This window comes from Quercus robur, chromosome 4, assembly GCF_932294415.1.
Source record: "Quercus robur chromosome 4, dhQueRobu3.1, whole genome shotgun sequence".
NCBI lineage: Eukaryota > Viridiplantae > Streptophyta > Magnoliopsida > Fagales > Fagaceae > Quercus > Quercus robur.
The window spans coordinates 77,763,894-77,824,841 of NC_065537.1; the positions used below are offsets into that span (position 1 = coordinate 77,763,894).

Here is a 60,948-nt window from a genome sequence, read left to right on the forward strand (position 1 = left end):
TTTAATACTATATGGATGCCTATCTGGAGTTTTGTTTTTTTTTTTTTTTCTTTTTTTTATATTCTAGCCCTCGCTAACTTAAAATCTTGAGTCTGTCCCTGCAACTTACCTACCTGTAATTTAGCTAAAATTTAAGTTGCTTACATGTGGTTTAAATTTCGTCACTCTACCCACCTGAGGTTTGACCAAAATTTAAGTTGTCTATTTGTAGTTTGAAATTTCAAAATGCAAGCGTTCCGATGGATAGTTTTTTATCTTGTATTTTTATGTTTTTTATGTTTTTGGAGGAGAGAGACATAAAAGTGGAGTAAAATTACATATTTAGCTATGTTTTTAATAAAAGTGGGTTATAAAAATCTAACTGAGCTAACTTCAAGTGGGTAAAGTGTCAAATTTCAAACAACAGATAGGCAAATTAAATTTCGGCCAAATCACAGTCGCGTAAATTGTAATTTACCCTAATAAAATATTAGCTTCATCCAAATTCTTTGTTAACCTTTTCTTTGATGTATATGATCCGTTTGTTTGCGGAGAAAATAGAAAGTATAGTAAACTTATTATATAATATTGGATAAAATGCTATTATACCTCTGAATTTTTGGCTGATTGCTCTTGCACGTTTGCAGCCGTTAAACTTTTTATTTAGTAAATTTAATACTAAACTCTAGTTCTATAATAAATAGACACACCTAATTTTTATTTTAGCCAATTTAGTATATAAACTTTGGTATTATAATAAATAGACTTCTAAACTTTGATGTTGTAGTAGTAAGACCCCTTCATTTTCAATATATATATATATATATATATATATAGGGATAAAGGGCCCATAAGTGTGTATTGGGCCGTGGGCCCTGTTCGAGGACGTTTAGTTGTCCAAGGACAAGAAGACGATAGGGAAGAACTGCGAATCAAAGCGCTATGGACAAACTATGACTAGGAAGGCTTGGGAAGGTAGTCCGAGGAGGAATGCCTCCTTGGCTAAGCAAGGCAGAGGTCAGAAGGTTCGGTCTACCATTAAAAGCAACCCTCTGGAAGATTCTATTGGAAAGGGTGAATATAAGGGGAGCATAAGACAAAGGGGGGCTAAGAAATATCTAAAGGAAAGCTGCTATCACCGCATTGAATGCTCTGCAGCTAACCCTCTGGGCGCATTAATATAGAAGTGATACCTAAACAGTGGTAGTCAGCCTTACAGCTACTCTCAAAGACTTCAAGAAGGTGTTGATGAGAGAAGGATAAAAAGCAAGCAGCTTGCTCTACACGTGGAGGGTGAAGATGAAGAAAAACAGGGTATATAATAGAGAAAGAAGTCCCTTATGGAGGGATCGGAGATTCAAGAGAATAAAACACTGTGGCAACAAGAACTAGACTTATAACCCAGTTCAAGAGAAATATATATATATATATATATATATATATATATATATATATATATAAGAACTAGTCTCCTCGGATTGTGCCGATGACGATTTTCTTTGGGCAAACCCAGTCTATTCTTTTTTCTTTTTTCTTTTTTAATTATCATTTGGGCTCATTGTAATTGCTGTTTAATTCATTAAAACCTAGTTTTCTAACCCACTCTCTACAAATTCATTGTATTGAGCTCTTCGGGCCTAGATCCTTTTTCTTTTGGGCTTAGGCACCAAATTACGTCCTTACAATACATATTTGGTGCAAAAATTGACTAAACTTTTTTTGGGGGGAGGGGGATTTAAGCATGTCTTATTGCTGCAATAGCAAAGTTTATGTGCTAAATTGGCAAAATAAAAAGGTAAAGAAATCTATTTGTTATAGTACCAAAGTTTATGTACCAAATTGGAAAAATAAAAATTTAAAGGATGCAAGTGTAACTAATTTAATATAATTTTATTCAATTTTCTTTAAACATATCCATATATATAATTGGATAGGAATATTCATATTATAATTAAATTATGATCAAGTAGAAATATATTTATTGAATAAGTAAATAATATAATATAATAAACTTTGTTTACTTTTTTACATCTTTTTGCTTTCTCTCTTTGATATACTAGTTTTGAAATTTGACTATTCCATTTGATCAATGGTTCCCAGTATTACAAAGCATAGTTGTTAAAACGTGAATTGTATTGTAAATTGATTTTTTATTTTTTTATATTGTGTATTATAAGGTACACAAATACCTAATAAAATTATAAAAATTTATAGATGTACATATATAAATTTTATATTCCTTATAAATTCACAATATATTAAACTAATAATTAATTTAATCATTACTTATGTAATAATAATTAATAAAGCTTAGCATATGTTTATAACAAACACATTCAAATTGATTAAGCTCACAAGTGATAATATATTATGTATGAGCCAAAATAATAAATTTTTTTCTTCATCTTCCCTAATCTACTTCATCTAAGTCAATGTTATCACCATGTTCATAATCTTGCAAAATTATTTCTTCATTATCATAATATTTACTATCTCTTTTCTTGTTCTTTTATTCTAATAATTTATTCTTTATATTATTTTTTGGCATTCTATCTTCTTAGACTTATAACAATAATATTAAAATAAAGAATAATTATATTTTCATTTAATACATTATTAATAGCATAAAAAATAAATTTGCAAATATGAAAGTAAAGTGTCAAATGTGTAGTCCAAATTCTATAGGAGAAAGAGAAGATGGAAAAAAAAAATAAATAAATAAAAAATAACTCATAGACATGTTATTTTATTAGATTCAATTAAGTATCTCAATAATTTTGTGATAAAAAGTCCAATAACTTGTTTAAACCCAAAAAATATTTAAACTCACATGTTTGTGTATTGTAAGATACATATGATTCATACAATACACACCTGTATTAGATTTTTCACGAGCACTTACGATACATCATTACAATACAAAACTTTTTGTACACGATATGATGCATATTGTATGATACATATCACGTTTCGTATGATACCAACAACTATGCTACAAATTACAAACACAAGTCATAGGCATTCAGGAGGTTCAAATGAACCCCCTGAGCCAAGCCAAAAAAAAAAAAAAAAAAATTATATATAGTCTTTTAATTTTTTTTTTATTTGACCCTCCTAAAATAAATTTTGAACCCCCTAGACCTAAATTTTTTTTAGGTCCAGCTGAAATGAATTTGAATATGATCATTTTAACAATATCTTGGTCTTTTTTTTTTTTTATTAAAAAAAAAACCAATTTAATCTAAAATATGGGGGAAAAATAGTAAGCCTACCGACAAAAGTATAAATTTGTTAATTTTAAATCTAAAAAAAAAAAAAAATCATTTATATAGATCTCAACAAATTTGAAATAAACTAATACATAAAAGTTTATTGTATTTAGATCTCACTTGGTGTTCACTTAACAACAATAATTCATATGTTGATTGTATTTAAAAACAATAGATGATTTCCAAGATTTAATATTAGCAACAATAATTAGTATTTTCATCGTATTAATAAACAATATGCAATGAACTTATAGTTTATCTTATATGAGAAATGTTATGTTCATAATACGCTCATAATAAAGCCTAAGTGGCAGATTATTACTAGTTATTATTGATGAGAAAAAAAGTAATTTCAGTAGTGAGTTTGAATTAGAACTAATAACAACCTATAAACTAAAATTTGTTGGAAAAGTGTTGTGAAAATGTTGTAGATATAATATTTCTCATCTTGTAATCTCTTGCTAGTTTGTACTATGAAAAATTTTGTAATAAAGAAATCACATAGACCACAAAATTCACTTTTTATTTTTACCCAAAACGCATCTTCTTTCTGACCCGCCCAAAAATATGTCCTGGAGCCGCCACTGCCGGAAGTGCGTGTGAAGCACAAATTTGAACCATTCTTTACATTTATATTTGTTTTATGCAGAGATAAGGAATGCTCTTTAAGTCCATGAAGTCCTTCTCCAAAAAAAAAACAGTCCATGAAGTCGTATAAAGCCCCTGGTTTTTGATTAGCTACATGCAAGGTTCTTCTAAAGATTTTGGTTTGTGGTGGGAGATTCTGTTAAGAAGGAAGTGATTTTTTTTTTTTTTTTTTTGAGTTACAAGTTATGCTAAATATATTTAAACCAAAATTTGATAGCTCACATTCCTAAGCAACTTGGACTTGAAACGGTCAATCACTACAATGGAATTCTAAGGATAACTTAGAGTCCGTTTGGTTAGGGGAGTGGAAAAGTGGAAGGATAGAAAATGGAGAGAGGATAGAAAAGTGGAAGGATAGAAAATATTTAGTTTTCTCTCGTATGTGTTTAGTTGGGAGGGTAGAAAAATGCAAGGATGGAAAACTCTTTTGTTTGGTTGAGAAGAAAAGTGAGAGGACAGAAAATAAAGTTTGTATAAAGTTACCATTATATTCAATTTAGGTAAAACAAAAATAATACATTATATTTTATTAAAAAAATATGTATGAATGGTTTCTTCATTAAAAAACTAAAATAAAAAGAGGATAAGAAGTTCAAGAACCCAAAACTTTTTTTTCAAAAAATAAAAAATCAAAACAATTTTTTTTTTGATAAAAAAAAAAAAAAAAAAAAACCCCAAAACATTGAAAAAGAAAGGGTGTTGTACGAAAACAAAAGAAAAGAATTTAAAAAAAAAAAAAAAAAAAAAAAAAAAAAAAAAAAAAAAGAAGACAAGGAGTCAAGGACCTGACTCACAAGTTAAGCATGCAAGTTCCCATAACACACCAAGGAGGGGGTAAATATGTAATTTAACTGTTAAGCCCCCACACCCCCCCCCCCCTTCTTTCTCTCTTTTCTTCCCAGCTTTCCTCCCAAATCGGGAGGAAAAAAATTTGTGGGCTCGGGTGGATTTTTTTCTTCAACATTTTCCATCCTCTGTGTTTTCTTTCCTGTACCAAATAAGGGAAAACATCATTTTCTCTCCTGTTTTCCTCTCTTCATTTTCCATCCCTCCTATTTTCACTCCCACCAAATGGAGCCTTAAAATACCTTAGTTGGCAAGGATCTTGAGTTCTAATAGGACTTGGCAATAGTAGAAATAATTCAAATTTTTATTTAAAAAAAAAGAAAAAGAAAAGAAAAAGAGAAAGACTGGTGTGAAAATTTAAGAGACCTTGAAATATTAGAATGTCAACTAATAGTCAAACATATTTGCATATACTTTACCATTTGACATTATAGAAATAACATTCAATTTTGCATAGTACTCAAAAAGGAAAAGAAAAGAAAAAACTTTGGGCATGCGTTTTGGGTATTTTAACATAATTATTAGCTATGCTCATGTATATACATCTTATATTTAGCTAGCTTGTTTAATTAAATAAAAATTAGCTTAGTCATTGTTTCAGTAATTATTATCAATTTTGTCAAGTTTTGTTTTAGCATTAGAATTTTTTGTTGTTGTTAATTTTAATTTTCCGTACATTGAATGGTGAATCATGAATGTGAATTTAGTCCACTTTTTCTGTTTTTTTATTTTTTATTTTATTTTTATCAGTTTAAGGGTGTTATTATTAATTAAATGTTAAATGATAAAATGATTTATTGGGCCATTATATCTAAAAATATTTCTGAACCAGTTCTACTTGGTATTCCTTGTTGGTTAGTCATGAGTCATGACTAGTGGCTACGCCACAAATTACTGCATTAAATATAACGATGAAAATAGAGGGTTAGACTATCGGCTTCATTCTAGGAAAGGAAACAAACCTGTTAGTCTCGTTGATCCTAAAATTGTCTCTCCTAACACAGACCTAAGTGATGTGGGACTAGACTCGACTTTAAACCGATTTTTTTTTTTTTTTCTTTTTGGGAATAGTTGGACTAGACTCAACTTTAAACCTTTTTTTTTTTTTTTTTTTTTTGGAATATGGGAAGGAACCGGAATAAAGACTTAAACTCACACGCTAGCTCCAAAACTGCATGCGACAGTTAGAGTCACGAAGTGAGTTATAAATCCCTCGCCTAACACAGACCTAAGCGATGTGGGAATAGACTCGACTTTAAACCGATTCTTTTTTTTTTTTTTTTTTTTTTTGGAATAGGGGAGGGGGAAACCTAGACTGAATACTTAGCGGAATGGAATAAAGACTTAAACTCACACGCTAACTCCAAAACTGCATACGGCTGTTAAAAAAATAGTGGCAAAGTGTGATTAGTAAATAAAAAATAGTGGATCCATGTGAAAGTGATGCAATGATGGTCATAGTCAGCCATGTCAAAGTTGTAGCAAAAAAATTATAGAATAATTTGTGATTCTAGAACTACTCAATATTTTTTTTGAACAAAAAGGTATCTCCTGTTGTACCAGTACCATCGAGCAGCCTTTTAAGATATAGTCAAGGCTCTCTCCACCGGCTAATAATTGCTACTACCTGGTTGGGGTTGGGGGTGTCTGGTACATAGAGTCTGAAACTTGTTAAGATGAAACCTTGGAACCCCATTGCTTTTGAGTTTGACCATATACTCAGGAAGGCTAAAATTTCCTCAAGGAACCACTGTGGGAAAACCCTTTTAAAATATCAAATACTTTCAATGTGTTTATTCAGGTGGATAGAAATATTTCAGTGTCTTTTTTAGATAGACAGAAGACTTGCAAGCAAAAACTCCTAACAAAGGAAATAAAAAAATATTTTAACTAGACATGCAACATGGCAGCTCTTGAAATCTGTAATAGGATCCTCTCTATTTGGAATTTAGCCACGGTTTAGATTAAATATTACAAATCTAAAATGTATCCAATGTCACATAATTTGAAATTTATTGTGAAATGAGGAGCATAATCATGTTCATTGAAATATGGAGCAGTGAAAGTGATATGGTCACACATTTACCAACAACAAAAAGTGTGCACCTCTAACCTAGGCAGAGAGGAAAATTTTCATTCAATAGACAAGATAAAAGAGTCACTGCCCCAATGGAGCAGAAGGCTAAAACATTGCTCAAGCCATTGGGGGCGTACAGATGAACCCACAGATAACCAAACATAGACGCACAACTTTCAAATGGCAACTCAGAACTCAGCAAGCTTCAAATTACAAAGTCAACTAGCATGGTCAGACCATATTCTAACATCATTTCTAACTGTCAGAATTCCTGGGAAGATTCCTAGGCTATGGTATCAGGTTAATTAGTTTAGGTTGCCACATTACTGATTATCTGAAAGCGGCTTCAAGAAATACATTGGTGTGAAAATCTCTTTCCTGGAAGACAGAAATTTAACCATAGGAGCAGCTCATGGGTACATGAGTACATTAAGGCAATGACTCAAAAAGAAGAAATTATGATTCAACTCCTACAAGAAAAGAATTTCAACAATTCTTTCCCTTTTCACCATTTCTTCTTAATTATCATTGCAAGGTTGGGTGCACTACAAAATTTAGGACCATTGATTTAGTTCAAAATATCCACTTGCACAAGTTACAGGATTAGAGAAACCCCACTTAGATGGATCTGATGTAATGCCAGATTTGCAGCCTGTGCATGAGGCTACAAACTTCCTCATTAAATATGTAATTATTGCTAACTTTGTGTTACTCAGAAACAATACATCAAAAACTTAGCATTAAGCTCAAAGAGAATTAAGTATGATACAGCAAAAACTTACTTTCCACCTCCTACTAGCCCTTCTGCAGTTTGCACTAGAAAATTTTGAACAAGCTCACTTCCCTTTGGAGCAAGTCCCACAAATTCCAGGGTCTTGACCTAACAAAAAACTCAGCACTCATCAACTGCCTTTCTAGAGTTACGCAAGTACAAATTCTTGCAAATCTCAACGTTAACAAAAAAATCCAGCCAAAAGCATGATTTTTACAAACTTAGTTTGGGAAGTGGGAGCTAACAACATTAATGTAACATTAGAATGAAAAAAATCTTACCATGTTTCTTGTGATGAAACTCCCAACAGCAGTTAGAAGGAAACTACTCAATGACAAGTGACTTTTATCTGAAGGCAAGTACCAGGGGATAGGTGAGTCCATTGCAAGATCTCTCTCTCACATGTCCTTTGGCAGAATAAATAAATACGTTGTCACTTGTGCAAATCATAACAAAGATTCAGAAGAGAAAAAACAAAAAACAAAATAAAATAGGAAATATCGCTCACCTCAAAACCAGCTTGCTTAAGAGCTTCAAGGCATTTTCCTGTCAACCTGATGTTAGGAAGGCCATCACCAATCTCAATTTCTTTCCAACCCAAAAGTTCAATGAAATTTTGATAGACTCACGGAATATAACCCCCTAAGATGAGATTCATGGTAATAAATTCAACACTCCCCTCTCCTCCCCCCCAAACAAAAAGGAAAGAAAGAAAAAAAGAATACAAACATTCGCTTTTTCATGCTTCAAGCATATCTTATCTTTATTTTTTAATGTTCTTGGTTATTGGGATCAAAAGAATCAGTCACGCACCACTCATGTGCAGCAAAACACAGTCCAGGCTTTAATTTGCTCTGTATATTTCTTTGTAACATCCATACTATTCAAATCAGAAACAAAGTTTAAACCAAAATAACCAGAAAGAAAAGAAGAAGGGAGAGAGAGAGATTACAAAAAGTGGAAAATGATGTGCCATCCTAGCCAAGGTTATGGTATTAGAATTAGGAATACATATGGCATCTGGTGCATGGCAAGTGGCTTCAATCACATATACTGCATCAAAAGTATTGTCAGGAAATAGCATTTTCATGAAGTCAGCCTGCATCATCAAGAATCAATAAGAATCATGAACCCCATTTTTTATCTGTAAGTTACACACCCACTGGTGGATCTTGAATGCACAATATCATGCTCAACCTTGCTCTTGCAAGAAAAAGAGGTGCCATTTGAGTTAAAGCTCATTGGTCACCATAAACCCATTTGTAATATCATATTAAGTTTGTTTTAAAGTATCACAACTAATAAATATAGAATACTTACAGAAGAATAAAATAAAATGGAAAAAGCATTTGAAAGTAAAGGAGTTCACTACATAAACATGAACTTGGTCTGCAAGATGACCAACCTTCACAAATTTGCAGGTTTTGTCCACTCCAGCAATACGGTTTAGTTCCTGTGGAGCAGCAGTAGCTTGCAGGAGTCATTGCTAATTTTAAAATTTTAACATTTCAGCAGTCATAAATCCAAAGCCAATTGCGGAAAATCCTCAAACCTTCACCATGACTTCAGCATTGTCTTAATGGCAAAGAATTACCTCAAGAAACAATCCAGTTCCAATCATAAATAAAGTAGAACATATCATAATAATTTACCACAAAGAAAAAATACCATGGCGTCAAAAACAAAAACCAAAAAAGAAAAAAAAAGAGTAAACCAAAAAACTCACAAACACTGTTCAGGGTTTCATAATACTAAACATATCATAAAAACAAGAGGCAATAATAGCTTTTCTAGATGCAATGATCTTTGATGTACTAAACACAAACGCTCAATTAACCCCTTGAACCAAGTTCTAAAAAAGAACTACACAATTAGCCAGAATTACAGCAGAAAACAAATTGCAGCAATGAAAGAACTAATCTATTGGCAACAACCAACAGATCAATGCCAAACCAGACAGTTAGTAGCAGAAAACCTAATTGGTCCTCAACACTGCAAGAAAAACAGAGTTTCCTGAATTAGCAATCTTCCCAAGACTGGCCTACCCTCTTTATCAATTTCTCCTCGGAGATGACATCTCCATTGTGAACCATATTGTTTCTTTGTAACCAGATATGGTAGCCCACCATGAAACTTTACAGAGAATGGCTCCAAAATCTTTCCCTTTTAGATTATTTTCCCCCAAGAGACAATATCATCCCAGTTACTAGGAATATTTGACACTAAACAAGTCCCATGATTTGCTTCCAGACTCTACCAGTAAAAGAGCACCCAAAAAACAGGTGATCCCAGCTCTCAAACCCATTCTGGCAAAAGAAACAACTACTATCTCTATTCCATACCCATTGTAGTAATCTCAATCTAGTTGTCAACCTATTATTAAGGGTCAGCCACCAATGAAGCTATGTTTAGGGATGGCTTCAGGAAACCATAATAGTTTCCACCAATCCACTTCTTCACTTCTGCGTCTGATCTGATTCCAGGTAGCAGCACACACGAGTTTACCACTAGCTGAAGCATACCAGTAAGGCTGATCACTCACTCCAATATGAACCAAGCACAGTTGACTCTGAATTGTTACAAGATCTTCTTACTTAGCAAGGGCCAATACCATTCTTCATTCCTCAACACATTATCCACTTTGGCATCAAAAGTGCTTGCTGCATCATATATTATTCGATGCCCAAATGTTTGACAGAGAGTACCAGTAGGGTGCCAGTTATCTTTAGATCACTGACTGAAATATCAGAATGCACCTTCCCTTTGCTATCATTATGTACTCTACAAAATTCAATATCACTTTCAAAGTGATAAAAAAATTTGACATATACGTCTACAAAATATAAACAAATATATAAAAAGAAATTCCACATAAGGAATTAAATCTTATTCAAACTTTTAATTCCAATACCAAAAGCAGTCAAAAACCTGTCCATGCACAGTGAAACCTCCCTTTTCTTCATTGAGCATGCTATTAACTGTACTCCATTATTAACCCCAAAAATAGAAAAATTACCACGAAATGTGTCCATGACGTCAACCCATCTTGGATTTCTCTATTCTATTCACTTCCTTCTACAATGCTAGACTCAAATCCTTGACCGTTGCAATTCATCACCGCGACATCTTTACACACCAATAGAAAGGGGTAAGAAAAATATCATCTTGTCAAAAAGAGTATTAGCATTCAAAATATTTCTATTTGTAGTTACATTCCTGTCAAAATGCTAATGAGAGAGAGAGAGAGTACTGTAGGATATATATATATATATATATATATATATATAATTAAAAGGTTCAATTGAACTGATATTCCATGAATGTGTCCATCCACTTCACCAAAATGTGCATTTCTAAGTATTGTGTCATTGGAGGAATTCATCTCTATTTAATTAGAACTCAAAATTCTATTTTCTTTTTCTTTTTTCTTCAGGTTTTTTGTTTTTTTTTTCCCCAATTGCCTTTGTTTTTGAATTTGAGTGTACGTTTGGATTGCACTAAAAAGGAAAGCAGACGCGCATTTGCGTTTTTTGCATGGGTCCCGTGCACTGTTCACAGGACCCACAAGTACTTTTTTCAACAAAAATAACTTTAAAACTGGGTCCCACGGCACTATTCACATATTTAAAATTATTTTGCTACAGTGTTTTTAGTTTTCAACAATAAGCGGTATCCAAATAGACCCTAAGCGAGTTAAAGGCTTTTGTTTTTGAATTTGACCGAACTAAAGGTTTGCAAACTACTTATTATATCTTACGCATACATGCAATTTGTATATATTGACGTTTCTTTTTATTCCCAACCCTCTTGATCTCTATTCCAAAAGCCATCTGAATTTCTTTAATTTTCACATATGCCTAAATTTGATGTGACATACTTATTAACCTGTTTGCTTAATTTTCTAAAATTCTCGAATCCTCTTGTTTACTGTTTTTAAAATTCCTAAATTCAATTTCAACATTTTATTGAACTAAATGCCATAGAAACTTGATTTTATGAAAATCAAATTAAGATTTTAACATTGAACGCGAAGTGAGGAAAGAGTTGCTTACTTGAACAATTAGATCTTTAAGAAGCTACTTAAACACATGGTGATCGGGGCTCACATTCAAAAGATCCTTCAAGGTAGCCTCTTTCATAGCATTAAAGATGGTCGTCTTGAGCTTGAAGAACTTTGATCCAAGATGCATTAAGTTGCATCGAGTACTCGTTACCACACACAAACAAAATTAGAATTCCTTAATGTCACTAATTGTTCAAAATAATTTGCATAGATCAATATGGTAAGAAATTTTAGAAATTTGTTTAGAAACCAGGCAAGACCTGAAGAAACCATTGAATCTAAGAAAGTTCTGAAAAAGGATACTAAATAGGATGTACAGTCTTTTCCCACTGCCTTCATCAGCATATCAATACCTGCAAAAGAACTTTTGTCAAAAGACAAGCATTGATGCATATTTATATCACATTAGACATGGATTTCTTGAATGAGAATGCAACAAGGGCAACACATGAAGACATCATAAAGTAGTTTTGAAGGGAATATACAACTCCATGCCTAAACATGTTTTTCAGTGTAACATGACTTAACTATTCTTTCAACATATTGCATCATCAAAAACTGCAAGTTTTTGGAGATGCTAGATCAGCATTAGAAAGACTCAGTTGGTTTGAGCATTACAATTCAGAATTATTGTCTCTATACATTATCAAACTTAGGTCGTTGATAGGCTCTGAATAAGGGCATTCAACCTTCAAAGAAATTCAATTTCCTTGAAAAATGAAGAGCCCTCCCATCCATTCTTCTAAGCATAAGTGATAAAGTGACATAGGAAAATTTAGGCGTAATCTGTCTACGTGCTTGTGGTGGATAGTATCAGCTGGATTTGAGTTTCAAAAAGGATAGTATGGGATTCAAAGGCAAAGAAAGGCTGAGAAGGAAATAGACATGTTGCAAGATTTCTAGACAACAGTAAAATTAAGTATTTTAGGATTGTTCTATGGTTAGACTCACTAGACACAACATACTTATTAAATAAGTGAGAATTTGGCCAGTCAATATAAAACTTGAGACCCTTAAATCCTTGAGTTCGTTAAGTCATGTACATATCTGATACCTCCAAGGATAAAATCTCATGTATGGGGATATATTGTACACACGACCCTTAAATACAGTCCACAAGTAACCTTCTTCTGATCTTTTTTAATTTCATTCATAGAAATGATTCTCTTATTTGACTGTCCCTTTAAGCCTGGAATCAAGAAGCATAGAGTCAGCGTTGTTTTTGATTAATTACTGATTCTGCCAAAAGTTAAGTTGTTAGGAAATAGTGAATTTAATTATTTAACCATAATTCAATTTAATCATTTAACCATAATTCTAATACTCCTCCTCACATGTAGGCCTAAACTGTTGCTTAATAATTAGGGCCCAAGATGTGGGGTTTTAAACATTTTAAAAGGAGGTAAAGTGAAGATAGGGATCAAACTCAGGATCCCCTACTATAATAGCATGATAAATTATAGATTCTCCCAAAAGTTTAAGCTGTTAGTAAATAGTGAATTTAATCATTTAACCATAATTCTAACAGTTTCAATTACCATGTAAAAAACATTACAATAAATCAAACTTGCTTTACAATCTCATGCATTACAACTATTCATAGGAACTTCCATGATTGGGAGATGGAGGCCGTTTTCTCTTGTTTTAATTTCATTTACTCTCAAGTTCCAAGTGGGGAGGGGGTGGATAAGAAGAGATGGTGTCTTAAGGGGGATGTGAATTTTAAAACTCAATCTTTTTATAGGTAGATTCGGGGTGGTGCATCTACAATCCCATTCCTTTGGAAAAGTATTTGATCCATTAAGATTTTCGAGAGGGTGTCGTTCTTTTTGTGGATAGCAGCACTGAGAAAGATTCTTACTTTGGATGATCTTAATAAGAGGGGTATGCCATTGGTGAATTGGTGTTGTATGTGTCAAAGTAATGGGGAATTAGTGGATCTCCTTTTACTCCATTGTGACGTTGCTTATGCTTTGTGGGGATTTGCGTTACAGATTTTTGGGATTCAATGGGTTATGCCGAGGAATGTTGATACTTTGTTATTTAGTAGGAAAAATTGGTTTGGTAAACATGGCTCAAATCTTTGGAATATGGTGCCGGCTTGTTTGATGTGGCTAGTTTGGAAGGAGCAGAATAGACATACTTTTGAAGATATGGAGAACTCCTTGGATCAATTGAAAACCATGTTTGCTCATACCCTTTTTGATTGGTCCCGGGCGTGGGATTTTACACATTGTTCTTCTATTTTAGAGTTTCAAGTTTCTCTTAGATTTTCCCTTTGAGACTTATGTACTTTTGGACACTCTGTGTTCATCATTGTGAACATAAAGTGTATTTGATTTTCAATGAAATTACATTACTTATATATCTAAATATATATATATATATATATATATATATATATTCAGCAAAAAATTAACCTAATTAATTAATTACAAGTATAAATGCATATATGTGTCTCTACTAGTTTATGTAGAAAGTTCACAATATGGAGAAGCTAGATGAATAAGCAATGCTCGAGTAACTTAGCAGTAGCACCATCTAACTGTAAGCAACAATGACCTATTCTCTAACTAAAAATTCCCGGAGTTTCCAGACACAACAAAGAGGAGGGAAAGCAAATCCCACGTGATTTTGGAAGGGAATCAATAGAAAAACAGAAACAAGAAATTATACTTGTTATGGCGTGTTGTTTTAATTGGAGGCAAAAAGAACAACAGAAACAAAAATGCATTGAAAAATTTAAAGCATATTTGGATATCTAAATTGAAAAATCTATTTAGGTGCAAAAATGTCTACTAAATAATTTTGCATAAGTACATAGACAAATGAAAAAAGGACATGATGCAGGTACAGGAGCATCAAAGAAGTATACAAAGAGACCACCTAAGAGAAGAAAATTTTGAAATGCAGATTCTATAATGACCCTGAAGGGAGATGATGAGGTAAAAAATGCCGTGTCTCATGTCCATACATAAAGAGGTTGCAAAGAAAAGGCCTTAAGCTCCAAAATCCTTCAGCTTAAGATACTAGCATGGTCATGGATCCACCAACTTTCTAAGATGCTAGCATGGAGCCAAAGGGATAAAGCAGTGTCATAAGCAATTTTTCCAAAGTAAATGAGAAATGTTCCCTACAAAGTGAATAATGTGTTAATGAAATTCAACAAGGTGTTCTACTCATGTAACATAGAAGGGCATCAGATACCTTCAGCACCAGATCATCACAGCAGCCCCTTGTAACCTTAATTCAATTTCTAAACCTTCTTTTCCTAAACCTAAGCTTTCTTATATCACTCTCACTCCCAACCCCACCCCCTTCAAGAGAGCCCTAAGCTTGAACCTTTCAAGGCTCCCATACATCATTATTATTATTATTATTTTGATAAGTAGGGCTCCTATACATCATTGAGCCTCTTAAACTGATGTATGAAAATTTAAGCCCAAAGAAAATAGGAAAAAGGGTGTTTTCTTTCCCTCTACGTTATGTTTTATTTATTATTATGTATTTAGTATTTAAAAAGTCATGTGACTAGCATGTGACTTTTAACGAAGTTGGATGGTTAGAATTTAATTGTTTTGTGTAAGATTAAGGGCCAGAATTCTATGGTTACTAAAGGCTATTATAAATAACCTAAGTTGGGTAATTGTAGGGGTGTCAATTCGGGTTAGCGTGTCGGGTTCGTGTCGTGTCGGTATTCGACTAAATGGCGCAACCCTAACCCGACTCATTTAATAATCGTGTCATGATCCTTCAACCCTAACCCGACCTGTTAATAAGGCGGGTTGACCTGACCCAACCCATTTGACACACTTAATAAATGAGTCATGTTGGGTTGACACAAATGTAACACAACCCATTTCAACCTACATAATATTAAATATAACAACATCCCAAAAAGCAGTGCATACACTTCTAGTCTTCAACTCACATTCAAAATAATATAGTTCAACAAAAATATAACATTCATCTAGAAAATAAGTTCTTTACACTCCAAAAGAAGTGCATACACTTCAACCCAAATTCAAAATAACTAAGTTTAACAAAAATAAAATAACATAGTTCAAAAATATATATAATATCCTTGGAACTCGTCAAATGCTAAGTATCAATATTGAAAGAATTTGAGTAAATAGTAAACTAATCTTACCTATGACCACGATTATCATCCATAGATTATTTGTTGATGTCCAAATTCATAACATCTTCCACAAGCTCATCCAATTTTATTTGTGCATGTTTTATGCAAAAAAAAAAAAAAAAGTATTAGTAGTTCTAGGGTCCGTAAAATTTCAATTTCTAATTATATCCCTTACAAATTTTTGTAATTACTCACTTTTATTTTTAAATTTAAAATATATGTTAGATATAAAAGGTATTTGACAAATCTAAATAAAATAAATATTTATTTGTTAAATAAATTAAACGGGTTGTATTAAGTGGATCATTTCGGGTTGACACAAATAAATTGGTGTGTCAAACGTGTCTATTGCGGGTTATGCGGGTTGACCCGTTTATGACACGTTTCTTATTGTGTCGCTTTCGAGTCGACCCGTTTATGACCCAAACCCATTAAGGTCCAACCCTAACCCGAAAAAACCCGTGTCGGGTTCGTGTCGTGTTCGCGGGTTGGGTCGAATATTAACACCCCTAGGTAATTGTAGGCAGCCTTTTCTTATCTATTCCATTAAATTACAGAATGGATATTTCTTGAACCCTTTCAACCTAAAAATCGATATTTGATTGCTCTATTTCAACCCTATTTACTTTTTCTTTGCCTTAATTTTGTCTGTTGTAGGAATTTCTTCTTAAACCCTTTTCCTATGCTTGATCTTAGTTCTTCTCACCACATCAAAAACTGCACATTAAGGATTAATCTTGGCCCTTGCTTAAAAGGAAAACCTTAACTTATAATAGCTTTATAAACTAAACATAGTCGTGACAGAAACAGAACAAATTAATTAGAATTTTAAAGCACACCCCTCAGAGAGCATTGTAAAAATGCTGAAAAGGACCAAAGGAAGAAATACAGAGCAAAACAAGTGAAGCACCCTCACCAAGAATTATATTTGTCAAGTACTTGCCAGGTTAGGATGAGTTTGTGTACGCTTAAGCCAGTCCATTTGGCTATATCCTTTCTCAAAAGGAACCTTGGCTCAAGTTGCAGGTTTTCTTGCAACAGTCTGTTACTGAATTTTCTTAACAGAATCCCCAGTGCCTCCTAATTAGGGGTGGCAAATGGACGGGATGGGTCATAAATGGGTTGGGTCATAGATGGGTTGGGTGTATAATTATCCATTTATCCATTTATGACCCGTTTATATATAAATTAATTATCCATTACCAACCTAACCCATTTAATTAGTAACCCACCCATTTAACCCAATATGACCCAAATACCTCTAAAACTACTTGAATACCCTCTTGACCTCCAAAATACCCATAAATACCTAAAATGATGCAAATACCCTTAAACTTCCAAAATTACCAATATACCCTTGGACATCCAAAATTATCCCAAAAATCTCTAAAATTATCCCAAAATACCCATGAAACCTCTAAAATGACCAAAATACCCCTGATATCTCTAAAATCACCAAACATGCTTAAAAACCACTAAAATGACCAAAATACCCACTGAAACCCAAAAAATGACCAAAATACTCTTGAAACCTAAAAATTACCAAAATACCCCCCAAAACCCAAAAAATGACCAAAATACCCTCAAAACCCAAAAAAATGACCAAAATACCATCAAAACCTAAAAATGACCAAAATACCTCCGAAACCCAAAAAATGACCAAAGTACCCCCGAAACCCTAAAAATGACCAAAATACCCTCAAAACCTAAAAATTACTAAAATACCCCTAAAACCCAAAAATTTACCAAAATACCTCCGAAATCTAAAAATGACCAAAATACTTCCAAAACCCAAAAAATGGCCAAAATACCCTCGAAACCCAAAAAATGGCCAAAATACCCCCGAAACCCAAAAAATGACCAAAATACCCCCAAAACCTAAAAACTGACCAAAATACCCCCAAAACCTAAAAATTACCAAAATACCCCTGAAACCCAAAAACTGACCAAAATACCCCCCAAAACCTAAAAATTACCAAAATACCCTCGAAACCTAAAAAATTACCAAAATACCCCCAAAACCTAAAAATGACCAAAATACCCCCAAAACCTCAAAAAATACCAAATACCCTTGAAACCGAAATACCCTCAAAACCTTAAAATGACCAAAATACCACCGAAACCTAAAAAATTACCGAAATACCCCAAAACCTAAAAATTACCAAAATACTTTTGAACCATAGAAATTTACCGAAATAACCCTAAAACTAAAAGATAACAGAAATGCCCTCGTAACCTAAAAAATAGCTAAAATACCCTTAGAATCTAAAAGATAATCAAAATAACCCTGAAACCTAAAAAATTACCGAAATTCCCTCGAAACCTATAAAATGAATGAAAGACTCTTAGAACCTTTAATTTGTCAAAAATGTCCTTGAAACATCCAAAATACCCTGAAACCTCTATTTCGGTAATTTTAGATGTTTCAGGTGTATTTTGGTCATCTTACATGTTTAGGGGCATTTTGGTCATAATTTGGGTTTCAGGGGTTTTTATCGATCATTTTTTTAGGTTTTGGGATTATTTTGGTCATTTTTTTAGGTTTTTGGGGGTATTTTGATCGTTTTTTAGGTTTCAGGGTATTTTAGTAATTTTTTAGGTTTAGGGAGTATTTTAGTAATTTTTTAGGTTTAGGGTGTATTTTGGTAATTGTTAGGTTTTGGGGGTATTTTGATCATTTTTTAGGTTTTTGGGGTATTTTGGTCATTGTAATAGGTTTTGGGGTTATTTTAGTCATTTTTTAGGTCTTGGGGTATTTTAATCATTTTACAGGTTTCAGAGGTATTTTGGTCATTTTTTAGGTTTCGGGGGTATTTTTGGTAATTTTAAGATTTCAAAGGTATTTCGGTCATTTTTAAGGTTTAGGGGGTATTTTGGTAATTTTTTAGGTTTAGGAAGCATTTTGATCATTTTTGGGTTTTTAGGGTATTTTGATAATTTTTAGGTTTTGGGGATATTTTGGACATTTTAGAGGTTTGGGGGGAGGGGGTATTTTGCTCATTTTAGAGGTTTTGGAAGTATTTTTCTCATTTTGTGGGTTTTGGGGGTATTTTGGTCATTTGAGAGGTTTTGGCGGGTATTTTGCTCATTTTAGAGATTTTGGAGGTATTTTGGTCATTTTGTGGGTTTTGGGGGTATTTTGGTCATTTTTTGGGTTTTGGGGGGAATTTTGGTCATTTTTTGGGTTTCGAGGGTATTTTGGTCATTTTTTGGATTTTGGAGGTATTTTGGTCATTTTTAGGTTTTAGGGGTATTTTGGTCATTTTTTGGGTTTCAGAGGTATTTTGGTCATTTTTTGGATTTTGGGAGTATTTTGGTCATTTTTTTGGGTTTCAAGGGTATTTTGGTTATTTTTAGGTTTTGGAAGTATTTTGGTCATTTTTAGATTTCGGGGGTATTTTGGTCAATTTTTGGGTTTTGGTGGTATTTTAGTAATTTTTAGGTTTTAGGGATATTTTGGTCATTTTTTTGGTTTCAGAGGTATTTTGGTCATTTTTTGGATTTTGGGGGTATTTTGGTAATTTTTAGGTTTCGGGGGGTATTTTGGTCATTTGTTGGGTTTTGGGGGTATTTTGGTCATTTTTTGGAGTTTCAGGGATATTTTGGTCATTTTTTTAGTTTTGGGGTATTTTGGTAATTTTTAGGTTTTGGGGGGTATTTTGGTCATTTTTTAGGTTTCGGGGGGTATTTTGGTCATTTTTTGGGTTTTGGTAGTATTTTGGTAATTTTTTAAGTTTTAGGGGTATTTTAGTCATTTTCTAGAAATTTAGATTTTATGTTGTTTATTTAAATTTTAGATGAGTTTAGTGGGTACTAGTCGCTAACCCGTGCGATGCACGGGATAGTTAAACAAAATTTATACACATTCACTTTTATTGGTACAATCGTTTGAAAATAGTTCTAACTAATACCCAAATGTAAGAGACACATTGACTTACTATTTAAAGTAGTCTTCTGAAGAATTTACACATATTGTGCAACTAAGCCTTAATTTCTCATCAACAATAAAAACATGGAAATTCAAAACATGAAAAGAAAATAAAAATTACAACAATTAATTCCATTATCTTTCATGCTATACTTTGTAATTGTACAGAATTAAGTCAACTCAATTTAAGTAGTTGTAATAAAATTGGCTTCTACTATTCTCTATTCTATAGAGATATGAACATATTGGATTTCTCAAACAATTACCGGTATTGCAATAAAATGATTTATTATTGAAAATAAGAAATAAAGAAAATCTGTCTATAGCTTAAGAAACACAATATACTAAAATTAAAGAGATAAAATTTTCGGAGGACAAAATATTATAGATAATTTTAGAAACAGATTATACACTTAAAAGGGTTAGTAATTTATAGCACTTACCCCCCACTATTAGTATACAGACACCAACGCGGTCGTCGTAACCCTTTGAAAGAACCTTCCCCAATTGGACCCTATCCAAAAAAAAAAAAAAAAACACCCAATTAACAAAATTGATCCAAAAGGGTCTAAAAAGCACACAAAATCAATTCAAAAAACAAAAATATGAGACAAAGTAATTACTTTCTGCTGCCAATGAAATCGTCTCTTGGAATACCGGAGTATTATGACCATCTATACACACACACACACAAAAAACAAAATCAGCATAACTCACTATAACTCTATAGAAGCCTCAAAAATATAAAGAGAAATTAAAGGGGTTGAATTTGATATTTATGTTTGGAGAGAGAGAGTTTGCAGAATTGTGATATTTATTTTTTAAATATTGTGCTGACGTGGAAAATTGTGGTATTTCTTAACTTGAGAGAGGGGTAAGGTTGCTAGGGTTTTGAGGTGTTATAATGTTTTTATTTTTTAAATATTGTGCTGACGTGGAAAATTGTGGTGCCAGCAGAGGTTTCGGTTTTATATATATATATAGATTAGTGGGATTATCCATTTAGACCTATCTAATTAAATAACCAAATGAGTCCTTACCCATTTAACCCAAATATTCAAATGGGTTGGGTTAAGACTTATCCAAATAAGGTGGGTAATGAGTGGGTTCATGGATATGGATAAAAATTGCCACCCCTACTCCTAATGCTACTGGTCTTGACAGTTCACTTGATAGTTTTGGAGAGGACTTATCAGTAACATTGAAAGACAAAAAATCAACTTTACCCTGCCTCTTAGAGGCAGTATTTTTAAGAACTTCATTCCACAGAAGACTGCTACTCTGACACTGCTGCCATTTGATAATTCATCTTTTATGGTAATGCCATCAACATCAGACACAAGCTTCTTTGTATCCTTTCCTCGGTCAGCAGGTGAGTTAACCAAAATTTATAACCAAAACCATCTACTTAGATAAATTCATTAAATTTTGAAAATCACCCAAAATCAAATATATTTTAATATTTTTAAAAAAATATTAATATGAATTTGAGCCAATTCAGTAAGGTCATTAAGCTATAAGTTCATCATATCAAATGCACGTACCAAACGTACCTGACAAAATGTAAACTCATCTTCATTGTCCATCTCACACAGATTGCAGTTTCCTAATCAATTTAAGAAATATTTCCTGTGCAAAGATACAATGATTAACAAGTACTGTTTTACCGGCTGTATTTATGACTGCATTAAAAAAAAAAAAAAAAAAAAAAAAATCTAACATTGTCTAACACACCTATCAACAGAAACTTTTAACAGTTGGGCAAAAGACGAATGTACAATAAATTTTTTTATATGAGGCAGACAAATGTACAATAAGAATACAATTATTATAAAACATGCAATAACTTATTCAGATTTGCCCAATTTCTATTAGTTATGTAGTTCTCCAGCATTGTTATCTCACCACACAAATTTTCTACAAATTCCAACAGTCATCTCAATAAATTTTGTTAACAGAATCTCCTGTGCCTCCTGATGCTACTGGCAGACCATGCATATCAGGGGACTGGGGCTGTACTCATGGTATACAAAATTCTTTGATAATGACTAGACACTAGAACTAGGCTGGGTGGCAACTCCTTTATCCACCATTTATGCAGAAACTTTAAAGTTGCATCACATACTAACTTGACAATCAAATGTGTGACACACAACAGATCTGTTATCAATTTTTGTTCCTTGGGTGGGTTACATTTACTTGTTTAGAATTATTGGTACACTAGAAAAATGTCACTCTCTAAAACAACATAGATTGAAATTCAGGTTGTTACTATCAAGGGTAAGAGGAGACAAAAATTGAAGGACAGTGTATCCTAAGTAGAACTAATAAAACCTATGCCCACATATATGACCTTGTAGTTAAATTGGCCCAACCGACACTTAGTCAAGATTCCAAGGTTTTTTTTTTTTTTTTTGATAAGCCTAACCCAATTGCCTTTTTATACTTGTTTTTCTCTCTCCAATCTTATTGATCGTTGTAATCTGGGCTCTTGATTTGTGCCACTCTAGTATACTTCCAATGTACTTGGTTGGTTTTTTTAAATAAAATTTCTTATGTTACTTATCAAAAAAATTATAAATTAGAACTAGCCACTAAGCACAACCAAACAAATGTGATGGATGCAAAGAAGCCATCACCTTTTTTCACAAACCTAACATTCCCAACGTAGCATTGAGCTCAAACAGAATTAAGTATGATAGAGCAAACACTTAATTTCCACCTCCAACTAGGCCTTCTGAAGTCTGCTCATGAAAATTTTGAACATTTTGACTTCCCTTTTGGGCAAGTCCCACAAATACCATGGTCTTGACCTAACCAAAAACTCGAGACTCGTCAACTGCCTTTTTAGAGTTGCACAAGTACAAATTATTGCAAATATCAAAGTACCAAAATAAATAAATAAATAAATAAATTCCAGCCAAAAGCATGGCTTTTTCAAATCTAAAATTTGGGGACCTGGAAGCTCACAACACTAATGAAACATTAAAACAAATCTTACCATGTTTCTCAAGATGAAATGGAAGTACCAGGGATCAGGTGAGTCCACCTCAAGATCCTAGAAGCTATTACAACCTAACCAATGCTTTTTTCTCTTCTAAAAAAATGTAAATTGATAATATTGTTTCATTGTTAGGAACCCAATAAATATTCATCCAGAACCACAAATCACAATTCACAACCCAATCTAATGTGAATGTACCTAGAATGTACACAAAACCTACAAACAAGTTGAAAGAATGTACCTACATAAAACTCTTGTTTAATCAAATACTAGAAAGCAGAACAGCACACAATGGAAAGACTATAACAAAGATGAGACGGCTCAATTTTGCTATTCAGACAGATTAAGCAATGAAGAAGGAAAAAAAAAAGTTCATTCTCAACTATCAAAAGAAACACACAATTCTGTTTCAGGCATTTCTTCAATAGCTTCAGTGCACCACAAAACAACCGTTTAGACAAGAGTATAACCAAAACGAACCGTTTTCAATTTAAACTGTACTAATAAATTATTAAATTTACTAATTTATTTACTAGAAGTAAAAAATTACTAATTTTTTTACCACTACTAGTAAATTTACAAACTTTACTGCTTCTGCTAGCGGTAATTATTTATAATCAACTGTTAATTACAAAACCCGCCATTTATATATATGAGAAAACATTCTATGAGGCTGGGCCGTAAAACCAGAGTTCGCGCTCACAGATCGCCTGGGGTTGTGCCGTCCTTTGCTTGCCCAAACCTCCACCACACCACACACCGGAGCTCACCGCCACGGAGTTCGCCGGAGCTGTGCGTGGAGCTTGGAAACAAACCGGAGCCGCCGTGAGCCAACGACCCAAAGGTTTGCTTTTCATGATTTTCCCTTTTCCCCAATTTGGATTTCGAATTATTGATGGGTTTTTCTGTTTTCTGGGTTTATGGGTTCAGTACAGTTGTGTTTGGGATTTTGGGTTTTGGAATTGGAGTTTAAGGGTTCTGAGTATTGCTAGTTTTGTTCTAATGTTGCTCATTACTAATAGCTTGAGGTTTTTTTTGCTAATTTTGGGTTTTGTGCTAACATTATTAGTCTTTGAATTGTTATTGCTGGGTGTGATTTTGAGAAGAGAAAACATTATTGATGGGTTTTTCTGGGTTTATGAGTTTATCAAACCTGTGGATGTTTGAGGAGGCCAGGGAATATTGGGGATGTTTCTGTGTATCAGTGTATGTTCCTGGTTTTCGGATTCCTAAACCTGTTGATTTTTCCCACTCATTGGGTGATCACTTGTCTAAGAATTTAGTGGAGCACCTATCTGCTCTGAGAACTCGTATCTTTATAGAAAAAACTTGATATTGCTTTACTAATTGTGAGACCTCAGTTATTGAAACATTGGATAATTTTGTTGTTTTTAGGAGGTTCAACCTTAGCTGATCTTCAGCAGGCTCTGGAAGATTACTTGCCTGTTCTTTTAGGACTAGTTAAAGATGGTAAAGCGTGTATTAGTGCCACTATGATTTGAATGTTTTAACTGTTTTGGATAATTCATAATAGTGGCGCTTATCTGTTATTTGCAGGAAGCCATCTACAATACAAGGTACAATTTGTATGGGTAAATCAGGAGGATGACGCAGAGGTGGGAGAGTATAGGACTAATCTATCAATTTTCAAATTTCTGTTCTGCCTAACATTTCTAGTTGTCATTACATCCCTCCTCCGTTCAGTGGAATTTATGTTTTTATATGGATCAATACTTTTGCAGGAAACCTGCATGTCTAATGCTTGGTATGAGGTGTTATCAGTTTTGCACTTGATGGCAATGCTATCATTATCACAGGCCAACTTATTACTTCTCCCAAGAACATCTGCCGATGGTTACCAGCCAAAGGTATCAGAAGGTAGTTTTACTGCACAACTTTATGCTTGAGTTTTTGTGACCTCTAATTTTGTTATTTATTTGTAAAATTTACATTGGCTATCATGTATAAACTTATAATAGAGAAACATCTGGTTCCAAATTTATAATAGAATTATTTTGGGACCTTTTTTTTTATATGTATAAAGCTTTCTCTTTGTTCAACATTTCCGAAGAGTAATATCAAAATTTTGAACGTATTTTTATTCCTAATAGTCTTCAATGGTTTAGGGAAATTTTGTTTCGTCTGGTAAGAAAATACTATACCAATTAAATTTCTCCTTATGTGATGGTTGGTCTTTCAAGCTTGGAGGCTGCTTATTCATTTTAAATTGTTTCTCTTCCTTGCCATAGATTTGTGGTAACTATAGTTGGTGTTAAGGGTCCCTCTGTTATTTTTTTTCTTTAATTTTTATTTTTGTTTACCGAACCCTTGGATCTCATTTTGTTTCAATTTTGATCTGTCTGATGACTAAGTTTTATTGTTAAGTATAAAGCTTGCTGATTTTGCCTGGGTTTTAAAATTGGGATATTGGCTAAGGCCGAATGTGCAATGATTGAACTGAAAGTGACCTACTTGTAGTTGGCGTGTGTATAGGTCTCTTGGCTTTGGCATTAACTGAGAGTAAGTTCCAAATTTCAGAACATTGGTGGATTTGAATGCCTAATGTGAGTTTGGTAATCATCAGGATCATAGTTGCAACTTGAATGAGCTTTCATATGTAATTGTTTCTTATTAGGATACCCCTTTGCTTATATGGACAATAACAATAGAGATAAGTAACCACACATTTAATGGCTTTGAGTTATCGATTCTTGAGCTAAAATATTTATTTTTGTTGTAATTGTATAAGTATTCTACTAGATTCTGTGGTGTTTGTATCCCTTCCTTTGTAGACTTTGTTAATAATTTGAATTTTAGCTTGTAATTATTTAGAGGGAGTCTATGCATGTTGCTTTTATATAGATTTTCTTGTTACTAATACAGTTTGTATCACTTGTCAAATAATAAGTTTACTAATATAGTTTGCTGCTGACTTGAGTTTGTATGATCTCATGCTTGAAGGTGACTACTGATCTATTCCTAGCTCTACAAAATCCAAAGAAATATCTTTGCCCCTTTTGGAACATTGGTTGAAGACATCCAGTGGAGAGCATCACACTTAGAAAAGTTTTTAGTTTTACAAATTCTTTATGTAATCAAGCAGCTCATGTAATAGCAAAGGAAGCTCTCAAGAGAAATTCTAAGGGAATTTGGGTGGAGGAATGCCCCCTTTCCTTCTAAATTCTGTATAGATAGACAAATATATGGTAGACTAGGAAGATATTGTATGTGCTCTAGAACATGTCTTGTAAGCTAGAGATTTGATATTGTTTCAAAAGCCTTTCAGTCGGAGGTGTCTTATATTGTACTGAGCAAGTTTGCTACTAGTGTATAGTTTGCTTTGTTTTGAAAAAAAATTCTGTCGTTGAACCTAAAAAAAAAGTTTGTATCACATGTCAAATAATAAGGCTTACAGAAGGTGCTCTTATCATCTCTTCTTGTGGTCTGGTTTTCTGATTCTCATAACTTCTTTGACATGTTTTCTAATTTAGAATCATGTTTTGTAATCTTTGACATAGGTTGTGGACAAATGCTCTAATGATTATTTATATATCAATTGGTTTGGTAATGATGTACTAGTGTTTTGAGTATACTTTGTATATTTGAATATATGGAACTAGGACACATTTCAAGTTCATAGTTTGTTTTGAAGCAAAAGATCATAAAAAGAAAAATCTCAATGCAAATCATGGATGGAGGCAATAGAAGGGTTTTTTTTTTTTTTTTTTTTTTTTTTTTTTTTGAGATATGACTAAAATTCATTCAGCAGCAAAGAAACAGTACAAAACCAGTCAACACAGCAAATTCAGAAGCAAGGAAAAACAAAAGGACTAGCCCTATAAAAAACAAAAGAGAAGAAAATTTCATAAGCAACAATTAAGAATAAATTTAAAATTTGTGTTATTACAATACTAAACTTGCCCAATTTGGCAAACTTGTTCTATTACAAAATTAAAATTTAATTGAAAAATTTTACGCTAATATTACAATTATCGTTAACAGTAGAAGAAAATTGACATTGGTACATATAGCTCCAAGTACATAAAATAACTATCAAATAGCTCCAAACACATTGGTATAGCTCCACTCAATAAACTTTATTACATAAAACAGCTCTAAGTATATCCTTATTTGCACTTCGGTACATATAGAGAGCGAATTGACATTACAAGTAGGAGAAAATTGACATTACAAGGAGGAATAAATTATATTTGAAACTAAAAATATTTTAATAACTATCAAATAAATGATACCAGCTGTGTCCCAAAGACTAAATTTGACAGCGGAGAAAGTAGAATGTTTTCTATATATATATATATATACAGAGATTAGGAAACTAGACATAGAAGAAAGTAGAAAAACGCGAGAGAGAACAACGAGAGACAACAGAGAAGCGACAATGGTGAAGAGGCGAGACAAGAGAAACCAAGCTAAGAAACGCAAAATCCATTTCTGCCACCACCATGCCTGCCATTTGAACTTGAAGAAGTCGAAGGTGATGAAGGCTCACAATCTTGCCAGACACAAGAACTCCACCAAGCATTGCAACACATGCATGCGGAACTGCTTTCAAACTCGCGAGCGAGCTGGAGATGCACGTCGCGCGGAGCGACACGTGAAAGAAGAACTCCGAAGCTTCTCGAAGGTGCAGAATCTGCGACATGTACTCCGAAGGCGACGAACTCGTGTGCCTTTTCTGCTGTGGATTAGTGGACGCACCGGATGAGTCCGACTCAGGCGACTCTAACCCCGACAGTTGGAGATTTCTTTTCACGTTCTTTCTTTTCTTTCTTCTTCTTGTTCTTCTTCTCAGGGTAATATGTCCTACCGTACTACTCCTACTGATGAGTTGCAATCTTTTTGTGATATGTATTGGTTAGGGTTAGTCCAAACTTTTCTCTAAAGTAGAGTAGAGCTATGTATTTGTGTTTTTTGATGTTGGTTTAACCTATATTTATTGTGCTCTACAGTACAGGCAAATGAGTTGGTTGTTTGAGAAAAAAAAAAAAAAAAAAAACGCTCAAATTTAAACCGATCTTTTTTACTTGAGAAATGTTACGTACGTAGGTTTAATATTTTTCCCAATACTTTTATAAAAGATACTATTATACTTTTATAAAAGATTCTAAATAATAGGTTATTATTTGCTATTATTAGTCGGCAAAAAAAATAAAAAAATTTAGTGGTGAGTTCAAATTAGAATGAGTAATAACTTAATAACTAAAATTTGCTATGAAAATATATATTGTGAATATAACACTTAAAAAAAAAAAAAAAAAAAAAAAAAAAAAAAGCAATACACAAAATATTTCATAACATTTTTCATGATTGCCTCCCTCTCACAACTAAATGACTAAAAGATGTTTTTATGTGGGTTTTATTGCTGATTTCACTCAATGTTTAATGGATACTCCTAAGTGAAGTTTTTGTATTGAATTATTATCATGTCCACTTTCTTTTTCTTTCATTCTTTTAAATGTAATTCTGACATTTTATTTATCATGGTAGATAAATATGAGGGACTGAGGGGGAGTCACTTGAGCTAGTTTGGTCATGTTCATTGAAAAGCAAGTAATGAATTGATAAGAAAGAGTAAGATATTAAGGAGAAAATAACATTAGTAGAAGTAATAATAAAAAAGGACATGTAATTAAAGAAGCAACAAAGAGCATAACTTAAAAAAAAATAAAAAAAGAATCGAGCATAACTTCAAATTGATAGAATAGAGAGAAAAAAATCCATTGGCTGACCCAATCTTATTTGTTAAGAATCCATAGTTAACCTTAAATTTTGAGACAAATGCTTTGTTGTTATTGTTGTTGCTAGTTTATTTATTAATTTTTTTGTTTAACTTCACTTGTAGATCATACCACAGTCCAAAGTCCATTCCCCATTCATATATTGTTTTTCCGAATCTTCCTTTTTCTCATTCCCTATGGTATGTTCTAAATTTCGAAAAGGAAATTGCTAAAATTGTACATTGTTAGTGAGATTTGTATTTCCTTTTGTGTTTAAATAGCCTTTGAACTCGTGTGTTTTTGTGATTAATGTGTGTTTCTTTGCATGATACATAATTGGAAGTTTGGAACCTTGATTAGGGGTCTTTGTATAAGAAATTTGGGCATCAAGTTTAATGATTCAACTCCAAACTCATGGATAAGCCCACAAAGAAAGATAGGAAAGTGAGAGTCTAGAACATGTGTTCTGCAACTGGTCTTTTGATGCTCAAGTTAGATTAATTTCTTTTAAGTACATCAATTGTTCACTCAAGAATGACTTAGCTTCTCCTTTTGGATTGGTTCCTTTCAAATTCGTGGGACCATAACCTCTCTGTTACTATCACTTTGTGTTATGGGAGGTGTTATAGTGATATGTAATCGATGGAGTACAATCCAGATGTGTTGTTGGCACTTCCCATATTCTCTATGCAGGAATTATTGGTTCATTACTCACATGACTACCGATATTTTGGAGCCTTCACATAAGCGAAAAATTCTTAGGTACTCTAGGAGCAAGGAGAAATAGTGTTTTTTTCTCTCACATTCATGTTGGACTCCATCATGAATTTAATGAGTGGACTCCACAAGGATTGTGAGCGGAGGGAGCACTATTCTTTGCACTTTGGGAGTACGTAAGAATTACTCCACACATAACCATTTTATTTAGAGAAATGCTATTTTCAAAACATTTTTACAACACTTTCATAACAAATCATAGGTGGCAAGTTGTTATTAGTTGTTATGAGTGGACAAAAAAATCATTTATGTTGTGAATTCAAATTAGAACCAAAAACAACTTATTATTTAGGATTTGTTATGAAAATGCTGTAGACATAGCACTTCTTTTTTATTTATCATTTGATTTGTCATGTGTGGGAATCTCATTTTTTTCACTCAAATATTATTTTTTTTTTTATAAGAATCCTACTTTACCCTAATCTAAATATGTGTACGTGGAGACACAATTGCCCCTTTCCAGCTTTTCAAAAGTCTCCTTAATAGAATGCCTATTTTAGAATTTTACCCAAAAATAAATTAACTTGGCCCCCTTAACATCTTGGGCCTTTTTAAAGCAAAAGAGGAAAAAAAAAAAAAGTCCAACTATAAAATTTAAACATTTGGCGTATGTAAGCTCAAACGTGTACCAAAAATTTATTAAACTCATCATATTCATTTAGTAAAAATCATTCCAAAAAAAAAAAAAAAACTCCTAAATTAGAGTTGGTCTGGCCACTTTAGAAAGTAAATAAAGTAAACATACCTCCTTTTCTATGTTTAATCTTCCAGTGGTTCTGTCTAGGAATTTTTTTTTTTTTTTTTTTTTTTTGAGAAACTGTCTAGGAACTATAATTAACTATTCATATTTTTTTTCATTCTCAACCTACCAAAAAAAAAAAAAAAAAAAAAAAAACCTTTTGCATAACAAGATGAATCTTACTTATTTAAAAAAAAATTGCATTTCTAAGTTATTTGCAAAGTTTGGTTACTCAAAGAATTGCTCCATCCCATGGATTATTTTTAGTTATTTACAACCATCAAAATAAAGTGCTTCAGATATTACAATAGTTCACACAGGGCAAAATGATTTTGCCTAGATTTGCTAAGTGCAGCACACTAAGAAGGCATTGCCATGGTGTTGACCAAATAAAGCTTCACTGTTTGAACACCAATGGAAAAACTAATGTATAAATGTGGACTGGGCTGGCCATATGGATCTAGGCTTGGTTTTTTTGTTACCGGGTATGGTTGTTTGAATGGGTTGGGCCTATTGGGTCTGATTAAGTTTTCAAAAAGTGAAAAATAAAGTTTTGTAAGTCCTTTAATAAAGATTCTCCAAAAGGAAATTCCAAAAACTCTCTTTCAAAATAAAAATTTTCAAAATAATTTTTTTAAAAAAAATCATAATTATACTAATAACTAGTCACTAACTTGTGTGATGCATGGGAAACTGATAAAAATAAAATCTAAATAATAGATGTTCAAGAATCAAGTTTAAATAACATGACTAATATTTGACCCTCTCTAATTTGACCCATATACTATGTAATATATTACCAACTAAAGTAATTTTTGCATATTTTAAGTCCAAAACATAGCACCTATCTACTTATTAAAAAAAGAAAAAAAGAAAAGACATAGCACTTATCTAGAACATGTTCAATTTAGCGTTCTTGCTCATATTCCATTTGGAAATTATAAGGATTTGATTTCACTGGATTTTCCTTTTCTTTTAATTAAGTTCAACTGATTTTCCAATAAATTCCTGCCCAAATTTATACTAATTCTACTCCTAGAATCCCTTATAGTCTTTGTCATCTAATCAACTATTTTCTTTTTTTATTTAATTTTTTTTTTGAAGATCAAATGACATGCACTGTGATTGTTGTTAGATTGATATAACATGAACACTATTTAATAACCATCTCTCAAAAATAAATAATATCAAACCTTGGAACACAAATAGGACATAAAACGAACACATACATGGAACAAAAACACACATAGATTGTTTACTCATGATCCGAGATTCCAAAAGCTCAAAAGTGTAAAATCCACCAAAATATACATCACAAGTTAATGCATAAAACCATGTGTAAGGCAATAATTAACGCTCATTGCTTTGTTTAGTTCTTAATAGATCATGCTAGCAAAAACTCCAAACTCTTATGAGTCTGAAATAAAAAGCAGCCAAAACACCACAAAGAGTCATGAAGTCTAGAAACACAACATGTTACCAAAATATATTATATATTACATCAGTACATTAAACTTGAATCTCTCTTTCTCTTTTTCTTTGTGCATTCTCTTATTCCCAGAGCTCCTTGTGCACTTTCAATCGATCCTTGCAGCATTAGCTATGCCAATAATATAACCCAAATCCTGTCAATAATTAAAGGACGTCCACGTGACAATCCATGAATTTGATGATGCCTGTGTTCTTTAGAACCCCTTTTAGTGTCAACCTTGTGGTTACGGTCCCAATCTTGAACTTTCTTGTCTCCATAATTGTTATGGAGTTAAAATATAAAATAAAAACAATTAAAGGGTCCGTTTCGTTAGGAGGATCGATAAGTGGGAGGATAGAAAATATTTTAGTTTCCCTTATTTGTGTTTGGTTGGAAGGGTAGAAAAGTGGAGGGATGGAAAATTTTTTTGTTTGATTGAAAATAAAGTTTGTATAAATTTACCATTATGTCACTATTAAATAAAACAAAAAGTAAGGACACTTCATTAAAGTAAAAAAAAAAAAAAAAAAAAAAAAAAAAAACACATTGGAGTTTGGAGGTGAAGTCTAACATGAGGGGTATTTTTGGAAACTCATCCCCTCCCAAATTTCTCCCCATTTTGGGGAGAAATCTTTTGGTGGGTTAAAGAGAAAACACTCAAGCACCCGCTTTCCACCATTTATTTTCCTTTTTCTCCACCAAACCAAACACACTCTAAAAACATTTTCCTTCCTATTTTCTCTCCGAAGTTTCCCATCATTCCTATTTCACCTCCAAACAAACACAACCTTAAGGTAGAGACAAAAGGTTTGATACAAAGAATCAAAGGTAGAAAATAGCCTCACAAATCAATGTCTACACAGGAACTTGAAAAACAGGGAGATATATTGGGGTTTGGCTGTTTGGGACTGAAGAAAAATAGCGTGCATCTGAATTCTAAAAGAGGGAGAGGAGTAGAGGCCGTGTAGGTATCAAGAAAGGGAGAGTAATTTTTATTTTTTTATATATAATATTTGAGTTTTTCATAAAATAAAACTTAAATACAAATTAAATAAAAATTAATGATATGGAAAATATGGAAATTTGTGGAGCTTGCAAAGCGACATGTCAAAATTTTAAAAGGTCAATAAAAAGTCAAAAGTTTCGGTTTTATATTATATATAGATAATAATAATAATAATTTTTAAAAAAATACTTAAACTATATATAAGGTTAGAACAAAGTTACACTTTGTGCAACTCCTAATTAATTTTATATCAATTATTAATTTAATATATACAAGAAATAATAGACTGGAAAAAAAAACCAACCACAACATTGTTGCCCTTTGAATCTAGATACACATACATCTTCGACCGTAGAAATCAAGGTATGGAGTGTGGATTTGTTACGTGATTAGCCCATTGCAAAGGAGGACTAAGAAGGCATTGAAGGACTGAATATGAACTAGGAGTTACACATCCTAATTAATTTTTTACAACAAACTGGAAAAAAAAAAAGTTTATTGTCACCAGCCAAGTAGAGTAGGGACTAGGGAAAGCATTCTTAATAAAAATAAAAATAATAATAAAAATAAAAATAAAATAAAAAGGGAAAGGAACTTCTCTCTACTTTTGCTAAGTGCTTTGATACATGGTAGGAAATGGATCATCTAGATTACTATAAAAGCTAATATGATTTAGACAAGAGTTCTTTAACAAACCAATAACCCAATCTTAAAAAAAAAAAAGATATAGAAAACATTTTTAAACAAGCGCTTTTTAGACTAGTCTTTAACCAGTAAAATCTATGGGCAACTAACTTTACCCATCAAAATAAGTTAGGTAATTCAGGCTCATTCCCCCTTGATGGGCTAAGTAGTTCTTGACCTATATGCAAGTGCTTAAGAGTTAAGGGTTCATATCAACTTACCAAAATTTTAAAAAATCTATTTTGAAAATGATATCAAATAGGTAATCTTTCTAAGACTAGGCCTCCATTCAGTGAACAGAAGTATTGGACAAAACTTGAAAATTGACATGTGATTATTTATGGATATGCGTTGTGTTTATATCTCATCAAGTGCTTTGAAGTACTAAATTCAAATCAAACTCACATTTCTAAATCAATTTTTTTTTTTAAAAAAAAAGGAATAATTTTTTATTTTTAGCATTTTTGTTTGTATGGTATTGTTTATCAATGCCAAATTTTCTGAAATTTAGAACATCTTATGTGAGAGATTTTTTGGAGTTTAATGTGCCTCTAATAGTAATAATATTATAAAATAATTCAATTCATTTCTTTCTATGTTACTCTTAAAAAATGGTATTTAATTTCATTCCATCAGTTTATTTTCCATTCATTTCCTTTGCTTAAATACATTTAATAAATTCCATTCCATTTTATTCATTTCTGTTCCTTTATATTCATTCCATTCCATTCTTTTATGAACTCCCAAATGAAGCCTTAATAATAAATTTTGCTTGAGAAAATTTAGATAATTTTAAATGGATTGGAGACACTTCTAAATGAGCTGAAAGTAGTTTTAATTGACCAAAAAGTGGTTTTTTTAAAAAAAATAAAAAGGACATAAAATTAGAGCTTTTTTTTTTCTTTTCTTTTCTTAAAAGAATCAATATAGATATTTTATTACTCAAACCATGGCTAATCAGAAGCCATAATATGCTCTACTAGAGTAGGTAGCAACCCATGTTTTCATCCCCTCTATAAATCTTTAGCTAGTCATGCTAGTGCATGTGCCATACTATTTCTTCTTCTTTTAATGTGTACCAAGCTGGATCTGTCTAGAACCTTAAAGCTAACTTGTGCATCTTCTATTAGTGTTTTAAACGAGCCAAATTAAGCCAAATATTTAAAGTTCAAATTTGTTCATTATTTAATTTTATTTTGAACATGAGCCAAGCTAGAACTTTGTCACCAAATAAGATTATATATTCAAGTTTGGTTCACTTGCTTATTAAACAAACTCGAGCTTGTTCACAACTTGTTTAATTAACTTATTATTTTTCAATATATAGTAAAACCGTGACTAATAATTGTTTAATCATTCACAAATTTATAAATTTTTAGTCAAGGGTGGCCCAACATAATTTAGGGCCTAAGGCAAAAATTTTATGCAGGGCCTTTAATATGTAAACATTAATTAAACAAAATTATTTAATATTAATCAAATCAAGGTTAATTTGATACATTATATTCAAAATTCAATGAATAATACCAACTAAACTAATGTTAACTTTATATAAAGAATTGAATATCATAGTTAAATCATAAATATTAATAAAAAGAAATATAAATATATTACGATTAAAAAATATAATTTATTTTGGATATATGAGGAGACATAGTTACGTAAAGTTGTGATCTAATTTTTAATTTTATATATTGTTTTTAAGAGAGGGAGATATATATTATTTGGTGTGTGGCTTTGAAGGATATTAGTTTACTAAAATTAAAGTCTCAAACTATCATGGGAGATTAATCTATAATTGATGATTTAACACATTTGCAATATTTTTTGAAACATTTTAGGGTTCTATCGGTCTCGTACTTTAAGAGTCTTAATAAAAATGAAAAGGAAAAATACGCTAAAAGCACTATAAAAACAAGTTTCAAAACATTTGTAGTATCCTTAACATCACTAATAAAAAAAAAAGTACAATTTTTAAAAATATATATATATATATATATATATATATTAATAAAAATTTAACCTTGTAATCATGGGAAGTGGGGCCTTTTCTCTGAGGAGAATTTTTTTTTTGGTGAGGCATAGACTTAGTCCTTGGGCCGGTCCTGTTTTTAATACAAATAGATTATTTATATTGCCAATGAATTACATATAATAATTCGATATCATGGTTGGTGGCATTACTATTATCCGGCTTGTCAAGGCCACCATTTTTCCTTTTTTTTTTTTTTTTTTTCATTATCTCGGATAATTATTCCAAGACCTGCCCCATCAGTTCCACGAAAGTGGACCCATTAAATTGAAGCATTTGAATATTTGTTTTAGATGCCACTTTACACAAAAGTATATTGGAATCATTTGAAAATTCGTACCGACATTAAATTTGAGTTCCTTTGGCTGGATTTCAAAAGTCATAAGCAGAGCGTTGGATTCCAAATGAAATGGAAGCAAAAGTCATGAGCAGAGCCCCACCCAATGAATAATGCAAAACCAATTATGCAGTCAATCTTGGCATGCTTCGTTTTGTATCTTTCACACTTTGTATCATTTCAAAAGTATAGTGGAATCATTTGAAAATTCCTACTGACATTAAATTTGAGTTCCTTTCGCTGGATTTCAAAAGTCATGAGCAGAGCGTTGGATTCCATATGAAATGGAAGCAAAAGTCATGAGCAGAGCCCCACCCAATGAATTAAGCAAAACCAATTATGCAGTCAATCTTGGCATGCTTCGTTTTGTATCTTTCACACTTTGTATCATTTCTTCCTACTATTTGTGAGCTTTAATAAAGCAGTCAAGCTTTCATTTCTGTTAACTTTTTTAACCTGACCTTTGAAACCACGTGAAGTAAAATTGATTTAGATCGTGCAACTCTTAGGGGTTGTTTAGTTTAGATTTAAAAAAAATGGTAGATTTTGTTTTCATTTTTAGTTTTTAGCGAGATTCAGCACTAAAAAAAAAAAACTAGTTCATTTGGTAGCATTATTAGTTTATTTTTATATTATTATTACGCGTCTAATTTATTGTTAGACGCTACTGGATATTATCAATTGTGTGTCCCAATCAAGCAGAAGCATCTGGGGGTTTAGTTTTCTAATTTGTAATGGACTTGGGTGCATTGTGCTAATGTTTATTTAATTTTTATATTGGAGTTTATTTAGTTCTTGTTTAGTCTCTAAGAAATTCAATAAGACAACCTAAAATCTTATCATTTCGATCTGCATTTTCTTGGCAATCAAACATGTCCTGAATTTGGCCCTTGGACTTTTACTTTTTTAGTAAAAGGGTTCTTTTTTAGTCTCACTAATTTAATATTTCAGCAAAAATTTATCTAAACTCAACTAAAACAAGCGTGTATCAGTTTTACTTAATTAACTAAAGTTTTTAAAGATGGTAGATTCATCTTTACATATAATGAGCCTTTATCCTTACTACATTAAATTTCAATGTTGATAAAGTATTGAGCTTGATATATGTATATGAATATAATAAATAACTAAACTAGCAAAAATAAAGTTTTTTTTATTAGTTTAGCTAAATATTTAAGTAGACTATAATGTGAATGCTCTTATTTATATGATTTCTTTCTATCAATAAAGCCGTGGAGCTTGGCACTCTTCATTCTTTGTGTAACTTTATGCTTAATATCATCTTTGCAACCGCGAAGAATACACAGCCAGACCACCATTTGAGAAAGCAAAAGAAGAAATCAAAACAATAAGAAACACTTAACAAGAGTTCTTGAACTTTCACATAACAACTAATTGCATACTTCTTGTTCACTATCTAGCTAATGGCAATAATTGAGGTATGAAACTTTATATTGCTAGCTTTTGAAATTATCTGGAGCATGCTTAGGACAGTGAAAGGTATATGATGCTAGAATATTTTAGAATATTTTGCAAAAAAATAAATTTTAGAAATCGACCTACTTTTGTTAGGCTATTATTTCATTGGATGTATTGGGATCCAAATAGACCTACTTTGCTCTTTGATTTTGTTGAGAACTTGGCCATGTAATTCGTCTAAATAAAATTTGGCTGTATAAGTCATCCAGCCAAATCCATATATTCTTTCTTTGGATTTTTATGATAAAATGTCATTATTATATAAAAATAAAAATAATAAAAAATTTGACATGGCCGCATTTTTCATTTCCCTTTAACTTTGGAAAAACCTTACCGGCATAATATTTGGTAGATTATAAGTTTTGTTCACTTCATAAATTTTCAATTTTTTTTTTCAATAATTTGATAGTTATATTGAGAAGGTGAAATTTGAACCTCTTATGAAAAGTTTAAATGAATTGTAGGGCTTAAATGGATTGAAAACACTTTTAAATGAGATTAAAGTAGTTTCAATTAACAAAAAAGTGGTTTAATTTTTTTTTTTTTTAAAAGACATAAAATTAGATTAGTTTTTTATTATTTTAAAAGAACCAATGAAGATATATTATTACTCAAACCATGGCTAAATCAAGACGCCATAATACACTCTACTAGAGTAGTTAATGAAGCATTCCATGTTTTCATCCCCTCTATAAATCTTTAGCTAATCTTACCAGTACATCTATACATATGCCATGCTATTTTCTCTTCTTTTAATGTATATTGTAGGATCGCAATTCGGAGCCCAAGCCCAAGAGGTATGGGGTCTTGGTCCAAGGAGCCCAGAAACAATGAATTTGTAGAGAGTGGGCAGTAGAAATAGGTCTTAGCGAATTGGATAACGATTAGTATTGGACTATACAACGACTGAACTCAAATAATACATGTTAACGCCTCTAGATTTTCAATCCGAGGAGGGTAAATGAATATATATTGATCTCTGTTTGAATATTATGGCTGTTTATACTGCTATCATATTCTCTTTCTTTTTTCTCCCCCCTCCTCATGGGGACTCCCCATCTTATATAGTCTTCTTGAAACCATCATGGTCCTACACTTATCGATCATCTAGATCCTTACTTGAGTGCTTGTCCCATCGGACACTCCCTTTCAGCCTTCTGTAAGTTGTGGTAGTCAAGGTAGCACTGTTCACAGGTCCTCTCCACATTAATGCGGCCAGAAAAGTGGCTACAACGCATTTAATGCGGTAGCAACAGCCTCTCCTTGGATATTTTGCGTTTCCTTCTTTTCTACGGGTCTGTGGGGCGCATCCCTACTGCTAATGCCTATTGGAGGGGTCCTTCAAGTAGCCAGAGTGCATGTTTGAGCTATATTCATCACGTCCGAGGAGGCATTCCTCCTCGGACCACCCTCCAAATGCCCCTTGGCTACGAGAGCTAAGTTGGAAATTCCTTTAGCAACCATTTCCTCTCCTTGGACATTGCTAATCATTCCGGGTGGGGCCTAAGACACATTACATAATTTGGAGTCTTTGCCCCTACAATAGCCCCTTAAAATTCCGGTTTTTCCCTTTTATCCAAGGAGAAGAAAGCGGAATTTTGATATTTAATGGATTAGTCACTCCAATTCTTTGATTCACACGTGTGGGAGCACCGTCTCACGCGCCTCATTACTGCTACTGACGTTTCGTAGCCCACAAGGCACCGTTAATTGCATCAGGTGGCTCTATGTCCCCTCGTATCCAACGATGGGGCGCTAAATCAACGGTAGACATTCTTCTAAAATTTCGAGCGGGAGTAGTCCCGCTTATTTTCCCTCACTATATAAGGCTCCTGAGGGAAATTACTTTCCCCTTTTTTTAGAAAAGACATTCAAGCGTTCCAAAGCAGTTCAGTGTCTTCTCTCACAAAACACTCCAAGTCCCTAAGTTCCATAATTGTTCCTGTAAGGATTCCCTGCAGATCTTTTGAAAGTTTGAGAGATTTAGCATTCGTACTCCCGTAAGTTTTCATTTCCCCATATTCCCTTGCCCCTCCCCCTCCCCCTTTTTGTTCTCCTCGACCTTCTTTCATTTCTAAACCTTTCTCCGTGCCCTTTAGGGTTATCTGGATGGGTAAGTTTAAGAACCTAGTAGATTCTCCGGCCTGTATGGAGGGTTTTAAGGCCAGGTACCATATCCTGCAAGGAGTGGGTTTAGAGTATTTCCTTTCAGACAAAATCCTAACCAAGTGAGAAATAGGTAGGTCGTCATTCCTATGATCGCTTTCATAGAAGGAGGGATGACGATTCCTATGGGTAGGATAACTAGAGATTACTTGCATGGCCATAGGCTGGCCTCCCACCAGTGCGCCGCTAATATGTTCCAAATTCTAGGGTGCGTAGATGCTCTAAACGACCAGATGAACCTCGACCTCTCATGGCACGATGTTGTTCACTTGTACGAGTGCCACTGCCTTTCCGAGACGTATTACCTGAAATCTAGGTCCGACAAGGTGAGACTGATATCTTGCCTTCCCAAGTCCAACAAAGGTTTGAAGGATGATTATCTGGTCGTCTCCGGGGAATGGTACGACGGTCTTCGCTGCCCAATTAAGGCAGGAACACCAGGTGGGACACTTTAAGATCAGGTCCCTCGGCGGGGATCTTAGTCTTTTGAGCCTTCCTCTTACTTGTTTTGGTCTTAGTTTTGGTCACTTGTTTTCTCGGACTAACGTAACCTTTCCTTTGGATATTTTGCAGACAAAGTACACACCACCCCGAGGATCAGCCTGGTCAATGTCCAAACTCTTAACTACCTTTTAAGGTCTGAGATCTTTGTGAGCGAGGATGGGCAGTTGTGGGCCGCTCACCTCATTTTTTATTACGAGCCTCTATCCCGTGCATTCGTGGACGTGGGCCAAGCGATAAGGGCTAGGAGTCCCCGATTAGCTCGTATTGACGTTTCTAAACTGGGATTCTTAGCTCGAAGAGACTTGCCACCAGTCCAGCTGCTCGCTCATCGCGTTCCCCAGGAGGTAGCCGTTCCAAGGGAGGGAATTGACTCTACGCACTCATCCTTCGAAGCTGAAATCGATCACTTTCGCTTCAACAAAAAGGGTGAGGTGTCAATAAGGCCCGTAGAGCTTTCAGACTCTGGCTCAAATCTTGATCGCTTCTCAGCGGCTCACTCCCCGAAAATAATAGTTGCTCGGATCGAGACAAGCCAAGAAATTGAAGAGGAAGGCATGGATCTAAAGCCGAGATCTAGTCTGAGGGGCTTTATGTCCAACAGGAACAAAGGGCAATCTTCCAAGGATACTCCTAAGGAGCAAGTTCCTACCAGTCTTCCTCCTCCACCTCCTCCTCCCATTGACCTTGGACTACAACCCATTCCAAACTTGAGGAGAAAAAGGCTAGTCGATGAACTGGAGAAGGGTGAGGTTAGGCCTTAAAAGGCCAAACAACAGAAGAAAGGCAAGGAGCCTAAGGATAAAAGGACAAAGTCCATAGACAGTCGAGATGAGGCTGCACTCAGGAGGGGACAGCGCACCTGGTCTCCTCGGCTCGAATTGGACAGCGCTCCCATCCCTTGGGACGCGACCCTTTGGGAGTCCTAGCGGGGCAGGCGTCCTATCTTACCAAGGCTCTACAGCAGCCCTTCCTCTTGTCTCGTGACATGGACGGGCTCAGGACTATGAGGCAATCGGACCTCTTTATGTCGTTGAAGAGGGATCTCGCCATGGTAAAACGAAAACTCTCCATTGTTCAGATTCCTGATGTTCGTTTATTTGTCATCTATGTTTTGATGATTCTTCTGTTACCTTCATACAGGTTACCCAGCAAATCTACGTGGCCGAGGAGTAGGTGAAGAACTCCCGAGAGGAAGTGAACGCTAAGGTTCAGTCCCGCCTTGTAGTTGAGAAAGTTGTCGGAGCCTTTAGGGTGGAGAAAGAGAGCCTAAATGAGAAAGTCAAAGAGGCCATTAAGGCTCGGGACAGCACTAAAGCGGGCCTTAAGACCACGACAAGGTAGGCTAAGGACATGCGCTAGCAGCTACACTTAACGAAGATAAATTTGGCCACCAAGAAACAAGCAGTCCTAGACCTCAAGACGCAGTTGTAGTAAGCTAAGGAGGTAGCTCAGGTGGCTAGGGAGGCAGCTCAGGTGGCGATGGCAGCCTCTTACGAGCGTAGGGTGAAGGATACCGAGGCCAGGCTGACCGAAGAGGTGGTCATGGTTTACAGGGACTACTGCACCGAGTCCTGGGGAGTAGCAATGGACCGGGCGGGAGTTCCTGCAGACTCCGAGCTCAGGAGGATCGAGAGTATCTTCTTCCCAGAGGATATTCGAGAGATTCCTGATTCGGATCCTCCTGAGAATCTCCTTTCTGCTCAGGCCGCCGCTCTTGACCCCATCGTTCCTGAGTGGAAAGGAGTGGACGAGGAGGCTCAGCCACCAACAAAGGACAAGTCATTCAAGGACACCCTCATGATCAGATATGTTGTCTCGCGGGCCAAGGATGCAGAATCTAAATCCAAAGTTGGAGATGATCGTCCCGAGACCGATGACCCAACGAAAAGTCCAAACAAAGACAAAGCTTAGAACTTTAGGTGTAGGGTTTTCTTTTGTTGTTGTTTCGTTCTGTTTTTCATTTCCTTGGCTTTTGCCAATGCTTGTAAGATAACTTCTCTTCAAGTTTAATGAATGATATAATTTCATTTTCTTTGGTCTTTATTTTTACTGTTTTAACTTTATTGTCACCATGAATGAGTCCAGATTGTGCTGCTAGATTTCTAATTGTAATTCATTATTCATAGTTGTATGAACAAGAGAAAAAGATTCTTCACTTGTGTCTTGCGTTCTGCCTAAGTAATTAATTTCCCCTGAGCCTGTGGTCCAAGAAACCATGCAGGACTTAGGTTCTGTTTAATACTTCGGTAAATGTACGAAGTGATTAATTTCCCCTTAGCCTGTGGTCTGAGGAGCCACGTAGGACTTAGGTTCTGTTTAATACTTAGGTAAAAGTACGAAGTGATTAATTTCCCCTGAGCCTGTGGTCCGAGGAGCCACGTAGGACTTAGGTTCTGTTTAATACTTGGGTAAAACTACGAAGTGATTAATTTCTCTTTAGCCTGTGGTCCGAGGAGCCAGGTAGGACATAGGTTTTGTTTAATACTTGGGTAAAAGTACGAAGTGATTAATTTCCCCTTAGCCTGTGATCCGAGGAGCTATGCAGGACTTAGGTTTTGTTTAATACTTGGGTAAGTACGAAGTGATTAATTTTCTCTGAGTCTGTGGTCTAAGGAGCCACGCGGGACTTAGTTTTTGTTTAATACTTGGGTAAAAGTACGAAGTGATTAATTTCCCCTTAGCCTGTGGTCCGAGGAGCCAGGCAAGACTTAGGTTCTGTTTAATACTTGGGTAAAAGTACGAGGTGATTAATTTCTCCTGAGCCTGTGGTCGGAGGAGCCACGCAGGACTTAGGTTCTGTTTAATACTTGGGTAAAAGTACGAAGTGATTAATTTCCCCTTAACCTGCGGTCCGAGGAGTCATGCGGGACTTAGGTTCTGTTTAATACTTGGTAAAAGCACGAAGTGATTAATTTCTCCTTAGCTTGTGGTTCAAGGAGCCAGACAGGACCTAGGTTCTGTTTAATACTTGGGTAAAAGTATGAAGTGATTAATTTCCCCTTAACCTATGATCCGAAGAGCCATGCAGAACTTAGGCTCTATTTAATACTTGGATAAAAGTATGAAGTGATTAATTTCCCCTAAGCCTGTGGTCCGAGGAGCCACGCAAGACTTAGGTTCTGTTTAATACTTAGGTAAAAGTAGGAAGTGATTAATTTTCCCTTAGCTTGTGGTCCGAGGAGCCAGGCAAGACTTAGGTTCTGTTTAATACTTGGGTAAAAGTACGAGGTGATTAATTTCCCCTGAACCTGTGGTCCGAGGAGCCACGTAGGATTTAGATTTTGTTTAATACTTGGATTGATTAAATGAGAAATAAGAAGCACGAAGGCTTTTCACAATAGAAGGATTTATCAAGAATGGAAACTTTCATTAATAATAGTATCTTTTCAGGTTGTTTACATTCCAAGGGCGTGGTACTTCATGCTCATCCAAATCTTCTAAAAAGTATGCCCCTATGCCGGCCATTGAAGTGATACGATATGGTCCTTCCCAATTTGGCCCGAGCTTTCCCCATATAGGGCTTTTTGCAGTGCCCAGAACTTTCTTTAATACTAGGTCCCTAGGTGCTAGTGGCCTTAGCTTTACCTTGGCATCATAACCTTGCTTAAGCTTGTATTGGTAGTAGGCGAGTTGGACCATTGCCCTTTCCCTTCTTTTCTCGATAAGGTCCAAACTCTTCTCCAACAGCTCATTGTTGCCACTGGGACAAAATAAGCTGGTTTTCAGTATCGAAAAGTTTGTTTCTAGCGGAATGATAGCCTCGGCCCCATAGGTCATCGAAAAGGGGGTTCCCTTATTGATCTGTAGGGTGTCGTTCGATACGTCCATAGGACATGTGGTAGCTCTTCCACCCATCTTCCTTTCACGTCGTCTAGCCTTTTCTTCAGCCCATTTACTATGACCTTGTTAACGGCTTCAACCTGCCCGTTCCCCTGGGGGTAGGCCGGGGTGGAGTATCTATTCGCAATTCCTAATTCGCCACAGTACCTTCTGAAAGCCTTACTATCGAACTGAAGACCATTGTCCAAAATTAAGGTATGAGGAACTCCGAACCTGGTGACAATGTTTCTCCAGACGAACTTCTTGGCATTCACGTCTCTAATATTTGCTAGAGGTTCGGCTTCGACCCATTTAGTGAAGTAATCAGTGCCGGTAAATAAATATCTCTTGTTCCCTGCTGCTTTAGGAAATGGTCCTACGATATCCAAGCCCCACTGAGCAAACGGCCAAGGGCTGGAGAGTGGATTGAGGATCCCCCCTAGTTGATGTATATTTGGCTCAAACCTCTGGCATTGGTCGCATTTCTTCACGTATCTGTGCGCCTCTTTCTGCATGTTTGGCCACCGGTAGCCTTGGATTATAGCCCTATGGGACAAGGACCTGCCTCCTGTATGGCTTCCGTAAATTCCTTCATGCAATTCCTCTAGGATAAGTTCCATGGCCTCAGGGTGCACGTAGAGTAGGTATGGTCCTGAAAATGAACGTTTATATAGTTTCAAGTCCTCGGATAACCAGAACCGAGAAGCTTTTCTTCTAATCTTGTCGGCTTTGCACTTCTCTTTGGGTAAGGTGTCCTCTTTTAGAAACAGTACCAAAGGGTCCATCCAGCTAGACCCCACTCTGACGTTGTGGACATGGATCACTTCTATCTTCATTACCGAGGGCCTTTGTAAATCTTCCACAAGTATGACCCGAGGTAAACATTGAGCCGAGGAGGTGGCTAGCGTGGCCAGGGAATTGGCGTGTGTGTTTCCGCTCCTGGATATGTGCAGTAGGCTAAAAGAATCGAAATGTGACCATAGACGTTTAGCTTGGTCTAAGTACTCTTGCATTCTTTCATCTCTTACCTCCAATTCCCCATTTACTTGACCCACAATAAGTCTTGAGCCCGAGAACATGTTTACAGATTTCCCACCCAATTTTTGGACCATGGACATTCCTTCCAGTAGGGTTTCATATTCCGCTTCATTATTCGTGGCCGAAAAGCCTAGTCTTAGCGACTTTTCAATGGTAATCCCCTTGGGGGAAAGCAGAACCAGTCCCTCCCCAGAGCCCCTTTGATTTGCGGCGCCATCGACGTATACTTTCCAACAGGTGGGCCTTTGTAGAGAGATCACGCTAATCGATTTTTCATCCATGCTTCGCATTCCTTCTTCTTCTTCTAGTAAGGGTTCAGCAAATTCAGCCACCAGATCCGTAAGGACTTGGCCTTTAATGGCGGTGCGAGAAATGTACTTAATGTCAAAAACGCCCAGAATCGTCCCCCATTTAGCAATTCTCCCTGTGTAATCAGCGCTCTGGAGTATGAACCTGAGCGAGAGTTGGGTTAGAATAATAACTGTGTGTGCTTGGAAATAATGGGGGAGCTTTTGTGTAGCTTGAACCACTGCGAGGATGGCCTTTTCTAGGGAAAGGTAGCGAATCTTAGCCTCGTGCAATGAATTGCTTGCGTAATAGATTGGTCATTGTACGCCATTGTCCATTCATATCAACACTAAGCTTACTACGTGATGAGCCACGAAAATGTAAGCAAACAAAACTTCATCGGCCTCAAGGCTAGACATGATTGGTGGCCAAGACAAGTACTCTTTAAGTTGTTGGAAGGCCGAGGCGTATTCTTCAGTCCATTCGAATCCTTTCCATTTATTCAACAAGAGAAAAAAAGGTCTACACCTATCCGCCAAACGAGAAATAAAATGGTTCAAAGCGGCAATCATGCCAGTAGGCTTTTGGACCTCCGTGGGATTCTAAGGCTGTTGCATGCTATGGATAGCTCTGATTTGATCGAGGCTAACTTCGATACGTCTGTGGGTCACCATATAGCCTAAGAACTTTCCTGAGCCCATTTCGAATGAACACTTAGACACGTTGAGACGCAGCTTGTGTCTTCTTAGGATTTCAAAGATGTCGCCGAGGTCTCTCATATGTTCGGACACCAATTTGCTCTTTACCACCATGTCATTTATGTAGACTTCAATATTCTTACCCATCTGCGACTCAAACATTCTGGTCATCATTCTCTGGTAGGTGGAATTGGCGTTCTTTAAACCAAAAGGCATCACCTTATAGTGGTAGTTTCCGATGGGGGTGACAAAAGCTGTCTTTTCTTGGTCGTCTACAGCCAGGGGTATCTAATGGTACCCTTGAAAGGCGTCTAAGAAGCTCATTCGAGGATGTCCTGCGATTGCGTCTACCAATCGATCTATTTGAGGCATAGGGAAGGGATCTTTTGGGCAGGCCTTATTCAGGTCCATGAAGTCTACACAGACGCGCCATTTTCTGCTTTTCTTCTTCACCATCACAGTATTGGCCAACCACTCAGGGTAAAAAACTTCTTTGATAGCCCCTGCTTTCTTAAGTTTCATCATCTCCTCCTTAACCGCGTTAGCATGCTCTTTTGATGGACGCCGAGGGGATTGCTTCTTGGGCGTAATGGATGGATTAACATCAAGGTGGTGGCATATGAAGTTCGAATCAACCCCCGAGGCCTTATAAGCGTCTCATGCAAACACGTCCACATTTTTCCTGAGAAAATCAATTAGTTTTCCTTTCTCTTGGGGAGGTAGTTCCAAATCGACTTGAAAGAACCTTTCTGGATCAATGCCCACAGGAACCTTTTCCAGATCTTCACAATTTGCCTCCTTGGCTAATCCCCCACCAGGCATTGCCGAGGCTGTTGATTGCTATAAGTCGCTCTCAATAAAGGTTGAGGGCTCGGCACTAGGTCGTCGTGAGATGGCGGACACCACACACTGTCTGGCCATGGTCTGATCCCCTATAACTTCTATAACCCGACCCTCCGACGGGTACTTCACCTTCTGGTGCAAGATAGAAGAAACAGCCCCTAGGGCATAAAGCCAAGGCCTAGCTACAATGGTTGTGTAGGATGAATATGAGTCCACCACTATGAAGTCCACCTCCATTATGTCCAAGCCTCTTTGTATGGGCAGTCTGATCCGGCCTCTTGGAGTAACGGTCTTCCCTTCGAAACTTACCAGAGAGGAGTCGTATGCCGTTAAATTTTCGGGTTTTAGATTCAGCCCCTTGTATAGGTCGGGGTACATTACTTCCACAGCGCTGGCCTGATCGACTAACACTTTCTTCACATCATATCCCCCAATCCTGAGCGTGACGACTAGAACATCATCGTGGGGTTGGATGGTTCCGACCTTATCTTCATCCGAGAAGCCCAACATGGGTGAGGCCATCCTCTTGGCTTTCTTAGACTCTCGGTCGTCACTTTCAGCGGGAGGCCAAGCTACAAACATTACTCTGGAAGGATGAGAGTCGGTCCTTCCTGGGGCGGCGAGAATGACATTTATCATGCCTATAGGCAGTCTCAAGGTATCCCTCTGTGTCTTAACATTCGTCTGTCCTTGTCGGCCATTGGAGTGGTGTAGGAGATGACCCAATTTTCCCTTTCGGACCAACTGATCCAAGTGGTTCTTCAGGTTTCTACAGTCTTTGATGGCATACCCCGGTTCTTGGTGGTACTGAATGTATAAATTCTGGTTGCGCTTTGTAGGGTCTCCTGCCATCCTATTTGGCCATTTGAAAAACGGCTCATTCCTGATTTTTTCCAAAACCTGATGTATCAGATCTCGAAACACGGCGTGGACTGCATATGCACTGGCAGATCCGGGTTGCTTTGTGTAATCTCTCCTCGGTCGGTTATTGCTGCTAAATTGGTCCGACTTGAAGTCCCTCCTCTCCTGAAGGACAACCTTCGCTTTACCCTTACCCAACTATTGGTCCTCTTCGACCCTCTTGTACTTGTCGATTTGGTCCACGAGCTGGCACAGGCTGGTGACCGGTTTCCCAGTCAAGGATTTTCTAAAACCGTGCTTGGTTGGCAGGCATCTCTTGAAGGTATTGATGGTGACGTCATTATAATTGCCCTCTATCTCATTGTACATCTCCTAATACCTATCCGAGTAGGCCTTTAGGGTCTCCCCTTGTCACATGGATAAAGACAGAAAGGAATCCAAAAGTCGAGGAACCCTGCTGCTCGTGATGAAGTGAGAGCCAAAGGCCTGGGTTAGCTGCTTAAAGGAATTTATGGAGTTCGACCTGAGGCCGTCAAACCATCTCATCGCCATTGGTCCTAGACTAGATGGAAATACTTTGCACATCAAAGCTTCGTCTTTGGAATAGACGGCCATCCTCTGGTTGAACTGACTTATGTGCTTTACGGGGTCCGTCCGACCGTTATATATGGTGAAAGTAGGTTGATGGAATCGCCAAGGAAGTTCAGCCCCCTCTATCTTACGTGTGAAGGGTGACTGGGAGATTCGATCCAAGGCTTTGCTCGTCGTTTACCAGGCCCTTATAGGACGGACTTCTGTGATTGCGTTTGTGATGTTACTCTTCTTCATAGAATAAGGTTTCACTTGGTGGAGTTCTCGACCTTCGCATGTATTCGTTGTCCTTTTCATCACTGGTGTCCGGGCTGGAGTGGGGATGCCTCCATTGCGCTCGATGCAACTTCCTCTTCAAGTCGTCAATCTCCTACTGTAGAGCTCTGTTATCGTCCTGCTTTTGGGATACATGACCTTTCCCCCTCGAACGGCTTCTGCTTGTATGGGTGGTATGTACACTACCTTCTCATCGCTTGTCTTGATCTCTTTCCCGTTCGAGGTTAAGAAAGTTGTCATGTCGTTGGGAGTCTGCAGGCTCTATTCTATGTGGACCTGATCCCACCATATTTAACCGTTGCACTTGCTGAGGCACAAGCTCTTCCCATAGACGGCGCCAATTGTAGGGTCGTAATTCGAAGCCCATGCCCAAGAGGTATGGAGTCTTGGTCTAAGGAGCCCAAAAACAATAAATTTGTAGAGAGTGGGCTGTAGAACTAGGTCTTAGCGAATTGGATAACGGTTAGTATTGGACTATACAACGATTGAACTCAAATAATACATGTTAACATCCATAGATTTTCAGTCCGAGGAGGGTGAATGAATATATATTGATCTTTGTTTGAATATTATGGTCGTTTATACTGCTATCATATTCTCTTTCTTTTTTCTCCCCCCCTTCTCATAGGGACTCCCCATCTTATATGGTCTTCTTGAAGCCATCGTGATCCTACACTTGTCGATCATCTAGATCTTTACTTGAGTGCTTGTCCCATCGGACACCCCTTTTCAACTTTCTGTGAGTTGTGGTGGCCAAGGTAGCACTGTTCACAGGTCCTCTCCACATTAATGTGGCCAGAAAAGTAGCTACAACGTATTTAATGCGGTAGCAGTAGTCTTTCCTTGGATATTTTGCGTTTCCTTCTTTTCTGCAGGTCTGTGGGGCGCGTCCCTACTGCTAATGCCTATTGGGGGGGTCCTTCTAGTAGCTAGAGTGCATGTTTGAGCTATATTCATCACGTCCGAGAAGACATTCCTCCTTGGACCGCCCTCCAAATGCCCCTTGTCTACGAGAGCTAAGTTGGAAATCCCTTTAGTAACCATTTCCTCTCCTCGGACATTGCTAATTGTTCTGGGTGGGGCCCAAGGCCCATTACATGATTTGTAGTCTTTGCCCCTACATATATCAAGTTGTATTTATAGCCTTAAAATCAACTTGTGCAACTTCTATTATAAACGAGTCGAGCCAAGCGAAGTCGAATATTTAAAGTTCAAATTTTTTCATTATTTAATTTAATTTTGAACATAATCCAAGCTATTACTTTAACACTAAACAAGATTATATATTCAAGTTTAGTTCACTTGCTTATCGAAAAAGCTCAGGCTTGTTCACGACCTATTTAATTGATTTATTATTTTAAAATATATAATAAAACCATGACTAAAAATTATTTAATCATTCACAAATTTATAAATTTTTACTATGAATGGATTGTTTATATTGTTAATAAACTACAAATAACAATTTGATATCATCGTCGTGGTAGGCTTGTCAAGGCAACTATTTTTTCTTCTTTTTATTATCTCGGATAATTATTCCAAGACCAGCCTCATCAATTTCACGAAAAAGGGCCCATTAAATTGGAGCATTTGAATAATTGAATCTTTATTATAGATGCCACTTTACACAATGTATATTGTAATTAGAATCCAATGGAATTATATAATAGATTTACGGTAAATAGCTTCTAAGAATTAAGGCATCGTATATTGAGTCTTTTGGCTGAATATTGCTAAATCCGAAATTTATTTACGTTATAGGTACTGTTCCAACTTATTTAGGGAAATGAGGAAAGAGAGTGAATTTCGGCAACACCGTTGTCGAAATTCAACAAAAGTATGATAGAGAAAAAGAAAAAGTGGGAGAGAGAAAATTTTGAATTTCGGCAACAGTGTTTCCGAAATTCCTGCTGCCCAAATTCCTTGCCTGAGTGTGTCCTGTGCTCGAAGTGTGAGTGCCCAAAAAAAAAAAACTAATTACGGCAATGCCATTGCCGAAATAGGGAAAATTTTTTTTTTGGTAATTGTGGCAATGTCATTGTCGAAAATGGGAGGGGAAAAAAAAATTGGAATGGAATTGTGGCAATAGCATTGTTGGAAAATGTTGTTATTGTTGGATTAAAAAAGCAATCTCAGTTTTAAATTCAAATTTGAACTAATAATAACTAATAACCTGTGATTTGTTGTGAAAATGTTGTGAACGTAACCATTTTTTTTTTAAATTCCTCCCCAGATTTCAGCAACCACATTTTTTTTTCCTCCCATTTTCGGCAATGACATTGCTACAATTGACAAAAAAAAATTTCACCTATTTCGGCAATACCATTGCCACAATTCCATTCCAATTTTTTTCCCCTCCCATTTTCGGCAATGGCATTGCCACAATTACCAAAAAAATTTCCCCTATTTCAGCAATGGCATTGCCGCAATTAGTTTTTTTTTTTTTTTGGGCACTCACACTTCGAGCACAGGACACACTCAGGCAGGGAATTTGGGTAGCAAAAATTTCAGTAACACCGTTGCCAAAATTCAAAAATTTCTCTCTTTCACTTTTCCTCTTTCTCTCTCATACTTTTGTTGAATTTCGGCAACACCGAAATTCACTCTCTTTCCTCATTTCGTTAAATAAGTTAGAACAGTACCTATAACGCAAATAAATTTCGGATTTAGCAATATTTAGCCAAAAGACTCCCGTATATTAGCAACAAAAAAAAAATATATATAAATATATATATATAAAATAAAATTCCATATATCCCCTGATGCAAATTATGCTCGAAACTTCCTACCGAGCTAATGAGTTCCTTTGGCTGGATTCCAAAAGTCATGACTCATGAGCAAAGCGCTGGATTCCATATGAAATGGAAAAAAAGCAACCAATTAAAGCTGTCAATCTTGACTTTTGACACCGCGTGAAGAAACGTGACCAAAAAAAAAAAAAAAAAAACCCAAAACATGTCTGTTTTCTTGAACTTTTCACTGAACAGAGTAACCCTTTTTGGATTGGGAATAATTGCAATATTTAGGGTTGATGTAATTTTTATAAATGGTTGAGATTGATAGTTGTAAAAAGTAACTTTCAACCTCAATCATTGATTTAGAAAAGTTAAGAAAAAAGTTAAAAGAAATAAAAAGTAAAAAAAATATATGAATGATTTAGGTATTGCACTGATCCTAATTCACTCTTTTCACTCCCAAGTTCTGTGGCGTCTCTCTTGCTACTTCATTTATTTAGTTTATATTATAGCTGGCTTTTAACTAATTGCATACTTGGCCTCGTTTGATAATGATGTTTAAATAAAATAAAATAAAAAATTTAAATATCACAATATGTATTTTTACACATTTTTTTTTATCTACACGTATTTTCACGAAACTTAAACAACATTAATAGAAATCTCTTACCAAACAGGCCTTGTTGTTTCACTACTAAGAGTCGTTCCTATTAAATGTTTAATTTAGCATTTTGTAGGGAAATTATTTCATTGGATGTCTTGGGATCCAAATAGATTGCTCTTTGATTTTATTGAGAACTTTTTTTTTTTTTTTTTTTTTTTTGGAGAAGGAAACTGATGGATTTTATTAATGTAATTCAACTACATCCAATTGTAAAATCGAAATAATATGTGATGGGATATCTTCCATCCATACTTAAAAATCTGGTATGCATAATGCATATTTAGCCAGACTATGAACAACCCTATTTCCGTTTCTCTTAATGTGAGAATACAACAATCTTACAAAATTGTTAGCAAACACTTTCACATCTTCAATCAATAAACCCGTTGGTGATAAGCTACGCTTCTTTGACTTCAAAACTTGAATCAGTCCAAGAGAATCGCCTTCAAGGCTAGCACTTCGAAATCCCAACTCAAACGCAAAAGACAATGCCTTGAGGGCCACGTAATTTGTCTAAAAAAATATTGACTATAATTATGTCTAGAATCATATGGTATACGTCAACTAGTATACACGTTAGATTTTATTTATTTATTTATTATGAGCACCTCAGATTCTTTCTTTGTATTTTTTTATAAATAAAATATCATTATTACCTACTAAAAAAATTTGAATTGGAAGCATGTTTGGTTTTTTTTTTTTTTTTTTTTTTTTTTTTTTTTAACTTCGAAAAAACATACAAGCATAATATTTGGTAGATTATGACTCTTGATTACTTCATAAATTTTAGTTCTTTTTTTTTTTTTGGTTGATAATTTGATAGTTATATTGGAGAGGTGAAATTTTGACCTTGTGGGGTAAAAAAATTTGACAACCCCGGCCCACCTCATACTAGGCCCAAGGCCCACGCCGAGGACGAATAAAGAAGACTCAAATGGCCCAAAAAAATCGCCAAGGACAATCGTGTCCTCAGCCAATCCAGATCCTGGCAAGGAAGAACAGCCTGTCATCAACGGCAGCCTTCCAGAGCATCCCAAGAAAAGGGACAAGTACTGTAGGACAGCCACGAGGGCATGGTGTAGGAACAGTTCAAGGAGAAATTGTCACCTCCGCACAGTTTCTCCGCATTAAATGCCCATAACTAACATTTCGGTCGTATTAATGAGGAAATGACCCCTGAACAGTGCGGTCTTGGTTGCTACAACTCACTAAAAATTTGGGAAGGTGGCTGATGGGACAAGCACTCGAGTAGTGACCTGCATGATCAACAGATGGAGGGCCAAAATCGACCGTAGGGGGATATATAATGCGAGAAATCCTCCGGGAAAGTGGGCAGAGAAAAAAAAAAGGAGCAAACGGGAGCAATTTGCATGATCTTGGAAACCTTTGTAACCTAGCCCTGAAGAAAGAAGAAGAACACTAAGTTCCTCGGACAAAGTGCCCGATGACAGAATTTCATACTTTAGTCTATATCCTTGTTATTCAATCCATACATAACCATGTCTAGTTGTTGTAATCCTAACTAAGACCTAGTTCTTAAACTCATTCTCTATAAATTTATTGTATTGGGTTAGTTGGGCTTGAGTCCACTCATCCAATAGAAGAAGTGCTCGAATCTAGTCCCTACAGACCTTATATGTCTTGGAAATATGAGGAGACACCAATTAATTGAGCTACAATACTTTTGACATACATTTTAATTTTAAAAAATAAGATGGTAGATGGTTAGCCTATTTTTATAAATTTAATTTTTTACTTTATAATGTGACTTCTTTTTTTTATTATACAATAGTTTTATTTTTTACAAAATACAATAATGTTTGTAAATTTTAAACCCATTATGGAAAATATATTGAAAATGAACTGTTGAATTTTTAGAAAAAAATTCATTGAAGGTATCTTTGAGTTAATATCAAATTTTGATGTGAAATTTTAGATAATTTTAAATGAATTGTAGGGTTTAAATGGATTCAAAACACTTAAAGTAGTTTTAATTGATCAAGAAGTGGTTTAAATTATATAAAAAAATGATATAAAATTAGAGCACTTTAAAAATACAGAAAAAGAAAGAATAAATGTAGATATTTTATTAATCAAACCATGGCTAAATCAGAAGCCATAATATGCTCTACTAGTGCAAGTAATGAAGCAATCCATGTTTTCATCCCCTCTATAAATCTTTAGCTAAACTTGCTAGTGCATGTGCGCTGCTATTTTTTCTTTTTCTTTTTCTTTTTCTTTTAACGTGTACCAAGACCAAGCTGTGTTTGTCTAGAGCCTTTACACCAATTTATATATATTTTATTAGGGTTGTAAACAAGCCAAGCGAAACCAAATATTTAAAGTCTAAATTTGTTTATTATTTAATTTTATTTTGAACATGAACCAAGTTAGAGCTTATCACCAAACAAGTATGTTTAAATTTGGTTCATTTGCTTATTGAATAAGCTTGAGCTTATTCACGAAATATTAATTAATTAATTTAATCTTTTCCTATATATATATATATATATATAGTAAAACCATGACTAAAAATTGTTTAACCATTTACAAATTTTTAAATATTTACTACGAATTGATTGTTTATATTATCAATAAACTAAAAATATCAATTTCATACCATATGAATCTATTTACCAACTTATACAATCCAATCTCAAATCAATATAATTATTATTCTTTTAAATCATTAGTATATTAATAGATAGGCATACATATAAAGATATAATATTATATATAGTTTAATTGAGCCTCGTATATATTATTATGTTTGATTTGACTCATTTAAAGTCGAGTCTAAATTTAGGCTTGAGTTTAATTTAACATAAATAAGCATTTTCTTGAAACAAGCTCAAGCAAGTCATAAACAGTTTTGTTCCTTCAAATATTGCTTCCCTTATGACCATGTCCCTTACAAACTGCACTATCATTCTTGCAGCCATGGCTTATCAATGCATGGTGGGTGGCATCACTATTATCTAGCTCATTAAGGCAATCATTTTCCCTTCCTTATCTCGTATAATTAATATTCCAAGACGAGCCTCATCAATTCTACGAAAGCGGATCCCATTAAATTGGTGAAATTGAATCTTGATTTTATATGACACTTTACAAGAGAGTGAGAAAATTAAGATAAAATATCTATTTGAAGAAGTATGAAATTATATACATAAAAAGTGTATGTCATACAAAATTAATCTCATTAGTATAAAAATTTTGATCACACACAAAGTTAGGGTAGCTATTTAACATATGAATATCTATTTTATTATAAGTTTCTAGTACTTATTTGCTAAAGACAATATCCACTCACAAAAAAATAATAATAATAATGATAACAAATATCATTATCTTCCAACAATAAGCAACTAGGTTTTGCTAAGATATTGTCACAATATTTAAATTTTTGTAATGAATGATGTCATATGCTACAATTGAAACTCTTCATCAAATACCTTCAACCATACACAATGAAAATTTTGTCATTATTACTTTCATCTTTATCATTCTATATGAGTTTAGGTGCAATGTTTAGCTTACTAAGTTTTTAATGAACACCCATTTTAGGCAAGAAAAGAAAAAAAAAAAGATAACAAAAGGCATGTGTCATCGAATTTTCCATTAGATAAATTATAAGTTTCAAAGATTTAAACCTAAAAAAATCAATGTTCTTTAGCTAATAAATAAAGGGAACTGCTAATGAATGCCTTTAGGGCATTAATTAATAATCCATTTAAAGAAAGTTTTTATGGGAAAAGAAAAAAAAAATCATTAATATTTTGACAGTTTTTTTCATTTCCCATAAAAATGATGTCAAAACTTTCCTTATTTTGATGTGCTATTTGACAAGTTAAGCTTTGATCCCCTAATTTAAAACAACAATAAATCTATAAACACAAGAATGAGCTCACTCCAAATCAACGTGGAACTTACCTAAGAATTTGGAAAACACATTCACATCAATATAAATAACACCCAAATTTTGAATATTAGGAATGCGATAAAATTTATTTTTAAAGTATAAAAAATTAGCAAAAATTATTATTATAAGTTTTGATCTGATAATAGGGTATTAGTGAACTAATTATGAAATTTTGGGCTCACCATACTCTTGCATTCACGTATTTTATTTATATTATTATGGTAACCAGATTCAAAGAAGCATGTATAGGCAAGATATAAGCATAAAATATAAATCAATGCATAAAACATTTAACTAATTTATAATTTGTCAAGAACTTTGTAGTTTAATTGATACTTTTTCGTATTTTGAAATAAGATGTTCAAGGTTCAAATCATCCTCCTCCTACTATAGAATTATATCCACACACAAAAAAATAAAAAAATTAAAAAAAAAATCCAAAACCAACCTGTAGGGACTGGGTTTGAGCACTTCTTCTATTAGATGAGTGAACTCAGACCCAATTAGTTCAATACAATAAATTTATAGATAATGGGTTTAAGAACTAGGCCTTAGTGAGGATTACAACAACTAGGCATGGCTATGAGTGGATTGAATAACAAGGACGTGAACTAAAGTATTAAATTCTATCCTCGGCCCCCAACCGAGGAACTTATTGTTCTTCTTATTTCTTCAGTGCTTGGTTACAGAGGTTTCAAAGATCATACAAATTGCTACTGTATTCTCTCCTTCTCCCTTTTTCCTGGAGGATTTCTTGCATTATATACCCCTTTCCAGTTGATCTTGGCCCTCCATCTGTTGATCATGTGAGTCATTACTCGAGTATTTGTCCCATCAGCCACCTTCCTAAGCCTTCTGTGAGTTGCAGCAACCAATGCAGCACTGTTCAGGGGTCATTTCCTCATTAATGCGGCCAGAACGTTAGTTGTGGGCATTTAATGTGGAGATGATAGTTTCTCCTTGAATGGCTCCTCCACCATGCTCTCATGGCTGACCCACTATACTTGTCCTTTTTCTTAGGATGCTCTAGGAGGCTGCCTTTGATGACGTGCCGCTCTTTCCTTCTATGATCTCGGTTGGTTGAAGACAAGATTGTCCTCGACGATGTTTCTTGGCAATTTGGACTTTCTTCATTCGTCCTCAGGCATTTCTTCCTCCTCAACGTGGGCCTTGAGCTTAGTATAAAATAGGCCAGGGTTGCTAAGTTCTTTGACCCCACAATAGCCCCTCAAAATCCTGTTGTCCGGCTCCTTGGACAAGGAGGATTTTTATGTCCTTGGGCCTTTGTCATGGCTTGTCAAGTCTTGTCCTCCGTTAGTGCTAGAGTCTTTCCACCTATCCAAGGCACGTTCCTGGTGCTTCGGTATACGGAGCGCACCCTCATTAAATTCTGGAGGCTCTGTGCTCCCCACATTCAACGGTGTGATGGTAATCTAACGGTAGGGATTTCTTTAACTTGATGGGCAAGAAAACCCACACGGTTATTTTTAATTGGAGGTATAGATACCCATTTGAACCGATTTGCCTCTTTACTTTTACACTCAAGAGTTCTTGTGCACATATCCTGAGTTCAGTCAAATTTCCAGCCAAACTCACATGTCTTTTCAGTATAAAAAGCCTGTCCGAAGAGCTTTTCCTCATTCCTGTAAGTTTTCTTCTCTCTCTAACTCATGTTCTTTCTCTTCTAAGTTTCTTTTCCTCTTATTCCTCTCTTTCTTTCTTCCTTCCCTGAGTCTTTTAGCCATTTCTAGGGATGGGTAAGTTAAAAAAGTTGGTTGAGTCCGAAGAGGCAATGGAGAAATTCGTCGTCGATTATAGGATACCCAGTAATGTAGGTTTGAGATACTGTGAAGAGGGGGAGTGGCATTTTAGGAGGCAAGAGGGTGAAGTAGTGATTCCCATAATCGCCTTCATAGAAGGTGGTATGAGAATCCCTATGGGGCCGGTGATGAGGGACTACCTTAGGCATTTCCGATTAGCTCCCACCCAGTGCGCTGTCAACGTGTTTAGGATCATGGGTTGTGTGGACGCCTTAAACGAGAAAATGGGGTTGAGGTTAACCCATCACGATGTAAACTGGTGCTTCAACCTCCAACACTTAAAGGGTAAATCATATTATATGAAAACAAGGGATGATAAGGTTCGGCTTATTCAGCGCCTCCCCGAGTCCAGTAAAGGGTTAAATAAGGACTTTCTCATCGTGTTTAGGGAGTGGCACGACGGCCTTCCTTGTCCAACTGAGGAAGGGGAACCAGGTGGGATATTTAGAGTGGGAGAGGGTTAATTTTTTGTGTTGTCATAGTTTGCATTGTTCGGTGGCTGATATGAATAGGCTTTCTTTTTTCGCAGATCCATATGCCTTTGAATGACACTTTCACTTAGTCAACCGGGAAGATTTGGAAACCATCCTTAAGGCGGAGGTCTTTGTGAACGAAGCTGACAACTAAGTCAGAGCCGCTCACAAGATTCTCGGGTACGATCCCATCCAGAAATCATTCTCGGCTCCGAAGTACGTGATCAGAGCTAAAGATCCTCGGCTTCACAGAATCACCGTAGCAGAACATGGGTTCTTGCTTCCCGAAGGATCTCCTGTCCCAGAAGGCATTCCGTTGGCAGGACCTTCTTCATCCCATCAAGCAACAGAGGCTGAGGGTAATTTGGGTCCGCCTGAGGACGAATTTGGTGTATTCGACCAAGTTAATCTATCTGAGGATCCCTCTAGTGACTTAGGCAACCCCAGTCTGACTGAAGCGGATCTCCTATCAATAGGGACTTCTTCTCAAGCTGAAATAGGTTTTAAGAGAAAATCTCCAACCAACTTTCTCGACCTAATCGAGGGCCAACCAGGGAAGGATGCGTCGGGGAAGCCACAATCCCAGCTTTCCCCTCCTCCACCCAAGCTTCAACCTACTCAGACCAGGTCATTTTCCACCAATCACAGCCATCATCTCCACGGTCCAAACTTCCTCCTCCCCCTTAGTCGACTCTGCCTTCTCGGCCCAAGCCCACTGATCCAAAAAGGAAGAGGGCTTCCAAAGGCAAAGTGCTCCTCTCGGGAGGAAGATGAAGCCTTACGAGCTTCAAAACAATTAAAAATCAGGCACCAGGGCCAAGAAAAAGAAGTCGCCACTCAGTCCGAGCCCCAGGTCTGGCTTCCTGCCCCAATGCTCCACGGGGAGCCTTTGATGGACAATGCCTCCCTCAGGGACTTCCAAGGAGGTGAAGGCACCTATGTGGCCGATGCGCTGGAGAGGTCCCTGCTACTTCCCACTGATATGGCCGAGTTGGGGAATTTAAGGAGGCAGGAGGTCTCCCTCAGCATCAAAAGGTACTTGGGCATGGTAAGACTTCTAACACTTATGACTCCGTTAACCTTTGTTCTTTGGTTTCCAACTCACTGTGTGCTTGTTTCAATTGGCAGGCTATCTAGGCCACTTATAGATTAGAAAAGGTAGCTAACGACCAGAGCAGGGCCTTGGAGCTCGAGCGTGACAAGTGCTTGGATGCTACGCGGACCCTTAAAAACTCCGAGGCTAATCTCTTGAAAGCAAGGGAGGATCTGAAGAAGATGACAAAGGCAAGAGATAACGCTGAATCAGGCCTAGCTAGCGCTCAAAAACAGGCCAAAAACCAGACGAGGCACCTACTCAAAACTAAGGATCAGCTGAAGATTGCCAATGAGCAAATCACTAATCTAAAGAAGAAGTTGTCCGAGGCAGAGGGGGCCAAGAACATCGCGGAGTGGGCCAAGGATGAAGCCTTGAGGGCTAAGGAAGAGGCGGAGTTCGCTAGGGCAGAGGCTGAGAGCTCTAGGGAGAAAGCCGAGGAGGAGGCTTATGCCTTGGGTGTGGCTGAAACCCAGGCCACTCTCAAGGCTTAAGTACCTAGGGTATGTAGGCTCTACTGTTCCCGGGTTTGGAATGAAGCCCTTAAATAAGCCGGGGTTGGGGCGTCATCAGATCTGTGGAAGATAGAGAATGTATACTACCCTCCTGCTATCCAGGAAACTGCTCCCTCTAGCTCTGAGGTTAAGGATGCTCCTAAAAAGGCTAAGACTGCTCGGCCTAAGGCTGCTCTGGCTATAACCGCTCTTAATGAGCCAGCCGAGGAGAGTGAACTTCTTGGGGCGATAGAAACAAATGAAGGCTTAAACCCTGAAGCGCCCCAGAAGACTGCAGAGTCTACAGCTGATGCTCAGGACCCTCATGCCAAGGAGTAAGCTCTCCTTGTTGAGCCCCTTCAGACCGTTCCCCCAAGTGAGGGCTCCAAGGATCCTGAGACCGTTTCTACTCAGCTCTCTAAGCAAGGAATCAAGATAAAGTTGAAGAAATAGGCCATCTTGACTAGCTTCCGTTTTAGTTTTGCCCCCTCCCCCCCCTTTTTTTTTTGAACATTGGAATCATTGTAACGAGACCTTTAGATTGAATGTATGAAATTCCCTTTTTTTTACATTATATGTTTATTGTTATTATTATTATTATTATTATTATTATTATTATTAGTGTGAATCTCGTGTTTCATGAGTTGGTTATCCTAATGGGTAAAAATGGTTATGTACATACCATATTTGAAGTTAGACCTTTAAATTTTAACTCACCGGCATTAAGGGGACACTTAGTTTGTGTTTGCTCACATCTTTAAGGGGCGGGGGTCGAGTAGATGATCCGAGGTACCGAGCGTACACTTAGGCTGTATTTGCAACTTGCATGAATGCTTAATCTTGCTATTTTCTTCAATGGTTGTGATCCGAGGATCCGCCCAACATTTGGACTTGCCACCTAAGCTCTTGCTGAAAGTAGTTAATTTTCCCATAGGTTTGAGTTCGAGGAACATGCGAAACCTTGGTTCTATCTAGTACTTAAATTTTTCTGGAAGTGACTAGTTTCCCCATAGGTCTGAGTCCAAGGACCATACAAGACCTTGGTTCTATCTAGTACTTAGATTTTTCTGGAAGTAACTAGTTTCCCCATAGGCCTGAGTCCAAGGACCATGCAAGACCTTGGTTCTATTTAGTACTTAGATTTTTCTGGAAGTAACTAGTTTCCCATAAGTTTGAGTCTAAGAACCATGCAAGACCTTGGTTCTGTCTAGTACTTAGATGGTTGCCAAAATACAAGACATATAACCATAATAGACTTAAAATTTGAATTAGAGAAATGCTTTTATTAATAATAATACATTCTCAGGTCATTTACATTCCATGGACGAGATACAGTTTTTTCATCTAAGTCTTCTAAGTAGTATGCACCTATTCCCGCTACTAAAATAATTCGGTATGGTCCTTCCCAATCGGGTCCCAGCTTTCCCCAGGATGGGTTCTTGGCAGCACCCACAACTTTCTTCAACACTAAGTCCCCTGGTGCTAGTGGTCTCAGCTTCACATTGGCATCATATCTCTGCTTGAGCTTCTGGTGGTAATAGGCCAACTGGATCACTGCCTTTTCTCTTCGTTCATTGATCAGATCTAGGCTCTTCCCTAGTAGTTCATCATTATTACTTGGAGTGAAGAAGCTCATCCTCAGCATTGGGAAGCTTGCCTCTAAAGGGATAACA

General features: G+C 35.6%; 3 protein-coding genes and 2 long non-coding RNA genes across 6 annotated transcripts; 1 reads left to right on the top strand and 4 right to left on the bottom strand.

Moving 5' to 3' along the window:
- Positions 1–6,797: 6,797 nt before the first annotated feature.
- On the bottom strand, positions 6,798–8,261 carry LOC126723824 (uncharacterized). Its single transcript, XR_007654483.1, has 3 exons — positions 8,100–8,261; positions 7,873–7,998; positions 6,798–7,699 (listed from the first exon to the last, which is right to left on the bottom strand). It is a non-coding gene; the product is annotated as an uncharacterized LOC126723824 (long non-coding RNA).
- Positions 8,262–8,358: 97 nt separating this feature from the next.
- On the bottom strand, positions 8,359–21,354 carry LOC126723825 (uncharacterized). Of its 2 annotated transcripts, XR_007654484.1 has the most exons (5): positions 21,277–21,354; positions 11,644–12,007; positions 8,997–9,044; positions 8,544–8,644; positions 8,359–8,455 (listed from the first exon to the last, which is right to left on the bottom strand). It is a non-coding gene; the product is annotated as an uncharacterized LOC126723825 (long non-coding RNA). The 2 variants fall into 2 exon arrangements; XR_007654485.1 differs by lacking the exons at positions 11,644–12,007; positions 21,277–21,354 and adding an exon at positions 10,608–10,717.
- Positions 21,355–21,699: 345 nt separating this feature from the next.
- Positions 21,700–26,053, top strand: LOC126722664 (uncharacterized). Its single transcript, XM_050425806.1, has 6 exons — positions 21,700–21,747; positions 23,418–23,571; positions 24,123–24,197; positions 24,285–24,343; positions 24,470–24,605; positions 25,689–26,053. The coding sequence occupies exons 1-6, from the start codon at positions 21,700–21,702 to the stop codon at positions 25,697–25,699; spliced, it is 483 nt and encodes a 160-aa protein (XP_050281763.1). The 3' UTR covers positions 25,700–26,053.
- Positions 26,054–43,433: 17,380 nt separating this feature from the next.
- Positions 43,434–46,325, bottom strand: LOC126722674 (uncharacterized). Its single transcript, XM_050425831.1, has 2 exons — positions 46,249–46,325; positions 43,434–44,970 (listed from the first exon to the last, which is right to left on the bottom strand). Exons 1-2 carry the CDS (start codon positions 46,323–46,325, stop codon positions 43,434–43,436), a joined length of 1,614 nt encoding a protein of 537 aa, XP_050281788.1.
- An 18-nt stretch (positions 46,326–46,343) lies between these two features.
- LOC126722675 (uncharacterized) lies at positions 46,344–47,198 on the bottom strand. Its single transcript, XM_050425832.1, has one exon. The coding sequence runs from the start codon at positions 47,196–47,198 to the stop codon at positions 46,344–46,346; it is 855 nt and encodes a 284-aa protein (XP_050281789.1).
- Between the last annotated feature and the right edge of the window lie 13,750 nt (positions 47,199–60,948).

Excerpts from the sequence above, each read along its gene's own strand:
- LOC126722664 (XM_050425806.1), top strand. The coding sequence starts at position 21,700 with ATGCTACTGGCAGACCATGCATATCAGGGGACTGGGGCTGTACTCATG. Across the intron at positions 21,748-23,417 it reads GGACTGGGGCTGTACTCATG|AGTTCGCGCTCACAGATCGC; the intron begins GTATACAAAATT and ends CCGTAAAACCAG. Across the intron at positions 23,572-24,122 it reads CGTGAGCCAACGACCCAAAG|GAGGTTCAACCTTAGCTGAT; the intron begins GTTTGCTTTTCA and ends TGTTGTTTTTAG.
- LOC126722674 (XM_050425831.1), bottom strand. The coding sequence starts at position 46,325 with ATGCCTGGTGGGGGATTAGCCAAGGAGGCAAATTGTGAAGATCTGGAA. Across the intron at positions 44,971-46,248 it reads GTGGGCATTGATCCAGAAAG|GTTCATACTCCAGAGCGCTG; the intron begins GTTCTTTCAAGT and ends ACTCTCGCTCAG.
- LOC126722675 (XM_050425832.1), bottom strand. The coding sequence starts at position 47,198 with ATGGCAGGAGACCCTACAAAGCGCAACCAGAATTTATACATTCAGTAC.